Source organism: Megalops cyprinoides, chromosome 20, assembly GCF_013368585.1.
Source record: "Megalops cyprinoides isolate fMegCyp1 chromosome 20, fMegCyp1.pri, whole genome shotgun sequence".
Taxonomy (NCBI): Eukaryota; Metazoa; Chordata; class Actinopteri; order Elopiformes; family Megalopidae; genus Megalops; species Megalops cyprinoides.
The window spans coordinates 5,701,530-5,773,618 of NC_050602.1; the positions used below are offsets into that span (position 1 = coordinate 5,701,530).

General features: G+C 46.0%; 1 protein-coding gene across 1 annotated transcript; it reads left to right on the forward strand.

Moving 5' to 3' along the window:
• Window positions 1-4,949: 4,949 nt before the first annotated feature.
• Window positions 4,950-19,967, forward strand: LOC118796071 (divergent protein kinase domain 2A). The gene is made up of 3 exons (XM_036554902.1): window positions 4,950-5,645; window positions 14,168-14,471; window positions 17,962-19,967. Exons 1-3 carry the CDS (start codon window positions 4,992-4,994, stop codon window positions 18,291-18,293), a joined length of 1,290 nt encoding a protein of 429 aa, XP_036410795.1. The 5' UTR covers window positions 4,950-4,991; the 3' UTR covers window positions 18,294-19,967.
• Window positions 19,968-72,089: the final 52,122 nt, after the last annotated feature.

Below are 72,089 nucleotides of genomic sequence, written 5' to 3' on the forward strand. Positions count from 1 at the left end.
CACACAAAACTCATCCAAATCACATTCTGACGGATTCAGCCTCGCGGGTGTCCCACACAGACCACGCCGTAAAGTTTGTTTTTATTCTCCTATTGTTATTTTTGCAAATCCATACTTGAATACGATTTATTTTTCTTGACAACCTTATAGCTGATGATAGTTTAAGCGAGCTGATGTTGTACAAGGTTAATTTAGATCTCATTTCCGCATAAGATTAAATAAAGGTTTATTTTCTAACGTATGGGTGTCCGGGGAAATGATTGTGTGCTTTTAATTGCCTGTAATTCTCTTCCCAAACGAAATGGTCCACTTGTAGCGTGACCATTAACGGCAACAGCGACACCAAGTAGAGCTGCGCTTCAAAGTTCGCTGTGAAGAGTTCTTTACGAACCAAGCTTTTAAAGGCTCTGCTAGTGCCGTTCATTCGGTACTTGTGTGTGCTTGAATGGTGCTGAAATACACCTGGAAGATAGGTTTGCGATTTCCCAGGAACTAGTCGTCTCTGAGGCATACTTTTGTGAGTTGTAGTGGTTTACTGCTATCGATAGCTCACTGATTGGAATACCCACGTATGATTATTTACTGCAAATTGCAGTCATGCAATATTTATTTCGCTTTGATTTACAGCCGTACTCTAACAATAAACGGTACAATGCGGTATTCAGTTAACTGTCGAAGAACTGGTTCTGCTGTTGCTGGTGTAATGGCATCTCAAAAATAAAGTCATAGATGCAAAGCATATTCGATCCGAGGGAATTGCGTATGTGTATGCTCCCTGTTCTCTCAATGTAAATGACCTCTCTGTCAACTCTGGAATTCATGAGGAGGTGTGCGCTGACGCTCTGCCGTTTGTTTGGACATGTTAATAAACGAGCGCGACGCTGTGGAATGTCAATTAGCTTTCTCGGTGGTGCCGCTCGCATACAGTCATAATGAAAATCATTTGAGGGACGCCGCTGTGACTTGTGAAGCCGGCCTGTTGTATTCAGTTATACCTTAACAAATGAGATTTCCTCGAGGACTTGGATTCAGCCATACACCGCCTATGTGGGTCATGATGGCCTAGAAACGGCCTCTCTCACATTCACTGAAGAGCTCCAGTCCTAAGGTGCAACGGGATATATTTTTTAAAGCCATTAATCCCTTCAGCGCGCAGCAAATGTTTCCAAATATCAAATGTTTCGCAAGAAAATAATTTAAATCTGTAAGGCTAAAATGTAATTATTATTTTAGGAATGGGCTTGCAGGGAGAAAGAGTAAACCGGTGTTTTATCTTGAGCGAGTAGCAAATTAAAGTTTATTCATATTTACATTTAAATGACAAAACTTTGGACGAGGCGCAAAACAAACGGAAAACGAATTTTTCACGGGGTCGGGGCTAATAGGTGTTTACATTTTGATTCCTAAGTTCTATCCTGCATGCGTAGCATCCTCAGTGGCAGTCTTTAAATCATCCTTGGTCGCCTGGTTGCTGAACGCTTAGGCTGACTAAATAATATTGACTCCTGCGGGTGAACACCATGACAGCTGTGGTTTTTAATTTTTTCTTCCTGAATTTCAGCGAGGCCATGGGTAATGTGTAACCATGTGCATCGTCTGCTGCTGGATTTCTCTTCATTTGTTTATTTTATTTTGTGTGTGAGGGTAGCTTTGTCACTGGACTTCTCTTTATGCAAATATGTCTTGACTTACTGGCAATGCATTCTGTCACAGACATGCGCAATCACAAATACATGAAAGCAGCAATAATGTAGCATTTTGTTCTTCTAACTAGCCTTCTGCTAGTTGTATTGTCTTATTGATAAGGGATAAAGCTCCCCTTTCACCCAGCCACATAGTATGTGGTACCTTGAAGTAGATCCAATCTTTTATTGCAGAGTCAGGCAGAATCTTAAATGAGACACAAACTGATAGGACATAGGGATGGAGAGCAATCCAGTCATGAGCCGAAAAGTTCCTCGCTTTCTAGACTTTTATGGGACATTCAATGCCGGGCCATACTGTGCTTAATAGTTTACCTGAGTCAGTTTGCAGGTATATTCTCATGTCATGTCTTGACTCAGGTGATGGTGTGACAGGCTAAATTATTCATCCTTATGTAACCACTTCAATGAACTACTCTGGAATTAGTCCATGTTGACATTCTGTCCCATCATGCACTTTAATCTGGCACTCTTGGATGAGATCCGTGGAGAGAAGAATCACGGGTTTTTGCCACATAGTATGATTGGTAATGCTACAGCTTGCTTTTCCACCGCAGCAAGGTAGTGCTAGTCCAGGTGTTTGGGGGAGGGGTGGGGGCTGGGTCAGAAAAGGAAACCTCCAGTAGGAAGATATCCATTCCATTGTTTTTGGGCTGGTTCTACCCTGAGGAGCTGGTTTCCACGGGCTGTGGAGGTCGTTTTAAAACACAAGGCTATGTGTGTGGTGATGTTTAAACCCAATTTGCACTGTGACATGGGATATTGCCTGATGGAAGAGTTCTACATTTGCCGTGGCTGCTGTACCGTAATGGCTGCCGTGTTGGTATTTAATCACTGCAAAGGTCAGAAAGGTCATTTTATAGCCATTTATCACTCTCTTACCCCTTGATGTCTGATGTCATCCTTTCCATGAGGGATGGAGCTCTGCATGATTGCACTGTGAAACCAATCTCGTCACTGATTGATTCTACAGGGATCTCATCTTTCTGAAGGCAATAGGAACACAATACAATACCGAATCAGATATCCGATCTGAGTAGTCGTGTTGAAGCTGATATGTATGGGCTCTTCGCTTGAGTATCCTGATCGATTTAGATGTGTACTAGACCCATCATACATCCGTGAGTATTCATATGGAGTGTGAGAACGACAAGGAAATCTAGCAAATCATGACTCGTGACTGCTGAACGGGCCTCCTCTGGGTGTGGTGGAGTCAGGCTGGCGGCTTGTCTCAGCTTGTCTGGCTCACCTGCTTTGAAAAGCTGGTTGAAGCTGGTCTGCGTTTGGGGTTGAGCGGCGAGGGTGTGCTTCGTGTGGCTGATTCCTCTGAATGCTAAAACCTGAACCGCCACCCTTCGGTTGGCTCTGATGCGTGATGAGTGTTTCTGTCGTTTGACTGACGCCTGTGGAGTAGGCTGTCATCCTCAGGGAATGACGTGTCTTCTCCAGTCATTCTGACCTCAAGTAGGGGAGGGCTGGTCTCTACAGTCCTCACACTTTGTGGTTTTTTTCCGTAATCTTAAATGACAGTCTTTGCTTTATTGTTTTTAATATGTTGAGCTCACTTCTGCAACCACAGAACTTGCAGTGTTTATATATGTGAAAAGTCCATCAGTCAGCATTAAGGGCAAGATGTGAATTGGCAGGATTATAAAGCCCTTTTGGAGGTTTTAGATCCTAGGCCCCATCAGTTCGCCTCACAAACCTCAAGCTGGGGTACTTTCCCCTGTCAAGTTTCCCTGAACATATTCAGTGTTTAGATCATCCACCTGAAACTGATCCCATTTAACAACAGATTCATAAATCTTTTTAAGCTTCGAAGTTTCTGATAAGGATCACTTAGAAGTTCGTAAAATGAAGCATTGCTGGATCTTATTAAGCTATTTTAGCATTTGTGGAGACAAAATGAGATGTCAGGCAGTTGTGGGAAAGGTATTGTGATGTCCAGTGTTTATGTGTTGCTGAGAACCCTGTTATGGCACACCTCCAGATGTCTTTATGGTTGCTTGTCACTTCATCAATTAGTATGCTCGATGAAAGTTAATTGTGAAGAGCAGAGATTAGGATTGTCAATGAGTTTCTTTTTATGTATTGATTCAGCAGAGGCAGCCAAGTTTAAGAAGTACATTTAAGCAAGCATTGCTATGAATGTCATTTATTGTCAGTAGTAATTTATTCATTTTCACATACGGTGCTAATTTTGGATGGATGAAGTGCGAAGATTTTGAACTCCGGCATTTAAAAGGGTCAGTGACTCAGAAATCGAATCCTCACTTTTTCGAGTTGTGGAACTCTTTTTGACGCAGACATGCTCAGTAATGTCAAAGTTGAATGTCATTCACGCACCTTGTATATTCAGTGTCAGATCTATTAAGTTGCTCATTTGAATGTCTCTCTTTTCCCATCCAACCGGTGTCACATCTGGTCTGAAGGAAGTAAGTTAATGCATGCACATGAACATTATATAGACTTCCAGTCTGTGAATAGATTGTGATATTTTTCTACTCTGTTTGCATGAGCAAACAGCGGTTGAGGTTATGCGTGATCAAAGGTAAAATTGCATTTGGCGGGGCGACGTTTCGCACAGTCTTGAAACAACAAAAGACAGGGTAATGCACCTCAGAATAGCAACGACTCTGTTTACATTTACACATGAGTTATTTCCAGCCAAGACTGTTCATTCAGAATGAATAATCCAAGTCAATCAGGTGTCCGTCAGTGTGTGTTTCGCAAGACGAGCCGTTTCCAGCGGAAGCCTGGTAGACATACAGAGATTGTTTTTGGAACGTGACTCGTCTCGTTCCAGCTCAAAGTTATGCACGTCCTGTAAAACTTGTAGAATAGATGTACATGCCACTTCGACTCCTGATGTTTGCCGTTCTTTATTTTTAGATCATTGCTCCGGAGGTGCAGTGAGCCTGAAGCATTCAATCATCTGTGAATGTGATGAAACTGTCATACTTTGCGATACAAGGAATTTCTGAAGTTTGGCCACCCGTTTCAGTCTGTTTAATTTTTTGTTCCTTTTAGGTGGGTGTTTCATGTGGCAGGCTGGCGGAGAGCTGGAGAAGATGGGACGCTGGGGTCTTGGCACATTTGGCAGCAGGGGGCCTCTGTGGCTCCACCCACACGGAGGCCTGTAGAGGATGAGAAACCAATCGAATATGAGGAAACAGTGACCGCCTCCCCCTCCCCCCTCTACCCCTCCCCCCCACCCCTTCTCTGGTCAGACTTTACAATCCCACCCCCCGCCCCCTCCCCCAACACGCCTGCGTGTTATGCGAGGACATGCTGCGCTTCCTCTCTCTCAAATTCGGGCGCCTGTACCGGTGCCTGAAGTTCCTGCTGGTGCTGGGCCTGTTCGTCGTGCTGCTGGTGAACACGCACAGCCTGTTCGCCTCCTTCCAGCGGAACGAGCTCACCGACCGCCGCTTCATCGGCCTCAACAAGTGCCCGGCGTGCTTCGGCACCAGCTGGTGCCGCAAGTTCATGAACGGGCAGGTCTCCTTCGAGACGTGGGGCCGCCTGCGCTTCCTGGACTTCTTCAACGTCAAGAACGTGCATTTCGCGCAGTACGGCGAGCCGCGGGAGGGGACGCGGCGGATCGTCCTCAAGCGGCTGGGCTCCAACCAGGAGCTGGCCGAAATCGACCAGAAGATCTGCAAGCGGGCCACGGGGCGGCCCCGCTGCGACCTGGTGCAGGCCGCCTACAAGACTGAGTTCGCCCGCCTCAACGGCGACGTGCGGCTGCTCACGCCGGAGGTGGTGGAGGGCTGGTCGGACCTGGTGCACTGCCCCTCCCAGAGGCTGCTGGACCGCGTGGTGAGGAGGTACGCCGAGACCAAGGACTCCGGGAGCTTCCTGCTCAAGAACCTCAAGGACACGGAGAGGATGCAGCTGCTGATGACCCTGGCCTTCAACCCGGAACCCCTGGTGCTCCAGGTACGACCCGCGCGCCGACAGGTCGCCTCTCTCCTGGCTGCTGTGGTTCGACGGATGTGTGGGCTAAGCCTGATCCAGCAGCAGTAGTGTTAAAAGCGAGATCCTACTTTTGAGGGCTCCATCCATTTGTGCCCAAAACTCTGTGTGTGCGTGTGCGTGTGCGTGTGCGTGTGCGTGTGCGTGTGCGTGTGCGTTTGCGTGTGCGCGTGCGCATAGGTGATAGATAGGTAGGGGTAGTCCTGACCTATATAGAGCTTTTAAATATGACCTACACCTTTCATTTGATGCTCTTTGTTTTCCGTTTTATGCCTTATTTCATTGCTAGTCTTACAGAGGCCCAGAAAATTTTCATTCTTACTACATTTTATGCCTGAATCATCCATTATAAATAAAATAGAACCTGTTGGTTGAGTGCTTTGCAAATAAGCCTCACCCAGACACGGTTATAGGGTGTGATTCACCTCTTCACCCAACCTTTTGTGCACAATGGGCGGTATCTGCTAAGCAGGAGGCTGCTCAGTCCACTTCAAGGACGACAGTTGCACAAGGAGTGCTGCATTTGTAAAGGTTTATGTGCCAGTGTCTCATAAGCAGTGGGGTTTAGTGAGCAACGCTGAATTTTAACAATGTATTTATGCCACTCTTAATAATTGAAGATCAGCATCTGTTAATGGACACTGGGAATAAGACTCTAGTCTGTGGCTCAGCCACGAGATCTGAGGAATCCTTTGGAAATTAGCCGCGAGCTAGTTAGGATGCACTACATTTCCAGAAAAAAAAAAAGTTTCTTTTATGTAATTCCAGTTAATTTCACCTCAGTTCAACCTACGCAGTTTAACTTGCGACACCTTCATTTTGAGATCCAAATGCAGCCAGCGCTTGAAGCGTGGGTTCTGATGAGGCGTTGCATTCATGCGTTTGCCTCCACCTCGCAGGACTCCACATGTAATATCAAGGCCTAATTCACCAGCTCTAGGATTGATCCAGAATCGACAGATGCTCTCAGATCCCGTTCGGAATTGACCTCCACTCCAGAGAGGGTTAGAGCAACAAAGGCGAGCCGCGTCTGCGGAGGTGTCCGATATCCCTCTCCGCCTCCCATCGTTCAATCTGGCCTGCACGCCCTCGGGCGATTTGGGAGACAAAGGCCCGATCGACCCCGCTGAGGGGTGATGTATGAAATGTGAATGACCATGTGGGCTATCCCCTCCTCTGTGGTGAGTGCAGTAATTCCATCAGCATTAAATGTCAGTTTTAGCTTAAGACACTGATGTATGACCTTGCCGTTGGTCCTGTTTTTTTTTTCTCAATTTAAATTTTTCTTTTACAACTGTGAAAAAAAATAATAATAAGGTAGAATTTTGGGAAGTATAGGTTCCCCCCCGCCAAGCGTCTTTTTTCAATGAACGAGGCTTGCATTAGGCTGTGAGCAATTCATCTTGCCTGAGGAAACAGAACTCTGAGGTAATACTATTTGCCAAGAGGCGGTGTTTAAGGTTACAAGTCTCTTGTCTTATTTTACTTAAATAACCCCTCTCTGGACCACCGCTGTGATGGGCTCTTTTCACAAGTCGAAATAAACTGAGCTGCTCAAACAGTCTCAAATTCGTTTCGCTCGGTGCCTCACGCTGTGCTAATACACTGACGGCATCGGAAAAATGTTCATGCTCTTTTTTCCTCTTTCTGGTTTGGCCTGCTTCGGCAGCCTCCAACGCAGGTCTGGAATTCTGCGCGCTCGCCATCTGAAGCCAAACTGGCGGCCCTGCATTTGAGTGGGAAACCGGAGCTGCTTTGTCAGTGGGCAAACAATTCCTTGTGTTGTTCCACTCTTGGCCGACAACCGCGTTACTATGCGCTCCGCGGAATTGAAGGACACTCCGTCTACTTTGGAGTCACGTGGAAAGCTCTGGAACACAATTTAGCTTTGGGCTGTAAATATTTTTGCAAGGAGGGGGGGGGGAGAAGAAGACAGAACAAGGGAATCCTTGTGCAGCGTTAACTCTCAATGTAATACGTTTTTACTGGCTCGTCTTTGAGTACACAGAAACGAGGTCTGGGCTAAATCCGGTCCTTTAATGTGTCTGTAGCAATTTCTCATTTTCCTCTCCTTTTTAAAAAACAAAAACTGGAACATTTTTATAAGACCTCGTTAACTGCCCTTAATGGGTCTGGCCAATAATTTTCAAGTCCATTAGAGCATAGTTACTAATGAGTGAGACAGGTGGGATGTGTCGGTGAAAGCAGCGTTAACCTCCTACTGATGATGGCAGAGGTTTGTGGGGACGTTTCTTCTCTCCCATTGAGTTTATCATGAGAAACAATTAATAAAGCCACCCAGAGTCCCGCCATTATGCAAGTTTCAAACAAGGGTAAATTCAGGATCTTTTTTTACCGCACATCTGTGGCTGCTTTTAGTTCTTTTTCTTTAGCAATGCTGTGGTTTTCAGTATCTAAAGTACATATCGGCTGACTTTTGAACAAACAAAAGGAGAACTTCATGTCTTTAAAGTGCACTCAGGCTGTGCAGTTTCTTAAATCGTAAATATTGTCCACCTCCCTTGGTTCAGTCAAATCGATGTTGTTTGATTTGGCATTCTTAATATAGGAAAGCACATATTTGATGGAAACAACACAAGTTATAGTCTATAAGGAATAGCACTGATGCTTTGATAACAGAAGAGAAATTGCCTAGAGTGATAGTAGTGGAGTCGGCGAACTGTGATGAAATGGTAAGGCAGAGAGAGCTCCTCCAGAGCCCGTAATGGAGTGCCTTACGGCTACAGCGCACATAGCATAGCGGTCACATGGGCATTTACAGCGTATGAGGGATCGCATAAATGATTTGCCCTTCAGAGGATGAAACGCCGCCGAAAGTCATGCATTAGCGAGTAAAGTCAAAAGTGGAAAATTTCTACACGGTCCCTTGAGCAAACGCGGCGTCCGTTGCGGTAAAGCGAGCTAACTTGAAAAGAGGCCGATCTGCAACAGATGCGCTCAATTCGTGATGTTATCGGGTATGCGCAGCCGAAGCGCAGGGAAGGAGGCACGGGCTCTGGACTTTAGTGCCTGCTTTCCCCAGCCTCTGCTCAGCAAAGGACTTCAAGCAGTTGCGCATTACTGCTGAGTGCAAAATCGAGCAAGCGACCCTCGCGGGATGTTTTTAGCCCTCAGCCAGTCACTTTTATGATGTGGCCTGTGGCCACTTGTTTTCCTGTTTTTTTTTTTTGGATTTCCATACATATTCCGCTAAAATGAGTGCAGCAGGCAGCGCATTCATTTGAAAATGTAGCCAGCCTCATATAGTACCAGTGGGCTTTGAAAGCAAGTGCGGAGTTCTCTTGCGGGGGAGGTCTGCAGATGATTTTAAGATTATCTCTTGGCGTGTTGGGAGGTTTCAGATGGAACCTTTTCAATTCAAATTCTCTCTGTTCCACCCCACTTGACGCGGCCAAGCAAACACTCTCCCCAGGTTTTTCTCACAGAGCCCCTCTTGGATGTTCTGAAGGGGGCCTTTGTTTTCGGGCGGAAGCCCGCTGGTGAGACCCGTTCCTCCCCTCCCGGTGGCAGGATCGCCCCGCTCGCCTCGGCCCAAAGCCTGCTGGGAACGCTGCCTGCGGGAAACGGGGCCGGGGGAGGGAGGGGCTTCCCCCCCAGACGCTCCCTGATCGGCTCGGCCCCGCATACACGGCAGCTGTGTTTGGTTAGGTGAATGCCTGCGCCCACTCTGGCAGGGACGCCACGGGACGCTGTCACCCCCATTTGTCTCCCAAGGCATGATTGCACAACAGCAGCAACAAAGGCTGTGGCCCACACTCGCACCAACTGCGCTGCGTTTTGTCTGAGTTCAAGCAAGTCTGTTATTTGTTTTTATGTTTATCTCTTTTTTTTGTGTTTGTTTAGGTAGTTGCACAATGTACAATGAGTCTGGCGATCACAGAAATCAAAGGGCAGACATTATTCAAATAACACGATGTGTACATTTTAGGTCAAATCTTAGGATGAAGGGTATGTCTCACACTGCTTCAGCCCATCCGCTCCTATTTAAAAAGTAATTGGTGCGGTTTGGAGCAGTTTTGTGCCTCCTCCTCTAACAGCCGGTGGTTCGGTGGCCTCCCCGATTGCAGAGTCTGTGTACAAATTGCAGGCCGGGGGTCAGGCACCAGATGGAGTTCTGGGTACTGAGGAGAACAGATAGCAGGGTGTACCCCTGGAGAGGCGACACACCCGCTCTTTCCCTCCTGCTGTCAGAAGATTCCGCCGATTCCTCCAGCCCGTTTTACCAACCCGATTTTCCACACGGGGGGGGGGGGGGGGGGGGGGGGAATTTTGCTCATGAAGCCCGTGCCTCTGACTGATGACCCAAGTTGCTGACGTGTCCAAGCGGAAAGATGAAGTCGTTAATGTGACTTTAACCACTAGTCCATTTGGAACGTCCACCAGCAAGATGTTACAAGGCTATGACACAAGCAAAGCGTGTTTTCTGGTTCTCACAGCTCCCCCTCCCATGTTCTCTGCAGGGGTGGCTGTTTGTACATCTGCTACACTGTGCTGTGGGCAGGCCTGTTACGGGACTCTGCCTAGAAGAGAGCTGGGTTTTCCCCCCGGGCCCCGGCGCACACTCAGGTCCGACTGCTTAAATTTTAATGGACTGGAAAATACCAGACGGGGCACTGATCTGGGGTCAGTGCAGAAGTTCAAAATAAAGGCCAAGTGCTTGGGGTGGAACATTGCCAGAGGGGCCTCAGCACCTCTCTGCTCAGCTGGCTCTCAAACAGCCCCCCCCCCCCCCAAGCTCTGAAATGCATCTTTAGAATCGATTAGCGGCTCACCCTGCTGCGTCGCTACTCCACGCTTCTTCGCCAACGACCTGGCGCTAATTTACGGTCTCGTTAGCTTCCTCTGCGCAGGGGTGGGGTGTTACACCTGGTGTGCCAGCTGCCAAACTCGTGCGGGGACATGTCGTCTGCGGAGCCAAGGAGAAGGGGGGGAAGTGAGGGTGGGGTGGGGAGGTTTTGCGGGGCAGGCTGCTCCTCGGATTTCACTGCGCCCCGGCCAAGCCTGTGCTTTTGTGGCGTTGCTGGGGGGAGGCAGGATGGCTTTTCGAGGTCGCTACTCCCGGACGGACGGTGGCTTTGCAGCACGGCGTGCAGCAGCTGCCGCTCCGCCCCCCGGGGACGGCCGTGGGGCCCGCGGGATTCCGCCACACGTGGCCCGCCGCACCTGCGGTGTCGGGTTTCCAGCCCACGCCTGGTCAGCAGATAGTAGAACGCAGCTGCCAGTCGCTCGCTGACCAAGCTTATGATTTATTACTGTTATTCTTATTATTGCTATCATTATTTTCATTCGTACCACTGTATTATCCAATCAGATTAACTTATTACTGTTTCTTGTATTAGCAGGCTCCCTAATCCAGGACAGCTTGCAGAGCTTACATTTCGCACTTTCCATTTAAACAGCTGGGAGTTGCATTTAAGCAACTGCAATGATTTAGAGCCTTACCTTACTCCAGGCTACAGGAACAGAACCTATAATCTTCTGGTTTCAGGCCCAGCATGCTAAACACCGCACCACTCAGCCGTATATCTGTTGGCTGTCTGAGCGGTTGTTTCTGTGTCATTGACTGTATTATGAGATCTGACTCAAGTAGGTGTGAAAGGTGGAGGAAATGGAATGAGAAATGGCAGCAAGCAGCCTTATCTCTTCAATTTTCAGAGATGAAAAAAAATTTGGAGATGAAAGAAATAATGGGGCGATCGTTTCCTACTGCACAGTCTAGAAGACTAAGATGCACCCCATCTTTAAAGGCATGCTTTGGATGAACCCCCAGCCCCCCCTTACCCGAATGTCACCATCTGGGGAGCGGCCACATCCAAGGACAACATGAACCAGGGAGAACAAGGAGCCAATTGTTTGTGACAGAGAGAAACATTCCGCCGATTATGTGACCGGGGGGGTTCCAGGGTTTCGCTCTGAAATCTCCTTCTGAAAGACGCAGTCTTCGAGGAGGGGTGAAGTAATGGGCTCAGCGTAGTGCCACCCCGACCCCCACCCCCACCCCCACCCCACCTTAGAGCTCAGGAAACCAGTCTTGTACCAGAATCTTCACTTTCTGGTTGCACCAAACGAGGAAAACTAGAATTTGACCTTCAGCTTTTTAACTTTATCTGCTGCATTAGTCTCTCCCTCTGAGCATTAAGGACATTTGAAGGATTAGGATCGAAGGTCGTTTCATGATTTGAGACTTGGGTGTAAGGCGATAGCACTGAGCAGTGGTTAGCTGAACCAGGCCTATGACTGGAAGGCCACAGGTTAACATTGCAGCTGGGTCGCTGTTGTTGTATCCTTAAAGCAAGTTGAAATATCACAAATTCTAGCCCAATCTGCTGAGCTATCCAAATGGGTCATGTGTGGGAAAACTAACAGTAAAGATAAATGACAGAATATAAATTAACACTTGTTCTGAGCAAAGTTTTTTTCACCTTGAACTGCAAGACCACTTTGTAGCATCTTCTGTGACGAACACAGGCCAGAAATTTGCCAGTTCTCGTTTAGCCTGGTCTTCTTCAAACATAAGAGATATCTCAAACAATTTTTAAACAGTAATCACTATTTCTTCATGTAAACATATAAGTAAACCTAAATATAATCAGATGTTGGAATAGCCAGCTTGTCAGCGGAGGCCGAGATGGTATCATTTAGATGAAACTTGCAGTGTTATCCATAATCATATACTATAACCAAGTAATTATGCAGGTTACTTCTATACCTGTGTTGCAGCAGATTTTAAGTGGTAGTGGGGGGATTATGCTCGCTGTCTGTGTTACAACACACAAAAAGTGTTGATTGATGCTGTTTCTGTCAGAACCGTGGGTTTAATGTGGGAACTGGCCGAGAGTGGAGTCTCAAATGACAGGCTGTTACAGACAGATATTGACATCGGCTCTATCATGCTGCCAGGCCTGGCCTGAAGAGCTAAATTGCTTGACTTTTTTGTACCTGCAGTGATTCTTTTTTTTTTTTTTTAAAGTCCTTTGAATTTCAAATGCAGAATGAGACAACTCGAAGTTAACGTCCTGTGTTGAAAAAAGAGCTGTTGTTACAACAGAGCGGTATTATCCAAACTGTTGCTCTGATGAACTGTGAGGACTGGGCCGACCTCTGCTGCTGGATTTCTGTCTGAAGGAGGAAATGGGGCCAGGCATTGTGTTCCTTTCATTGTTTAGTCTCCCTTCAGTGACATGTGCAGTAAGGAGCCTGTCAGGCCTGAGTGGTTTTTAGAGAGCTTACAGCGATTGCTGTGGCGTGAAGCAGCTGATGTACTAATGCAATCCCTGGACACAGCGCCGGGCTGTTGCAGGGCCATTACCCACAATCCATCTCTCTTGATGCTGAGTGCTTAGCAGAGAGGCAGTGGGTGCCCTTATTAAAGTCTCTGGTCTGACTCTGCGGGAGACTCAGCCCACAGCCCCCCCGAGGCAGTTTGTCTAACTGCCGGCCCGCTGCAGCCCTGACATGTGGGAAAGCTCCCGATATCCTGCCACATATAGTCCCGGTTCTGATATCCTGCTGCACACAGTCCCTGGCCTGATATCCTACTGCACATGATTCTGTTCCAGATATCCTACCACACACTGTCCCTGTCCAGATCTGGTACCGCACATGGTTCTGGTCTTGGAGACACCCTCAGATGAATCACAGGGAGACTGAGGCAATTAACTGCTCCGTCCATGCATATTAAATCACACTTTTTGTGCTCCTCTGGGGGTGGGATTGGTGTCCAGTCTCTACTATTGTAAAGCATAAGGCAAATAGATTTTTTACACCATAAGCATCGCAAGTGCTTTTTTTGTCCGCCAGCACTCCATTGTTGAGGGTTTCTTTGTGACGTTCCCTCCCAGGGACGAACTGATATGCATGCTCACCCCCCCACAAGTTTCACGGCAAATGCAGTGAAAAAATAAGTCCATCACCCTAACCCATGGTGCTGAGAAAGCCGATGGCACGTCAGTGTAAACGTTTAAACAGTGCGGATTTAAATTCTCCGGTAGGTGGCTATAAGTGTGTTTGTTTTTTTAATGTTTATTAATGTCCCCCCCCTTGGTCCTTAATTGCCTTGGCTTTGCAGAAGCCCGGAATTACGGGGAGCGGTAGCATTAATGAGGCTAACGCTCCTGAGGTCTTTTGAGACCTGCTGAATTGGAGGCATGCAGCAGCTGTGCGGTGTGCTCATTTGTGGGGCGCACGCGTGTGCGGGCAGGCAGGTGGGTGTGTGGGCGTGCGGCGGGAGGCTAAAAACTCTGCACTGCCAATCAGACGTTCCCATCATGGCGTTTGTACCTGCGCTTTTTACAGTACAGTTTCAAAACCCTGTTTACAGTCAACTTGAGGCTCACTACGGCTTTTAGCAATAACGGTCACATTTTTATGACAATGATTACAGAGCCCATGGTCCTTGTCGGAGATTAATTTGTGTGAAATTAAATCCGGGGGCTCTCATATCCTTGTTGTTATTTTTCCCGCAGAGCTTTCCCTCGGACGAGGGCTGGCCGTTCGCCAAGTACCTGGGGGCATGCGGGCGGATGGTGGCAGTGAACTACGTTGGGGAGGAGCTGTGGAGCTACTACAATGCCCCCTGGGAGCAGCGGGTGGACCTGGCCCGGCAGCTCATGGACATCGCCGAGCAGCTGACCAACAACGACTTCGACTTTGCGCTCTACCTCCTGGACGTCAGCTTCGACAACTTCGCCGTGGGGCCGCGGGACGGCAAGGTCATCGTCGTGGACGCGGAAAACGTCATCGTGGCGGACAAGAGGCTGATAAGGCAGAGTAAGCATCGGTCCTCTCACTCTCAGCCGGTGAATTTCTCTCCCAGACGCAAGTGGATAGTCAGGAAACCACTTTCATTTGATTAATTTTGACTAACTCTTAACACTTAATTCAGGGATTACACCTCGGCAATTTCAATATGTGTTTCAGTATGAGACCTGCCTTCCTTATCCTGTTATCAAGTAAATAGATTACTCAAAGCAAAGCTAATTTGATTCTCAAAGATTCTTTTAATTAGCCGTTATGTTACTGCACACTGACTGACCAGCTAATGACTATGACAAGGCCATCGATTTGCTTTAGTAATTTGCAGTGCACTTTATAAAACCCACTGCTTGCAGTTTCACAATGAGGTCCAGCGTTCAGGGTATCCAGATCTCTACCAGACTGTTGAAATCCAGGCTGGGGCCGCTGCTTCTGTAACCCCTGAGTGAGGTGAAATTGCTCCAGTAAATATTCAGGTGTGCGAGCTGAGAACGCAATGTAGCTGTTAAGCATCAGCCAAGACGGAGGCTGTTTGGTGAACAAGCAGAAACGGCAGTTCAGGAAGAGACCACACAGATCGTGTTGACCGATCTAAATGGAAATGACAAAAGCTACCGGCGTACCTTTTTGTTTGGGGGGGAAAAAAAAGTAAGAGGGGGCGCAGCTGTGGCAGGTTGAAATTAGGCTGGCTGGAAACAGGAGCGCTGTTGCGGGGTGTGAGGGGGCCGGCGAAGGGGGGTGAAGTGACACAGACTGATGCGTTGGCAGCCGTACAAGGCCCCCTGACCGGGTGAGCAGATGGGCTCAAACGCGCGTTTGACGTGTGACAGGTGATGTCCGCGCCAGGGAGGGACACACGTAGGCTGCAGCCTGTAACCCCCTCGACCCCCCCCCCCCCCCCCCCCCGAAACCGTCACTGAACGAGACGGCTTATGTGTCAGATGCTGCCAGAAAGCCAGCCCCCTCAGAGGCATCAAACGACATGAAGCAACCTTTTATTCCCCTTTATAACAGGCATGTGGTGGCTAGAAAGCCTGTTCCACCATTAAGGCAGCCAGGGGAAGAGGCATCTTAAAAGCACCAAAATTATCCAAAATGAGGAGAAATGGAACAGGGTTGACTGAGGTCTTCCAGATTACATTTTAAGGTTTTTTCTTCCAGATTACCTTTTTAGGTTTTTAATTGAACCTGGGAGACATTGCAGCCCAATGCTATAACATGCTGAATGGCTAACGTGGAAATGCATTACCGAGTGAAATGTTTACAGTGAGCTGGCTCTTGGAATTCGAGGGAGTGGCATTTTTTTTTTTTTTTTTTACCTTCGCCACGATTGGTCAGCTCACGTTGCCATGGCAAAGTAGATTGTGGCCGATAGCCGGTGACAAAGGCCAGATTGTCACAGCGTGGGGGAACAGAAGGCTGTGTGAAAATTTGCAGAAAAGTTCTCTTTGCTTCTGTCATTCACATAACCAGACTATTGTGTGTTTTGGGGATGAAACCAAGGCAAACGGTTCAGTTCCATAAAATCTGCTGCATATATGAGCAAAATATACCATTAAAACTAGTTTTAAAAAAGCTTAAAACTTTCAGAAAGGAGGCCAACTGACCTTCAGGGTGTGATTTTTTGTACCAGGAACTTTGTTTAGCAAGAGAGCACTTTTTAAGCCAAATGAGTACTTGGTTGCCCTCCTCAGACGTTTGGCGCATCTGTTGATTATGAAAACAAACTGTTGTCGAGCATCGCCGCAGTCTAACAAAGCGCCCATCAATCACAGAGAGGAGGCGCTGGAGCCACCGGCGGCTTTTTCCCTAATTGGGCGATTAGCAAGCAGGAGCTCTTTGTCAAAGGATAAAGGAACGTGATCTCTGATTCTCCTTACCGCCGCACCGGCCCTGCACCGTCAGACAGTGTCGCTGACCTCCTCCAAAGTTTTACTAATGGCCGAGGCCCTGTCTGCATCAGCGATATTGACTAAGATGTCGGGAGCTGCCAGTGACTGGGTTTTTTGGCAGCGGGACAGCGAGTCTCTGACCGAACTCGGACGGAGAGAGACCGCACCGCATTCCTGAAGCGCCGAGCCGGCCGCCGAGTTCTCAGTTCAAGAGGCTCCATCGATCTCCCGGTTAATGCGATTCGAGAGGCTTTTGCGGAATTGGACTTTCTGTTTTGTTCTCTCCTGCGAGCCCCTGTCCAAAAAAAAAAAGACAAAAAAAAAAAAACGAGACAGGAGAAGGAGCCGTCTGCGTATCAATCAGTTTAGTGGAGGGGAAAAAAAAGTCCATTACCATCCATACAAATGGATGTAAATGGGGGCCTTCTGGCCGGTCACGTTAATGTGATCAGTGCCATTCTGCTCAATGTTGAGACGTGAGTGCATCAGACTTTTTTATCTATGCATAAACGTCTTGCCTTGTACAGATAGTACTAAGGCTTTAACTATTTCAGCATGTTGAGTATACAGAACTTGGCGTATTTATTTTGTTTATTTATTATTTCCCCCATTTTTCCTTGACTACTTGCAAACAGCTCTTGAACATGACAACCTCTGTACCCAAGCTGGAGTGTAGTGCATGGCTCATGTAGTTACACAGGCAAGCCAACATGACTGCTTTTCACACTACAAGTCCCATGGTGCATCAGGAGGCAGACAGCGCAAGGAGAGCCACTCTGATGCTATCTGAGTGCCGCATAGGTGGCTGGACAACCCACCCACCCCTGCTCGCGGTGGAATAAAGCCAGTCTGCTCTACCACTGCGGTCCCCCAGTTATTGTGGGCAGATGACATTGTTTTGTACCCAGCCTGTATGCCTCTAAAACCACTAAGGAGCCCAAGCAGAGTGATTCTGTGTCTGGATATGGTTACATTAACGTTTTTCAGTACTTTTTACCCTGCACAGATATACACAGAAGTAAGAAAAAAAATCCCTTGCTGAGCAGAGAGAGAGCATATTCATCAGGCAACAATTATTACAACAGTCTGTGAAGCATTGTAAGTTTCAGGCAACTGCTTATAAAAGTAGTACAGGAACTAAATCTGCTACGGAGAAGGGACATTATTAGGCATTCTGGGTTGTTCTCTGAAAAAGTTCAACTCGGGGGAAGTGGTTTGTCGGTCAGACAGCATTACAGACGTCTACTTGAACATCTGGCAGAGCTAACCAGATGCTTTCCTTGCATTTTGCTTTACAATTGCTTTTCACTTAATCGCTCCAGAAAATTCTGGAAAAAAAATATTTCAGGCTCCTCCTGATGTATAATTGTTCAGTCATAACAGTAGAAAGAAAAAGTGATCATTTCTCAGAGAAAAGCCCTCAGGTGCAGGCTGACCATGTTCATCAGCAGTTAATGCAGTGCACAGTGTGTGGCCCTGTAATGACTTGCGATGCTCATTGGTTGCAGTCATTTGTAATCTGTGGTGAAGGCAGTAATTTTCCTCCAGCGAGTCCAGGCAGTATGAATGTCCACAGTCAAAGCTATAACCCTCCCACCTCTCCCTCTCCGCAGATAAACCGGAGAACTACGACGTCTGGTATGAGAGCCGCTTTGAGGACTGCGACAAGGAGGCGTGCCTGTCCTTCTCCAAGGACATCCTGTGCTCGCGCGTCACCGTCGACCACAACTACTACGCCGTTTGCCAGAACCTGCTGTCCAGGTACGCCACGTGGCGCGGCATCACCGGCGGCCTCCTCCACGACCCCCCCGAGGACGTGGCCAAAGACGGGCAGCTGGAGGCCCTGCTGGACGAGTGCACCCACCCCAAAAAGCGCTACGGACGCTTCCAGGCGGCCAAAGAGCTGCGCGAATACCTCACGCAGCTGAGCAATAACGTGAGGTAGTGAACGGACTGGATGGGTGCGGCGGTGGCTCCGCCCCCTTCCCTCGCTCACCCCCACAGCAGCAACGATAGACTTTTCTTTCTCGCGTCCGGAGAGTTCTGTTCTCGGTCCCCAGCACCCTCTCCCCCACCCCTTCAGTTTTCTTTGTGTTGTTTTTTTGTTCTTGTTCTGTGATAGGACAGTCAGAGGAGAGCGGCTGCAGAGTGAAAATTATCACTCCCCCCTGAAGTCCTGCTGTTAGCCAGAGGGGGCGATGTATGAAGACGAGCAGGCAGGAGGAGTGTGAAAAGGGGGGATTTCTGGAGGGTGAGTGAGAAGGGGGGGCAGGGGGGAGCCTTGATTGTTAACTGAACGGGTGCTAGGTGTATCCGTGTGCCCTGGGGGCTTGCCTCGGACTGATGTTTCTCCAAGACGCTCTCACAGCGCCAGTATTTTGTGAAAAGTACCGGGCTGTCTGGCCAGATGCACTGCGCCGTGCGAGGATGAGTTTACATCGCTGTTTACTGAGGCTGAAACAGACTCTGCTGGTGAACACCTTCTGGGTACCGTGGTACACTTTCCATCAAAGGGCAGCTGGGAAAAAGGTGTGGACATGCTGCAGCCGGCAGTGGACTGGAGGAGATTCTGTGTTACTGTAGGACAGATCCAATTAACAAACCCAAGTTTCCTTTGTCCTGCAATTTGGCAATCAAATCTTAGGAGTGGTAGTGACATAGGGAAAACGAGCATAGGAGTAGAAGATGGTGATGGAATTGTGAATGTGCATATGTTGCAAATTACTGCATATACCAAAGAATCTGGCTGGAAGTAAGACAGACCCTGGTTTTGCTCTGTAATGCCATTCTTGTTCCCCCACATAACAGAGCGTAACTGATGTGAGGGATCTCTTTTTGGACATGTAATGAAAGCCGCTTTTTCCTGGTGGATTGAGTCCTGGGGCTCCAATTCCGTGTACCCGGGGAAAAAGAAAGGCTTTCAGCCCAATTGCACACAGGCACTAAGTTCTAAGAGGCTTTCAAACACGACAGGGTTAGTCCAGTGCTCTCTGTGACTAATTCTGCATTGATTGGAGCAAGGTGTTTGAAAAGTAAACGCGTACCCCCCACAAAACACAAAAGGGCCCCCCATCCAAACAATCTCCCAAACGCTCTGTCTTGCACACGCCAGCATTTAAAATCCCATGTGTGCAAGAATGGATAAGGTCATACCAGATGCAATCCCACGCTTTTCCCTGCGCTTTATGTCCCTCGCACATTCATGGAGATCACAGCAGCATGCAAGCGCACCACACGGTTCATTCAGTTTCCCGATGGAAGTCCCGCTCCCCCCCCCCAGTTTGTATTACCCAGCAACGCACTTACACAGGGCCACTTAATATCACTCACTGATCCAGGAAGAATCAATTTCTGCTTGTCTGGAAAAGCAATAAAGCTCAATTTGATTAGATCGTTCGGAATATTCCCATTGTTCGTCCTCCTTACAGTGTCTAATTCTGCTCGCCGCCCACAGGCATGGTAGCAGAAATAGCTCCCGGTCAGATTTTTGGGGATTTGTATGTGTTAAAAGAAAAAAACTGTCTGCTTTTGTACTGTAATTGTTCATTTGAGTCTTATGTCAGCGAGGTCTGATTTTTACTGTGCCTTTCATTCAAAAGTTGTATTTGCAACTTTTAGTGGGTTGAAATATTAAAATATACAAATATATATACTTACCTGGTCTGCACAGACTTATCTTTACTCTCCTCCTTTATTCCCCTGGCCTTCAGTTTTCTGACTTATTAATTCTGCAGAAGGAAGCAGTGAGCTTAGTCGGCTGCACACAGCAGCAGACAGATTTGCAGACAGTAAAACCGTAATTAGCCGCGGTCGCAGTCGTCTTCAGACTTTTGGTTCAGAGAGCTGATTGAAGCTGGGTGGGTGGGGGATGGGGGTGAAGCTTGTTTTGAATTTGAAGAAGGCGTCTCTCTCTCTGTCCCCCTCTCTGTCTCTCTCTCTCTCTCTCTCTCTCTGTCCCCCTCTCTCTCTCTCGCTTTCTCTCTCTCTCTTTCTGTCCGTCTCTCTCTCTGTCTCTCCCTCTCTCTCTTTCTCCTGCTCTCTTCTCTCTCTCTCTCTCGCTCTCTCTCTCCCGGAGGCAGTGCACGCACCCCACAGGAAGGGCCCCTGCAGGGGGGGGGGCTGGTCCAAGTCCGCCGTGCCGCCGCTGCTAAATTTAAAACTTCCGCTGAGCGGGGCCTCTGAGCAGACGCAAAGGAACTTCCCAGCAGCTCTCAGCGTACAGTTGCTGCTCTTTATAAAATGCATTGAGAGAATGCACACACACTGAAGCATTCACACACACATGCAAATACACATGCACTCTTTGCTTCTGTCTCTGTCTCTCACACTCACATACACACACTGTCACTCTCAAAAGCACTTGCATGCATACACACACGCATGCACTCTCCTTTTCTCTCTTTCTCACAAACACACATATACGCACTCTCTTAGGCACTTATAAACCTACACACACACATGCTATCTTTCTTTCTCTTTCTCTCAAACACACCACACACACACACTCTTCCAGACACACTCATACGTGCACCCACTCCTCATGCTCAGCACTGACATCAACCTTTGGAGTCGAGTGCAGTTTCCTTGCACAGTCGGCAGAGTTGATTAATGAACTGGACCAGCTGAGGAGAACTCTGTGGAAAATGGGTCGGCCTGGAGTCACCTGACTCATTTAAATAAACGCTGGATTTAACTAAATTTCAACACATAAAAATAAGCAGAGCCATTTTTCCCTGAACCATATGGAACAGAGCTGGGAACCTGGGGTAAAGAGAAAGAGAACCAAAAACAAAACAACTTTCGATTGCGAGTACAACAGCCTTGTGAACTGCTCTGAACTTCTCGTCTGTCATTTGATACCGCTGTTGCCATATCGGAATGCCTTTTCAACCCGGGGCATCTCAGCCGTGTTTCAGCCTGGCAGTATCAGTGGAAAACGGTTTAAAATAAGACATTCAGGTCCTTCCACACTTACGAAACCACACTTGATAAAGCTTTTCCAGAACAAGTCAGCTTGCCAAGCCTGTGTCTTATTCCGGTCAGAAATGGTTCACCTCCCCTCCATCAATTACAGCGGGGGAGGGGACAAATGATCAGTGACAAAGGGAAGTTTCCTGGATCCGGGAGCTTTGCTAACCTGATGTAAAGTCTATTTCATGGTCTGTCAGCCACAGCAAAAGGAAGACATTTTTAGAAATGGAATAACCCATATTTTCCTGAGGAAAAATAAATCCGGCTTCGGTTGCGCACGGTTTATAAATAACAGTCCTGCTGCGTTCAGCGCGCTGTTTTGTGTGATGGGCTTTGTGTTTTCTTTTTAGTGTGAGAGGGAGAGAAGCGCGTGCCAGAGAAGGGGGGTGGCGGAGAATTGCTTAATGGATACGTGTGTGCGAGGAATGAGGTGAGGGGGTCGGAATGATGTTCCGTCGCGTTCGGAGGGTGTGGAAAATAGCTGTCGGTGAAGACATTCCGGCCTTGCGTTCCCGCGTCTGCCTGTGCCGGGGGGCGGCAAGGTCAGACTGACCGGCGTGCTTTTTTTTTAGCGGCCCTCAAAACGCGCTCAAGGAATGTAAATGACCGCTGTTCCCGGAGATGGGGGACGTCGGACCAGATAAGATCACGAGGCAGGCTGCTGCTGCCTTTGCCAGCCCCCCCCCCACAGCGCGCACACACACACACACACACACACATTCTCATCTTCCTGGTTCTGCCTTGTGTACCTGATGGGAGGTCTGCAGCTTCAGTCATCAAACGGGGATTAGCAGAGCTTCCACAGCAGGGTTCCAGGCATCTGTGCCCGCCCCGCCAACAGCCCTGCAGGTTAGTCATCCTGGGAATTGAATGTGCCAAGGGTTTAATTACTATTGACCAGACAGACAGAGAGAGAGAGAGACATATGCCCCAGGGCTGTACTGGACTGGCTGACCCATCATTACATTATGTTATTTGCTCAGCAGACACCCTTCACCAGGATAGCTTGCACAGCTAACGTTTCATGTAGTACCAATTTTTCGCAGCTTCGCCCAGGCGCCTTGTGCAAGGATGCAGCGGCGGCGTCCAATAATTTTTGGACCTGTGGCTTCCCTGTTTCACCTTCGGATTTGTTAACCACCGAGAGTGCAGCATGCTGCATGTACTCTGCTGCGGAGTCGTGCTCTGAAATGTACATCTTTTACCGGGGAGTTGTGTTTATGCGTTCGGTTTGTCCCCACCGAGGCGAGGCTAAACGAGGCCGCGGCGTCCTGGCCCGGCAGGTCACACTGAAGAGCGGTACAAGCCGTGTTATGACTTGCGTTTACTGAAGGCGGGGACCTGAAGTGACATTTGGATCTCCAACTTAAAAAATGTTTTTTTTTTTTTTTTTGTCCCTTCCCCCTCCTCCCGCGTTCCCCAGTGGCCCGCTCAACCGTGAAGGATCGGCCCCGTCCTGCCCCCCCGGGGGGCTTTGCCCCAGCCAGTTAGACATGCTTCGGTGGACAAAAAGGAAAAGTTGCTAAAACATTCAGCCTACGGATGGGGCCTGGTGCGCACGGGCGTTCCTCCACGATTCCGTGTGACATCCCACGAAAGAGGCGATACAGCAGAGAAGCGTGGCTTTTGGGGTTTGTTTGTGGCAATACAAGATAGTGGTAGCACGTAGTCATTTTTTGAAGTTTTGCTTGGAGTGTCGGAGGCATTGTGGTATGGTGGAGGGTAGGTTCTGCGGAAGGATCTCTCCCACCACCACAATGCACTCTGCCCGTCTGTGTCAGTTACAGCTCTATGGATTTGCAGCGTGGAGGCATTTCACACATCGTGCCGTACCTGTGCCCCCCGGTGTACATTAGCGCCCTTGTTAGTGTGAGTCTGGATGAAGCTTACAGCATTCAGTCTCAATGGCATCAACGTGCCGGAATGCAGCAGCACATACGACCATACAATGGCCAAACAAACTCATAAACATGGGAGCTCGGGTTGTTTAGACCTCACTTCCAGTACAGAACTTCCTGTGTCATCTCCCTTTCACCAGATTATACGTGTTCGAAAATCCTCTGAGAATGGGAACGAGGTGCAACTGCCTCCAACTAGTGCGATTGTTGGTTCAGTCCATGTTACCCTTTCATGACTGAGAGTGTCCGTGAGAAGGATAAAAATCTGACTGCAGTTTTATTCCAAGAAATAGTAAAAGATTTCAAATGAAACTGCATGCCCTTTGGTCTTCAGCACTCACCATTAAATGACAGAAACTATTCACAGGATTCAATCAGCATTCCTCCTTAACTTTGACTGACAAAGCAATAGTTTTTTTTTTCCCCCCCCATTAGCTCCGACGGTCGCTGAGGGGTTTGTCTCGATTCGGTTGAGGGATGCGATGATGAATAGACGCCCACAGCACGTTGCACAGAACATTTCAAAATCAAATTCTTGAAAATGGCCGTGGAAGAAAAAAAAGATAATCTGAAGATGACATTTGGATTAGAGTATTGTGCTCTGTCGGCGCGGCTCGCGCGCCAGGCGGCCCTTCTCTGCATCTCTGAGGGATACGCAGAGATATGATTACATCCGAGCGCTGCGGTGCTGCTGGAGTAGCGCATTATTTTCCAGGGGAAATACATTGGCTTTATTACAATCATCACAAGCCCAGAATCGTGAGCCGCGTCTAATCAAATGCATAGATTGGCGGCAGCTGAAACAGGATGTACAAATGTTCAGAGTGAAAGGGGTGAGGGACGGGGTTGACAAGCGTCCCATTCTCCTGTTCGTCTGAGCGGGAGGACCTGGCGGGAAGGGACGATGTGAAAGAGAGATCATCTTTTCGTGAATAAATCCAGCCATCCTCTCAAGTAAAAAGCAGCTTTATGTAATTACAGAAAAAAAAACAAAAAAAAGTTTCTGAGGCTGACAAAGTAGGCGTTATGGGTTAATCATAAATAATGAGCCTGTTTTCTTTTTTGAGCAGTACATTAAAAGCACTGCAATACACTAGACTTTGCAGACAATCAAGGCTTTCAAACTGAATGGCCTGTGAATTGGATCTAGTATTTGGGAAGTGAGGTAAATAAGTTGCTTTCATGACTGAATCCTGACAAAAAGTGTGCAGTAATCTTATTTACTGTTCACATTTACAGACAACAGTAGCGTTTGCCACCCTGGAAATGTCAGGGCCTAGTGATATGAATAAATCAGCCAATGAAAAAATCAGGATAGCTCATCAAATAAAAACCAGTGTTATGTAATCACAGCAAAAATTTATTTTCAAGGCTGAGAAAGCAGGTTTGCAAATTCATTATGGGCACCAAGCTGCATTAGATGCATTTCACAGTGCTACACTAGAACATTTAACTTGAAGGTCACAGTTAGAAACAATTCTAGCATTTACTGTATTGAGAAATCGAGAGCATAGCAAGGAATTCCGACCTGGCAGTCTAAGCCTGGTGAATGCAATATGTGAGGCAAAGGAGTAAAAGTTGTGACATGTAAAAAACCACTATTTGGCAGCCTTGTTGGGCCTTGTCTAGGACCAAAGGCAGAAAAGAGGGTGCCAAATTAAGCAATATTTGGCAATCCTGTTAAACTTCGTTTGGAACCAAAACAAGATAAAAAAAAAAAACGGGCTTCCCACCATTCTGGTCTGAAACGGGCTCTTAGCTGACCTGTCTCGAAAGCCCAAGAACAGCTGTTCATTAAAACACTTTAGCGGCTCCAGTTTGCAAAGTAAACCGCCGACCGCTGCTAAAGATCTGGCGGGCAAGTTCAAGTGTCCCGCTTTAATTCCCTGTGATTGCTTCGCTCCCTTTATGCCTTGTAATCCTGCTACACGCCCAGAACAAACTGGCTAAAAATGATAAGGCAAGCGAAAGGGCAACCCCCTCTCTCTAATGTCTAAAAACAAACACAAGCGGTTCGTCGGGCGGCTACGAATTCAATTTGCGTGCGGCGCTGCGAATGCTAAGCGAGCCGCGGACCGGTGGCAGCAGATGACGTGCGTCTCATATCGCGGGATCATGCGTGGAAACGAGAAAGACGGGAGCATTTATATCAGGCTATATACGCCACGGGCACGTCAAGGATACCGTCACTAATATGGTTTAATTATACCACAAATTCAGCCATATTTTTATTTTTAAAAAGAAATAAATAAGTGCTGATTTCTCAAGAGAGAGGGTCCATAAATGTCGGGTGCTCTTCGCCAGCTGGTAATGGCTTTTTAGTGAGGAAAACAGAAGGCGCGCGGGCTATTTCTGGCCTGGCCTCAACACTTATTTTCTAAAAATGCCAAGCAGCCAATTTAAATATCTGCCAAAAAAGGAAAGCTCGGGAAACTGAGTTAAAATTTAAAAGCAAATGGTGTTTTTTTTTTCCTTCTCTGAATTTAAGTAAACAGTTCAAATTGCGGGTCATCACGCCACAAGAAACCACAGGAGTAAATTACGCTAATGCGCTCTGCTTTCATAATAAGCGGAAGACTGCCAGCTCCGGTTTTGGAGGGAAATACCTCAGCCTGGAGACTGAGGGTTGCCCTGAAACCTACCCTGCATTTTTAAGTTAACTTTATTTTTTAAACAGGGTTCTATCATTCACCGCACACACTGAAACACATTACCTGATGTTAACTTTTAGCCTTTCTCGTTCAGCATTGCTGTGGCATTCCAGCATATTGAGTTAGCGAGAGCCTGAGTTTTACAGTAAAAGAAAAGATGGTGGAACGTCAAGTGGGCTCGTTTCTGACTAATTGCCAGTGCGAGAAATTTTGCCCTATTTCTCGAACATAAGGGGGCTTTAGTGAAATCCAGCTGATTGCACTATTTGTGTGCTAAGAATGGAGCTGAAGCAATCTCTTTTTTTCTCTAACAGCTTCCCTGCACACAACCTGCTTCATTTGAGGCAAAATGATAGCAGTATCATACACAACACTGCAGAACAGGTACTCTGTCAACATGCTGTGTCAGCGAGTGTAAACATTCAATTCCTGACAGAAGCAAGCCAATTTGGATGGACTGCAATTTGCTGTATTGATGTCATGAATGGACTGCAGTGAATACTTCATTTGACCTCTTTCATTTTGAGACATGCTTTTGGTACAATTGATCTGTACAAGTACAGTCTGTATTAATCAATGAATGTATTGATTGGTTGATTGATCATTTCATTAATAATGGAGAACATTTTAAAACATATCTTGACACCTACAGTGGATGGACACATGTAACTGCATGTTTAATTGTTCAACAGGGTGGTTCACCCCGATTGGCCTAATTGAATCTGGATGGTCCCCTGTGTCCTGTGCATGCTTTTGGGGTCCTAGCAGTGGTGGCTGTGGCAGGAGTACCCTGCACTGGGAATGGACGTGTTCAAAACATGTTCCAAACTTGCCCCCACAGCCTGCGGTCCAAAACACCAAGGACTTAGACCCCAAATAAAGGAGTAGCAAGAAGTAGAGTGATTGATTGGAATCTTACCTCGTTTGAGTCATCTAGTGGTGTTTCCACGACAATGCAGCATGTTCCACCAGACCTCCTGCAGTCTGAGAATCAGGGTCCATTCACAGACTTACACAAAGCTTACTGCCAAAACCTGCCACCACCACTGATGGTGAAGCTCTCCAGGGTGACCAGACCATCCCAATTTGCCCTGACCTACTCACTCTCTGATATAAATGATCCCTTACAGAATTAAGAGGATGATGGCACTGATTGGATACACAGCCAGGACTTGACAGCCAGATTTGACTTTTTCCTCACCCCATGTTAATCGCCACATTGTAGCGACAATGATGATAATGATGATGGTGATGATAGCCCAACGCTGACGTTGCAGTACAATCAGTCGTGCTGCAGCAAAAGTGAGACCATTCACACAGGAGGGGAAAAAATACATGGATTGGATTGAGAGGTTGTGGCATATTTCGCGATACCTTTAATTAAAGTTGAGCAACCCAGCCCCCCTCTGGGAGAATACGGGAACAATATGAAACAGGATTTCAAAGCGGCACAGAACCGAGTAGCCTGAGGTGCTCGTTTAGCAAGCTGTTTTAATTTGCTCTGGAGTACGTACTCTCCTTTTAATATGCGGGCCATAATTGAAGTCATTTCAAGAGCACAGCCATTTTTCAACTTGAAATTCAGCTCTGGGTTTCTGATATTGCCTCAATTTATGGTGATAATCCCAGCATTACATACATCTTTATTATCCATGAGGACAATATGTTTGTATTAACTAAAAACACAATGATGTCTCAAAATGCAATGTAATAAATTACAAAGCACAACAGGCAGTATAGGGCAGGAGATTGACAGCTCCACATACATAAATATAAATAATTAAAGAGGCCTTCATGACATTTTTTCTGTTTCATACTAAACTAAAGCTGTCCAAATATCTGACCAAAACTGTTTATCAGAGGATTTCTGGCTTCTCCTCTGTCTGTCGTTCTAAATCTCTCAGAAGACAGCAATGATTCACGTTGATTGTACTGAATGTGTGTCATATTTCTGTATGTCAAGTTTCTTTTTTGTGGAGGCGCTTGGCTGAAGTGTCTGTTTGAATTATCATGAGCCAGAACATGCCTGGAATCCATATAAAGACCAAACACAGGACCAGACTATTGCCTGAATACAATACTTGGTTTTATACACCTGTGAGTCTTTCCTTCATAACAAAGCTTAACACTTTCCTTGTACACCCAATAAAAAAGCCTACATAATGCAGACATAACCATTCAGACTCCTTTGTGACAGAGTATAAATAATTTGATGCTATTGAGAAGCATGCAGCAATCCACACTCTGATACATGTGAACTTATGTTGAATACTATATGTGGGACAACACCAACAAAACACACTGCTACACAAATATGTAAAATGTATATTTTAATATCAACACACAAAACACACTTTTCCCCATGCTACCTAACTTCAAGTAGTTCTTGATTTACTTTAATGATTTGCTGTGAATAGTCACAACAGCTACTGTGTCCAACAGAATGTTATGTAGGCTTAATAATGGGGACTTAAAGTGATGAGTTACAGATCATCACTACATTACACGGACCAGTGAGTGGGCTGTTGGGCAGTGCTGATGCAGTTTCACACAGTTGGCCATTACTGTGTGTGCAGAAATGTAAAACAATGGCCAAATCAGACCTCTGTGACCCCCTCATGTTTTTAGCCTTGTTTTTCTGCCCTGTTCGATCAACAGCCACAAGCGTTCATCACAGGTGTTCCAGAGATAAGCACCAGAGACAACCCCCCCCGACTCCCCCCAATTCCACCTGGCCCTCATGTGCTCTTATGGAATTGGTAATCTCCGATCCAATTCCACTGCACCTCTGAGAGGCCCTGTGGAGCAGGAAGGGGGGGTCGGGTGGTGGTACTGATGGTGGGAGGGTGTCTTCTCCCTTTTTCACATCAGCCACGCTTTCCGAATCACCGAGGCCCGTCCACAATGATGGCACGGTGCGGTGTCCAGTGTTAGCCAGTGTTTACTTAGGGCCGGACTGCATTTATCAAACTTTAAACACCACCAGATGACGCAGCAGTTAATATCCGCAGCGTAATTAGGCCCGACCGCTCAATCCCTTATCGAGCAGGAAAGAAAATCAATGGCTTCAAGGCCTCGCACCGTCAACCGTTTTACTGCAAGTCAGCCTGTGAAGCCAGCGGTATTGACAAGGGGGCGTGACCGTGGAGGGGAGAACTGACAAGCTGCTGTCTGCTGGTGTAGAGCATTCCCGTGGAACGGGGGCTCATTAAGGCGTTAGCAGGGGGAGATGCGGCTCGAACAAACATCGGCAAAAGGGCCGGTGGGCGAACCAGTCCCCCCCGGACCTGAGCCAGACATCCTAACAGCACCGCTGAGGCCTGGCTCCCAGAGCAACCCCGCCGATTCAGACCCTGGCCCCCCTTTCTCTCCCTCTCTCTCTCTCACACACTCTTGCTCTCTCTCCCTCATGCTCAGATTAAGTAGGTCATGCCTGTTTATTTGGTTTGCCCGTTTTCTTATCTGAGGCGTTTGAGCTGAAGAGGAGGGTATGTTAATGTCGTAGCAACTCAACGCCCCGCTCGTCTCGCCTGCCTGTGGAGTGTGGCACCAGCCACCGGGGGGGTGGGAAGGTGGGGGGCACTTGACTCGGCTGTGGCTCCCCAGGCATTGGCAGGCTGTCAGTGGACTGCACCACGCAGGGGGCCCCCAGTGATGGGGCAGAGGGGCGACAGATGGACCCTGCTGTAAGATATTATAAACTTCTTCTCTTCTAATCAGCGGAGCAGGCAGGAAGATAGGGAGGCTGGGATAAGAGGCTTATTCCGAGCGCCGTGGCTTATTTCTGGGAAGGGAGGGGGGGCCCTTGAGGATTCCAATAGTCCAGTGTGTGTGTGTGTGTGTGTGTAAGTCTGTGAGGAGGGGGGTCGGTGGTGCATGGGGGTGCTTGTTCCTTGGAGACACTCAATCTGTCAAGATGCGTTAGAGGAGAGCGGCCCCCGCTTTCAGACAAAGATGATGAGCTTTCGACATGTGACAAAAGAGATCTCCCTCCCAAGCTGCCGGCGGCGGCCGGGGACAGAGCGGGGCGGTGGCCCCCATGTCGGGGGATCCACGGAGTGCATCGGAAGAACAGTCTTACACTCCCCCTCCCACACAAACAAACACACACCCCTCCCCCACCACCAAACATGACATCCATATCTAAGGGATAGTGTTTGCTTGAACTGGCTGGGAGTCCTGGACCACCGTGAGGTCACAGCCGAAAACCATGAAATCCATGAAGCTGCCACTCTGAAGCACGTATTCCCAGATTTACTGTTGTTTGCTGTTTCTGCCAATGCCGCTATCGCAATCGCCTCCCTGAGCAGTGCCTCTAACAGGCTTGTCGCTATTCACTCAATTTCACAGCAAGTTGCCATAACCTTTCTAGACTGATTCAGAATAAAAAACATAGATCTTGTATAAAAACATATTAAATTATGTAATATATACCTATAAACTTATATATTTACCTCTGTAAAGAGAGTTGGAATTCAATTGTCTTAAGTATGCCTAAAAAAGACCTTTTCTACTTTCGAAGAGCCGTATTCCACTGATGTACCCTGTAGTGAGTGGGATTTAAGCCCCCTTTCCACTGCTAAGCAGAACCTGGCTCACTGGAGTCTGGTTCAGGGTGCTTTTCCACAACCCCCTCTATTGTGCCACCTCAGGCCTGCTGCCATTACCAGTGCCAATGTACTTACAAGCAAGCAAGCCTTGTAAACTGAGCAGACAAACACAGAGAAAAGAAAATCACATGATTGCATTGCTAATCACAGTGAGCAGCCAGCAGTCTGTGGGAGCTAAGTTAATTTGGAGCTTGCATTTTTCCCTGGAAAGCTACACGCTTGAGCCGCAGACCCAGCTTAGGCGGTCGGCTCGCTCTGGGTGGATGCCAGCACTCGGCGTGATGCCTCTGGCTGCGGGTGATGCCGTGGGAAAGGGGTGACACCGCACCGGGGTAAGCCAGCCTTGGCCCAGGCGGCCAGCCAGCCTGGTTCTAGCTCCGCAGTGGAAAAGGGAGGTGTTTCTGAGAAGAAGCAGCACGCCGTGTGCGTGGGACAGGGGGGGAGATTAATGGAGCTTCCCCAAACTTGAAGGTGAAGGAGACAAAACACTCAGGGTGAGGAAAGCAAATGACGAACAGCTCTGCAGGAAAAGCAGGGAGAGGGAAACAGAGAGGGGGAGCTCATTTCGGTGACGACACCCTCTTACCCAAAAACAGCTTTTTTATTGGAAGCGTTTATCATCCCTTAACGACATGACAGCTTTTCGATGGGAAAAATACTTAGGAGCAATACATTGGGAGCTACAGAGACTGAGGGCTGGTGTTTGATTACGCGCGCTGCTGTAACCAAAAATCTCCGAAGAGGAAAATGACTCTAATGAAGGTGTAATGGGTCTGCTGGGCTTCGTCAACGTCACATCATTGCAGACCTCTCCGGGGGGGTGTTTATCTCACTGCTGACTTTCTGAGCGTTGATAGGATTGTCAGTTTCAGTATCTAATTACCGTGTAGACGCAGACCAAAAATTTTTATTTCTTTCTTTGTTTGGGGAATATATTTTCATTGAACTTTAAACAAAACAGACAGCAAAGGCGAACAGAGAACATCAGACATGACAGCCACTTTGAAAGAACAAGAGAGGGATAATATCAGTAACAAATACGCATTACAGTAAAGAATAAAAACAGAAAATCAATGCTTCAGAAAAACTGTCCTCAACAGACCTTTGTGTGCTGTGTAACACAACAGGTGGGAAGGCCCAAGGGCATGACGAAGGCAGCAGTCAGATAGAAAGGTAAGCAGGTGAGATTACTTGAACCCCCCCAGCCACACACACGCACACCGGAACAGCACCTGCTCTGAAAACGAAAGACTTGCTATTTCCAGCCAGCAAACAGCTGAGCAGTGCAGCTAACGGAGCCAGGTGAGGGCTTTCCGCTGGCTCTCTGTAAATCCCCCGCGCCAGAGCCCAGCTGCATCTCATGCTCCTTTCCCTGCAAAAAAAAAAAAAAAAGTTTCGACACTTCTCTGTTCCGGAACATCCTCTGGCCTTGAGCAGGGCACACTAATTTATATGATTAAGTATGCGGCTGGTGGATAGGCTTCTTTTTTTTAGGATGCTGCTATTGGGCCTCCGTGAGGAAGCCTCCAATTACAGTGGTTAAAGGCCTCTCCTTTCTTGCTGATCACACCTCTCCTGCTCCTCTGAGGCAACGCTGCCCCAGAGAGTTGGGATGTATGCAGGTCACAGTGACAGAATGGTAGCAAGGATTAACAACGCAGGATAGAGGCAGAGAGAGAGGCACAGAGAAGGGCAGGGTTGCAGTTTTTTTCTTGTCATGCCAGTGAAGACTTTTTTCTTTTGAATTTGAGAGAGGGTGCATGAGAGAGTAAGACATTTTTTGAAATATTGAGCAATATCTGAGGGTTCATGCTCATAAAGACAGACAGAGAGTGAGAGAGAAAGAGAGAGAGAGACAGAGAGAGAGAGAGAGAGAGAGAGAGAGAGAGAGAGACGGAGCACAGGGAAGAGAAATGTTGCAGAGCCTTGTCATGCCAGTAAAGAATGTGTTATTATGAATCTGAGAGGGAGAGTGAGTGAAAGAGAGAAATATTGGGAAATATCAGAGAGAAGTTCATGCTTCTGTTCATAGAGAGAGAGAGAGAGAGAGGAGAGAGAGAGGAACAGAGGGGAGGCAGTGCGCACAGAACACTCCTGTGCCAGGGGGCCGTCAAATTCAATCTCGGTACATGTCTCCGCAGAGGACGTCTCATTTGTCTGTTTCTTTTCCCCACATTAGTATTGATCGCTAACCCCCTCCTCCCCGCTCTCTCCCTCTCTCTCTCTCTCTCTCTCGCTCGCTTCCCCATGTAGAGCACGATTCAGACACACTGGGGGCGAGGATAAATCCCCTCGAAGAAGCCAGAGGAGAACACTGCCGGAGGTACGCGATAACCTCCGCCAGCCGCGTCGGCCTGATGCCATTCCCCCCAACCCCCGCCCACTTCCGAACAAGCTAAAACTCTTATCTCCTCCGAAAGTCCTTACCACCTCTTTCCTTCTCACTGTAAACCTGTGAGCACACCGCGTTGTCACGGCACTCTTTATTTCCTCCCTGATTTACGCGGTAATAAAGTGTTCAGTGGCGAGCGCCTCCCCCTCTCCTTGCCCGGTCCTTGGATTCCGTTGAGCCTCTGCGTCGTCACGGCGGGGCCTGCGTCAGCCCGCTGCAAATTAACCACAGCTAAGTGCGAAGTCTTTAATGCCGCTTAAAGAGGGACGAGGGCCGCGTGAGTGCCTTTTCGACACTTCGAGCTGCGATTTTCTCTAATTCTGGCGCTCGCCGGAGAATGCAGCACTGATTCATTTCGCCATCTGTCTCTGGGGTCTGACTGGAAAGGGAAAAAGTATGTATATATTGAACAAAGTACAGCACCGTGCAAAACTCTGTAGTTTCCTAAGTCCATGTTGCAACAGAAGCCACTTCACAAGCACAAGTCAAACGCCAGGCCCAGGATATGGGCCAAGAGCCAGGCTGTAATAGTGTTTATGGATTGGCCAGAATTGGGGTGTGAGGGCTAAGAAGATCAGGCGGGTAAGACGGAGCTTTTTGCCCTGGACAGCTTAAGAAGGAAGGGGAGTCCTGAGATGAACCCACAAGGGAAATGGAGGTCAGTGGGGCTGGGTGAAACAGGGTGAGGCGATCCCTTGAACTGACCTCGGAAATGAGGGGAGCTGCCAGGAACATGCCACAGGTTTTCCACTAATCACAGAGCAGCAGTCACGGTGGACATAGGACACACACGTAGAAGAGCAGGGAGAGAGGTGTTGTGTAGTTTTTGTGAGGTTTCTGGTGTGAAAAAACTGAGAATTTTTGAGTGGGTTTGATGCACTGCTGACATTTTGAGCTTAGGCTCAATAATGATGCCAAATCTTACTCATTTTAAGATGAGGGATGAGACTAACACACAGAAGATGGCAAAGGCCTGAGCCTCTCATCACAAAGCAGACCAGTGTGTCACCTGGCCTTTGGGTCAACCACGGCTTGGCTCCGTGCCACCAAACACCATGCCATTAGGAGCAGCCTGGATGTCACCGGACTCCCATGACCACGGTGGCTGAACGTCCGGCCTCCTCCCAAGCCTGGGAGGCTCAAGGCCACCTCTTAATGAGGATGAGTGCCGTTGGACTGGATTGCAGGACAGCGCTTGTCAGCCGTCTCCCCGTTATTCAGAATGACTTGCACACAGTGTGGCTTTTCCACTCCCTTTGTACCTTTTACCTCCTTCAATGCCAAAACTGCCCCCTCGCCGCATCTGAAATGGTAATGCAGCCCCATTAAAAACGACAAATGCGCACGGACGTGGCTAAATTTATGGAAATATATACATAAAAAATGTCAGGATGAAAATGAGGCAGGGGAGCTGGAGGGGTGGCAGTGGGCAAGCTAAGCCAACTGATCAATTCCAATTCATGGGGAAAAAAAGGAGGATGAATTAATGGCAGGACAGTATCAACTGATTCTCAGTGATGAAATACACTCCGGAGTCCGTGTGGGACAGACTCCTTTCATAGAATGGCAGACAATGCAGCTTGGGAATAATTATCTCCAACGATTTAGTCTCTGCGGAGCACAAAGGTATTAGCATATTGCAGTTTTCACCCTGGCTAGACAGATGTCGTTTGCACTGAACTCCTCGTTATTGCTGTAGCACCTTAGTTGTGTTACTTTGTAAAAAAAATTGGCAATGGTATGAGTAGGAACGTAACAATTGCACAGGACGAGTTTTGTGGCGCATGGGTGTTGTGTAGGATTATGTGTGAGAAACGCAGGCCGACCCCCTCATTTAGTGGCATTGTGTCCTGCTTGCTGTGGGGTTGGTCCATGTTTTCTCCTTCATTAAAGCGGATGCTAACCCTATACTGTAATCAAATGAGTCCCCTGAGGAGCGGCTCGCCGCAGTATGCTTAGCAGCGAAATTTCTTTGATTGAGGCTGGTGCAAAATTTAATACCCGTCAAATTAAAAGCCGGTAGGAGGGACCACTCATCAGAATCGCAGCCATCAACACCGTGCAATTTAATTTCTACCGGAATTTTAAAAAAAAACAAAGTGAGAAGAAGGAATGCGACAACATAAACACATGCAAATGGATGCAAAATCGAGATGTGCTCATAATGAGCTCTGACAGCTACCCGGGGATAAGGCTTTAGCTTAAGGTGGTACTTCATGTGACTAAAATGCATTTTGGAAAAAAAAAGACAACAGTCAAAGCAAAGTACACCGCGTGTCAATCTAAAAAGCGTGGAAGCGCATCTTGGAAATCGGATTAACTCAGGAGGCGGGCAGGGAATACGGAGGTAGTGCTGGATAGAGCGGAGGTGGCTTCTGAGAACCTTGCAGAGCCTCATTGTCTGTGGTGGAACCACGAAGCTACGTTTGAGAACATTTCCCCCGGTCCCACACGCCACGTTTTCTCTGATCTGTGCCTTCGGTTGGCCAAGTTGCCCCACGGCCTCGTTTTAGGGGGTGAAGAGGACAGTGAATTATCATCATGAAGAAGTTCCTCCAACAGCTGGGGGGGAGCAGGGACAGCTGGCTGGTTTGCTCCGGTGGAGTTGGGTTCGTGGGGCTGGTGGCGGGTTGAGACTGTAGGGTTACTCCAGGGCTCGCTGTGATGAAAACGCACAGTGGAAGTCCAGGCCCATTTGTCCTGGACATGAAAGAAAGCTGGTCTCCCTAAAGCTGGGTTGCCCCTTTGGGGTCTGAAGGCAGATGGTGGCCCCTGAGAGCCAGATTTGATGCGTGCTGAGTGCAGTGGGGGCGGCAGGGAGGATCAGCTGGGGCTGCCAGGCTGATGGGGGGGGGGTTGGGGTACCGAGGGCCTCGGGGGCTGGGAGCAGGAGCATACGGCGAAAAGAACATGCACACCATCTCTCCACATAACCAGCCATCATACTCCATAGCATTGATACACGCAAATGTGTCTGGGTGTGAAATTAACAGTGTTGAAGCTTGAAAGCGCAGAGAAAACACTGGGTGGCATTCATTATGTATATTTCCTCCTGAGTGTGTCTGGGTTACGACCAATCCACCTGTGCACTGTGCAATGCTGGAGTATGTATTTGTTGTAAATTGGTGGAGTATTGATATCTGTACTTTAAATGGATATGATATTAAGTGTATACTGATATACAGAGCGTATATGATTTGTACCTGTGAGTAACTTGCTATGTTTGTTTATGCTGAAAGCATTTTCTGGAGATATATCTATCTATCTTGGAGATATATCGATCTATCTAAATATATCTTGTGTCCTATGGGAACTTATACAGTACATATGATGCTTCACTGTGGATCAGATTCATGTATAAACTTGCGTTATGAAATAAGCCCCTGTCCAAATAGACTGAAATCTGCAGGAAGTCTGTGAATGAGGATCGACCCTGGCAATAAGACTTAATGGTCTACCGCATGCTGGCTGTCATTACTAACCACTTATCATTGGTAAGTGCGGTGGATGCATTAGGGTGCATCTAAAGTGTTGGAGTAGATGACAGGGCACTTCGACCTCATACAGCTGGCAGACACATTTAGAAAAACCGGAGTGCTCTCAGGATAACCCTTCAACCTTTCCCCATACTGATAATTTTCAGAAAACTTTTTTTTTAAAATAGTTTTTTTTTTTTACAGTTTTTCAGTTACACCCATTTCTCAATAGCTCCACGGTTGGGATTAATTACTCAGAGGAACACGGAGGGAGCCAGGTTCCTTTTGCAAGCCAGGGAAACAGCTGTAGTGCTGCCTATGCAGAGGCCACCAGATCAGCGTTTTAATTAATGTCACTGTCAGGCCGCGAGGCATCCAGGAGGAGGAGAAGGGCCGAGTGCATGTGCTGGTGCCCCGCTCGCAATCAGCTCCTCTTTGCATTCCTGACGGCCAATTATCGGCAAAATGGCAAGATCTATAAAACAACAGGTGTTGTCTCGTTCTCTTTTTTGTGTGTCGAATTAATACTCACTGTTCTTTCTGTGACAGACTCCAAATCTTTATTTTGGAAAAAACTCTTACACCTGGAATATTGCTTGAGATCATTTTGTCATTTTGGACACTGGCAACAGTGACGTTGTTTTGACAGGGAGGGTTACAATCTTTAGCCCATCCATCCCTCATTGTCACTACCTCCACCTATCACAATCAAACTCTGTCACTGGGCAACTGCCCATGTGTTTTTTCTTTTTTTTTGCCTGACCAATTGGCAATACTGTGGTCCATACATGCACTGGAGTAGACCTACGGCCTCCCAATCCCAACCAGAGAGGAGCCCTGTACTGATGGCTTCCCTCAACACCCTGGCTGAGCTACCTGTCAGGGATCATCTCTAAATTAAGCATCACATTCTCATGGAAGTTGAGAAGAGCATGCAGCTATTGCCTCCCAAGGTGTGAGGCTGGAAGGAGACTGCTTGCAGTGCTTTGCAGCCCCCTATCTAACCCCCTCCCAACTCATCTGCACCGGTGAATTTCACAAGAGAGTTCACCTTTATTAATCTCCACTGCTGGGACCAGATCTCTGCCCCCCCACCCAGATCTTTGAGCAGTGCCACATTAAGTAACTACTCAAACTCACACCTCAAGAGATAAGAAATTCACACTGAGATCAGCCTGAGCCTCACTGCATGAGACATAATGCCCCTACTTTCAACTTTTCCTCAGAGCAGTTTTTTAATTTCCTATTAAAAGAGGTAGAGGGAAAAAACACAGGGAATGGCAGTAAGTAGGGCAAATAACCAGTCTGTGTGCACTAATTACAGGGCAGGCAACATCTGCCTCTTTTTTAGAAATTTAAATGAGCACAGCGGGAAAAAAGCCTGTTTTTATGCCATGACTGCTGTTCTGTGGCGAGATAAAGCTTATCAGCTCACGGTCAGATATTTTCAGGTTTTTGCCTGTGACATTCACTGCTGTTGCATTTAACCAACTGTTGCCCATAACCAGCTGACGAGGAACTATCACACACCATACACAAAGATACAGAGACACACACATTACTTTACATTACGTTACTGTCCTTTTGCAGACACTCTTATCCAGAGCAACTTACATAGTTTACAATTTTTAATCCATTTATACAGCTGGATATTTACAGAGACAATTGTCCATTAAGTACAGTGCCCAAGGATACAACAGCAGTGCCCAAGAAGGGAATTGAACCAGCAACCTTTTGGATCTAACCCCACTCCCTTTCACTACACCACACACGTTCACCCACACACATGGGCACACCTAAATGAATAACCAGAAGATTAACCAAGATGCAGATATAAAGGATAATTTCAATAAACCATTTCACCTTAGGTTGAAGGAAGTAATGCAAAGGAAAGTGATTTCACAATGATTTTCATTATTTTTTAAATGATAGAATTGTTCTCATGTGTTACGGTACATTTAGTCTGTTATCTCAATAAAAATGTCCAATCTACCCAAAGACAAGAAACCTTTTCAAACATATTTAATTGGAAAAAGTCTTTATTGCAGCAGACACTGATACATCATTAACCTTTCTCTCATAAAAAACAGACTTTAAGACATTTATACAAATATACACTAGACATATATACTGTACAAGTATTTTGTCATTTGAAAAGGAACACCCAATGCAACTCGAGTTAGGGCAGAGTGTTTCATAACAGCATCTTCCAAACTGAATCTTTCCACAAGCTCAGGTCTACCCTTCACAATTAGTCACACACCAGGTATTTTAATATGCATTAGCTGTGGCTAGATTGACTTGCCCTGCATTACTTAATGATTCAGGTTTGACACACAGACAGCGGCAGCAATGCCAGTAGACATGGTTTGCAGTGAGCTGCAGTCCCTTTTAATTTCGTTTGGCTGTACCATTCTGATTAATCCAATTAACGCAGATTCTGTCATCTCTGTAGCTGTAAATTTGAGTTTCTGTGCAGAAAGAACAAGTTTTGAGGCCGGTGTGTGGAGTTTAAACTATTATTTCTTTGAATATAAATGGTATTGCCTTCAGCTGTGCTTTTGCCAAATGAATTGGGCAAGTACTGCTGTGCTGTTCTGTTGGATTTTTCCTTGGCAACAAATGATCTTTATAGTAACATGACTATCATGTTATTATGCCTGTGTGTTTGTGCATGCCTATGTGTGTGTGTGTGTGTGTGTGTGTGTGTGTGTGCATGAGTGCCACATGGGCCTGCATAGATCTGTAGAGTTAAGACTTCTTTCAAAGCTGCTCTGGGGGAAAAAAATTTGAAAAAAAATGGATGAATAAAAATAGTTGAGGTATTAAAATGGAAAAAGAAAAAGTGATCTGCGTTTTTCTCTGCTATTGTGACATTGTTCCTAATCTCAGCCCTATTTTATGCCTCGTCTTCTAGCGTCGCTTCCTTGTAAGACTCTCTGAAACGCTGAAAAGTGTGAGATTTCCTTTGTTGATGAGCACTATATTAAGCTCTATTTATGAGTCATGCCATGAGAAGAGAAAAATCTTATCTGGGAAGCTTCATTATTCCTTTCATTGAATAGCACTTTCCTTTAAAATAACTCTGAAGGCTTGCAACTAGCTCAGTGGCTAAGGTATTCTCCTTGGGCGTAAACTGAGCCCTGCAACCTGGGTTTGATCCCAGTTGTGTCATCAGCTAATGATGACCAGGAGCCCACAGCACCCTGCAGCCCACAAAATTAGCCATGTTACACCCAGGATATGGGTGTGTATTTTCGACAGGGGTTACTTGTCTCACACTGTGACTTATCAGGTGCCTGAAGATTGGTTGGACAATGTCACTGAAGCTGTGCCCATCCTCATATAGTCACTTCACTCACTGTAGTGTGCTGGGTGACTTTTAGGATGAAAAATAGCTTTAGCGTGTGAGTATATCAAGGGATTGTATTCGCTTTGTCCCAGTGTTCTGTGTGCAAATGCGGTGGTTGTCGTGGTGAGATGAGCCCAATTTATCCAACTGGCAAATACAAAAAGGGGGCTGTATTAAGTGGGAAAATCATTAAAAAGCTTGGAAGTTGATTGAATCCAGGGCCCTGCACCTTCCCCATCACCCTGGAGCCTGTACCTTATTTGCAGGCTGGACCGCGTCCAGTAGCGGGGAGTGTAGAGAGAGCACAGTTGATCGCAAGGAGAGCGCGGAGAGATCACAGAAAGAGCGCGGAGAGATCACAGAGAGAGCGCAGAGAGTGCAGAGAGATCAGAGAGAGATTGTGCGGAGAGAGAGTGCAGAGAGATCACAGAGAGCGTGGAGAGAGCGCAGAGAGATCACAGAGAGAGCGTGGAGAGAGTGCGGAGAAAGCACAGAGAGATCACAGAGAGAGCGCGGAGTGAGTGTGGAGAAAATGGAGAGTGATCATAGAGAGAGTGTGGAGAGAGTGCATAGAGAAAGCGCAGAGAGAGCGCAGAGAGAGCGCGGAGAGATCACAGAGAGAGCACAGAGAGAGCGCGGAGAGATCACAGAGAGAGCGCGGAGAGAGCGCGGAGAGAGTGCAGAGATCACAGAGAGAGCGCGGAGAGAGCGCAGAGAGAGCGCAGAGAGATCACAGAGAGAGCACAGAGAGAGCGCGGAGAGAGCGCGGAGAGAGTGCAGAGATCACAGAGAGAGCGCGGAGAGAGCGCAGAGAGATCACAGAGAGAGCACAGAGAGAGCGCGGAGAGAGCGCAGAGAGAGCGCAGAGAGATCACAGAGAGAGCACGGGGAGAGTGCAGAGATCACAGAGAGAGCGCGGAGAGAGTGCAGAGAGAGCGCAGAGAGATCACAGAGAGAGCGCGGAGAGAGTGCAGAGAGCACGGAGAGATCGCTTAAAGATCACAGAGAGAGCGTGGAGAGAGCGCAGAGGGAGCGCAGAGAGATCACAGAGAGAGCGCAGAGAGATCACAGAGATAGCGCGGAGAGAGTGCAGAGAGTGCAGAGAGATCACAGAGAGAGCGCGGAGAGAGTGCAGAGAGTGCAGAGAGATCACAGAGAGAGCGCGGGGAGAGCGCAGAGAGAGCGCAGAGAGATCACAGAGAGAGCACAGAGAGATCACAGAGAGAGCGCAGAGAGATCACAGAGAGAGCGTGGAGAGAGCGTGGAGAGAGCGCAGAGAGATCACAGAGAGAGCACAGAGATCACAGAGAGAGCGTGGAGAGAGCGCAGAGAGAGCACAGAGATCACAGAGAGAGCTCGGAGAGAGCGCAGAGAGAGTGCGGAGAGATCACAGAGAGAGCGCGGAGAGATCATAGAGAGAGTGCAGACAGATCACAGAGAGAGCGCGGAGAGATCACAGCGAGAGTGCAGAGAGATCACAGAGAGAGTGCAGAGAGATCACAGAGAGAGTGCGGAGAGAGCGCAGAGATCACAGAGAGATCACAGAGAGAGCGCGGAGAGAGTGCAGAGAGAGCGCAGAGGGCAGCTCTGGGATGCATGCCACTCCTCCAGCACTAAGGCTAAGATAAGGGTGTTTCGTGTGCCGCACAAGGATGGAAGGGAAACCTCGGGGTGAGACAACAGACGCCGATCAGGGATGCAGTCTGGCAGTCAGTGAGGAGAGGGATCCATTGCTGCAGTGCTCGACTGCTGCCGCGTACCCTGGGGGCATTCCTGTACCTCCTTTGATCTCCCCAATTTGAAAGCCTGAGAGAGAGTGCGGCTCAATCGGGTGCTCCGCGGGGCGGGTTTTCGCCTTTCAGTCGGTGCTGCATCCAAAATCAGAACAAACACACTCAGTCTCTGGGGGGCATGGTAAAGCGTTAAGGTCACCATTTTGGCTCTCATAGGTTATAGTGTGCAGAGCCAAAATGGTGTCAGTTTCCTAACAAGCAGTCATGCATGATCCAGGAAACAATGCATGAAGGTGACTCACTCATTGAATCTTATGGCTTTCGGCACTGGTAAGAGATTGCTTTGATCCTTGAAAGATGTCCCACCGGCATTAGGCTCTCAGGCAAGGAGGATGTCCTGGTGTGACACCGTCCTCAGTTGGGATATGCTTCCCCAGCCTACACATTCGACAGATACACTCCATCATTAGCTGTGAAGCAGCTCACGCGCACACATGGGGGCCTACATCTAAACTCCGCAACTTCTGACAACAGCAGAAGTCTGAAAGGTCAACAGGCTCATGTTCATTTGCTTGGGGGATGAACTTTAAGCAGCTTAGAAGAGAAATTAAGATCCCTGACAACTGGAAGCCAATTATTCTGCCCCTCTTTACACCGCGGTCTAACGAGCCGGGGCTCGGTCCACTGGGCCGCTAATTAAAAGCCAGAGAAGCTGCGGCTCCAGTCATACCCGCTGCTGCCTGAGACATCTCCAGCGCTCAGAACATCGCACTCGACTCGAGCAGCTGAACAAACAGGGTGTTAATGTGCGACTGCAGCCCATTCTGACACACAGCCTGTGCAACAGCGAAAAAGAGCGGCATGAAAAATGATTGGAGCGGCATGGCTTTAAGTAGCTCTCATCGTTCATGCGTCTGAGAGCAAAGCAGTTTGGGCAATAAACAGCTCGGTTTGTACCTGTTTTTTTTTGTTGCTTTGTTGTTGTCGAAAGCTGTGCTTTTTACGAATTAGTATTCAAGCTCTCCGTCTGAAAAGATGCAAATTCCGCCAGCCTGTAACCATGCAAAGAGCGGCTCAAGCGTTTCCAAACATCCAAAGTAATAACAGCAGGAGGGGAGGCACGGAGGGTGCAGAGCCGATGTTTCAGCTGATGTCCTTGTTGACTTTGGATTTTGTTATTTTTTTGCTGCTGCTGTTGAAGGAAGTTATCAAAGTTGTGATAACCCTGCTGGATTGCTAGATTTCGCTAGGGTTTGGAAAAAAAAAAAAAAAAAAACACATCACGCAAGGCTGTCATTGCCCGGCAGCCCTCTGTGATGCCTGAGAGTGAAGCTGGAGTCTCTGCCGTGCTGATTAAGAGATGCCCCCCCCCCTCGCATTTCTGCAGCACAATACCATGTGGGTGCTGCCCTCACCGCTCTGTTTTCGTTACAGAAATGTGTCTGTGGTGAGCTGAAAAAGCACTGAGGAGTGATTAACAGTGGGCCTTGGTGAGTGCGGTTCTGCTGTGCCCTGCAGGGTCAGGGTCAGGGTGGATCGGGCCGGATTTACTGCAGTATACCCCGATCCCCTTGGAACCATGAGCTTATGGGACCGGGCTCGATCGAAAGGGGACGTCAGCCCTCCGCGCAAGCCCCCGATCCCTGTGTGCCCATCACAGTTTTTTTTGGAGGGGGACGTCAATTGCCCCGCATATGAGGGGTGAGACGTGACGTGTGACGTGTGATGACAATGTGGCCAGGTTGTCCGGAGCAAAATGGCACCCAGGGACACAGTCTGTGATCAAGGCTCCCACACTGCGGAGCTTCAGCACAAAGTATGTGATGCCCCCACTCAGCAATTCATCGCCCGGTAAAAGAAGACTGAGACGGAGATTCCCAATTAGCCGGCTATTCCCGCAAAACCCCTCCCCCCCTCCCCAGAGCCACGGTGTGTAGCTGTAAATATTTACTGCCAGAACAAGGAACTTTCAAGGATGTTGGGTTCGGGCCTCTCTCAGACCTTAGAGGGCAGATTTAACGATGGCTGTAATGCCCTTGTTCTAATGGGATTGATCAATTAATAACCCTCGGTGGCCCTACAGTGCACTTTATGAACAAAGGATAATTGCTCCGAAAAGAACGTTCCCCAATTCTTTAGTATATTCTCAAGCCTTGGAATGGAAAACAGTTTTTACTGACAGCACATGTTATATGTTAATGTGATCCACGCGGCTAATTAGCTATAATGTTTTCAAATTTATACACAGATATTCTTGTTTCTTTAGATGAGATGCTAATGAGGCATGGGGAAAATGAGAGGAAGTGTCCAGCACCAAGCCACGGCTCAAGGACCAGGCGAAATGATGAATTTAAATCCCGGGATCTCAGCTCCCTTCCTTGGTAGAGGGAGCAAACTGCCACTGTGCCATCGATGTCCGCCGGGGTCCATTTTGCACTTATCTGTCAGAACAGGGCCACACGTTTAATTAACGCTCTCCCAGCATGGCCAAACAGGGCTCCTTCCTGAAACAGAAATGGCATTGCATGGTAAATAAGGATTCATGGGGCAGAGATACTGGTGAGCTCGCCTCACTTTTAGGCTTTATCAGCAATTACAAATTTCACATTTTCACAAAGGACCAGTCTCTTCCTTCACACGTAAATTGAGATCATACAAGCATTTGACCCTCAAAGCAAAAGCAAATGGATCGAGGTATCCGTATCTGCAAGAAGCTGTCATTTCCAACATGGCTGGATTCGACAAAAAAGGATATTTATACATTTGGGTGAATCAAAGGTTCACAGTCTGCCAGGCAGTTAATCAGAGGGGAGATATTGCTTTTTGTTCCAATTTGCCTCGTTGTGTAACTTTTAATTATGAGAGTCGCAGATGCACTATCACAGTCCCTGTCTTGACACATGTTCTTCCTCCAGACTCATGTTAAAGTGTTGACACAGCTCAGCAGGTAATAAGACGTTAAGCCCCCAGCTAGCAATGGCAAGTGTTCTGATGACGAAACGAATACAGCGTGAGCACAGCTGCTGATACGCACCACCTTGAAACATGGAGGAGCCCTGAGGGTGGATTCCTCTTCCTGTGCTAAAGCACGCTACGCTACGCCATACCAAGCTGGACTGCACCACACAAGTTCCGCAAGGAGGTTCGGGAAGAGAATTTTCAGAAAATCCCTGGGCAGACAGATACATTATATCCACTAACAGAATTCCCTCTTTCTCTTTCCTTTCGATATCAGTTGTTCATAGTATCCCTCCTCCACCCCTTCTCTGACAGGTGTCTGCTTGCGAGAGCACAGTGGATAAATGGTGACCCGCCCTGTGCTGTATGTTGCTGCTTCACCCTAAATCAAAAAAGCTGAAAGCTAATGTTTTGTTGGTTTGGCAATTCCAGTCCCAGAGGGAGTGGTGGTGAGGAGGGGGGGTCTCTCTTCTGTTTTTTTTATTCTGTCTCAGCTCTTCCGCTGGTAATTGAAGTCATTATTTGCACAGGAAGTCAACTCCCCTGGTGTTTCAAATGTAAATTGGTTGCTAATTGAAAGATAATGGTAAAAACCTGCAAGGATTGCTGAATTCTGTAGTTACAAACAAACAAAATAGCTCACCCCATGAAGGGCTTGGTAAAATCTGCCACAATCAGGAGGGTTTTGAACAGCATCTATCTTTTGACCAAACCCTGCTGGCGTTGACAGCTCCGAGAGATAGAAGGGGCAGGAATTTAAGGGCCAAGGCTGCAGAGCCATTCACAGAGCAGCACAAATCGGAGAAGATTTCCACAAGTCTCGCCTTTACCAAAAAGAATTCTGGGCAAGATTGAGCCAGAGGTCTGTCTCTCATCCTGCCTGCCCTGGGAAAGACATAACTGTGTAGCATTTCACAGTGTATAATCAGGTAGCATTTCACAGTGTGTAATCATGTAACATTTCACAGGATGTATTCGTGTGGCATTTCACAGTGCATAATTACGTAACATGTAAAAAAGGGAATAGCAGGAATCTTGTATGTATTGTCTGGTCTGGAATATTGTAAGTGGCTGCATGTTATCCATCTGAAATGTCCAAGGAGGCTTGGAAAAAAATACTGTCTACATGCTAAGGTCTTGAAATATGGAGTTCTGTTTTCAAGTGGTATCCTGTGTCCTCCTTAAAGAGTACTAATATCTTGAAACCAATTATATCTCACTTCTGGGCATTTTATTGGACACAGCAGCGAGGAGTGAAGGAGTGCTATGGCAGAATTACTCAGAGTGACTGCCATCAAAATCACTTCTGAGCTTGGACTGGGAACTGGGGTTGGTCTCAGAGCAGTGAGCACCCAATCCATCCCCACATTCTTTGGAAAGAAATAGGCTCCTCCCTTCCTCTCTCCCTGCTCTTCCAGGGGGCACTATCCACAGCAGGCATAAATCAATAATCATCGGAAGTATCCCCGGTATCCACCACACAGCACGGAGCCCTCGTCCAAGGGCCGCGACAATCAATCCAGATACCTGGTGTGCAGAGAGGACTATAACCAGCTTCAAAAGCACAGACTAACCTGCAAAATACTTCGCGGATCTATTCGCTTATATGCCAGCAGCCCTGACATTCAACATACGCAACAATGGTTTGCCGTTACGACTGTGGGTGGAAAAAAAGGGCCTTTCTGTTATTTCTGCGCACTCTTCCAGCACTGATGGCCTAATTGAAATGTAAAAGGAATGTCACTTCATAATGAATAAATGTGAATTGCATGCAAAAAAGCGCCACATTCTCCACATGTTTAGTTCTCGTTTGTATTGACACGTCACAGCTGTAATTAAATGGTTTCCTTTGTGCACTCCAACGAAAGACAATACTTGGACGATGAAGTCAACTAGCATTAATTAATTGTCGCTCATCTGATGATCAAAGTATGGCTTCAACTAGAATGCCTGGATGAACGTAGCTGGTGATGGGTAATTTAGGTTGAGTACCGATAAGACTGTAAATGCCACATGCTATCACCATAACCATAATTGTCTCTTTCATGGTTACACAGTTATGTTGCTGTTTGGCAGGTTTGGTCCACAGCAATGCAAACCTTGACTCCTCTGATGGCATGACTCAGATTAAGCAAGGCCAATGCTGGCTAGGGAGAGTCTCTCCCCCTAGACGCCAAGCTGGGCGGAACCTGCTCCAGACCCAGCCCCCGCCCCCGTGCCCTCTCATCCCTCTTCCACCCACAATGTTTTGTAAAAATGTCCTGTACCCAGCTATATTGATCCAGCAAAGCCATGCTTTCCATTTCTACCCATACAGAAGCAATACAATATAGACAGAACTGGCAGAATTTAAATGGGTATTTTCATCACCAACGCTTGCTTATCTAACCGTGATGACACTGTTCAATTCTGCTGACATGCTGGATATACCCATGACCCTGCAGCTAATTTGTAATTTCTGATTTGCTCTGCACATCCAAACCTCTAATTTTAAAGTCTCCAGCAGAGCACAGCTGCAGGTAATACGTATTGGGATTATCTTCAGTTAGCCTTACGAGGGAGGAAATCAAGGGCTGTCAAAGGATTTTGCATGCAAATGCAAAAGGAAAAGAAATCTTGACAGCTTGGGTGATACAATATTGTAGGTATCAAACTGCATCCTTTTTATTGGATTACAAAAGTACATATCACTGTATGTGAATCAGGATATTATGAAGGAAAAGAAAAAAACAATAGCACCAGACATTATTTGCCTTATTTTTCCCTTTATCCCTTGATTCCCACAAGCTTTTCTCTGACTGTCTGCTCATGCCTGCAGCAGAGTGAATTTGTCCTGCGACCACAAATTTTCGGCTGGGACTCAAGGGACCTGGTGTCTCCCAGTCCCGGTGCAAGGCTGTACTTGATTGGTCCCTTTGTGCGGGGATTTAAGTCTTTATGCTCAGTCAGCTCTTTGCTTCACACCGTACCATGCTATTGCAGGTTCAGGTGAGACGCATTCACCACACACCTGCAGGTTACATCTTGATGGGCATAACCCAGAAAAGCAACCTTAAGCATTTCTAAACACATACAAAACAAAAAAGACCCCTTACATTTCAGTATCATAAAACACATTTTGAAAAAAGTAACAGGAAATTATTGTTCTGTGGGAGCAGAGATCACAAACAGTACACAGCCAACTTCAACATGTGCAGGAAAAGACCTGCCCTTGCTTACATCAGCAATAAGACCGCTCTGGAAAAGTAAATTGGTTGTGGTCTGTTTCCCTCTCTCCTTTCGCCCTTGTGCCCCCCAGCGAAACACTGCAATTGTTCCCCTTTTTGCTCACCTTTGCTCTCTCTCGCACTGCAGCCTAACCGTTTTGATTTAAGGGCTCTGAAAAACAGGTATCAGCTCAAGACCACGCAAAGCCTTGGTCTCCCGGGGTGGCCATTTTTGGACGTTTTTTGTTGTTGTTTTTTTTCTGTTTGCCTTAAGCTGGGGGTTGGAGGCAGGGACGTTTGTGTGGGGCTGCCTGAGAACTGCTTCCGAATTCTGGCGGATCCCGCTTCCATCTCAAACGCAGCGGGAAGTCTCTCCTCCGTAGCGGGCGTCATCCCGCGGCGCTGAAAGAAACGCAGAGTTGTCACAGCTGTGAGCATGCTGTATTCTAATTTGCCCAAGACTGACGGGTTTATGCATGCAGAGTGCACACCACAGAACAAAACAGCAGGCTCTCTCCCCATGGGAGAACGGCATTGGTGCGTCGATAGGTTGTTAGCAGTATAATAATGGCCATCCTCATTTGTATGGGATAAAACACAATCGGGGAACCGTGTTTGAATAATTACGGCTGGCAGTGTGTTTGCAGCGCTTAATCACCGCGGAGCTCCTCCTGTCTACCTCTCATCTGTCTATTTTTTCACCCAATTTGTAGTCGCCAATTTTACTGCTGTAGACTTGCCTCTTCACACACCCCCATATGCTTGTGCAGGAGCTCCGAAGCAAGAGCACTTCCTGGATATGCATATGCACCCAAGGGCTATTTTCCATACTACATGTCCCATGGTGCACCACAGAAGAGCATGTGCCCATTGGAGGAAAGTTGTGTCATCATCGACATCATCCCAAGTGATTCACAGGTGCCCCAAGAGCTGCTAGAGGGTTGCAGAAAGTCGGGTGGACCCTGGCTGACTAATCCCACCATACCCTGGCGGAATGAGCCCAGCCATGTTCCACCACCGTGGACTCCCTGCCATTGGCGGTTAATGGCACAGCTCAGACTCGGAATCAACGGAATAGAAACTTAGCTGGCACCTTTAAGGAGTGAAGGTTCAGCACCTCTGCAATTGTCTTCTTTTCGTTTCATCTACTCTGCAGTTTTCTAAGGTGTCTGCTTAAATGACTGAACTGTTTTAAGTTTTCCTCCATAACACACAGTCTGCTTAAGCCACAGGCAGGTTGGAGATGCATGCATCAGAATTCATGGCTCAAATGCGCTGTCCCAAAGCTGGCTTGGATGGTAGATTGCGCAGGCATGATTTGCTGTTCCATTAAACCCACTCCTCTCCCCTTACTCACCTGAAATAAGCTCTGAGGGTACATTTCCGGCTGACTCCAAAGAGCAGAATCCTTTCACCATGAATAAGGACAGGCTGTGGGTAATTCATCGACCATCTTCCTGGGAGAAGACACTGTAATGGCTGGCGGTTAGAGGGCTACAGCATATTTTAACCAACTTCTGTAGCATTGTAGAGTGCATGTGTTAACCAGGAAATGAACAGGTAAGCTTCCTTCTGGCTGCAAACAGTCTGTTGGCCTTCCTGGCCCCTTCCTGAAAGACATTTGACATGGACTCTGGCCCACCTCCACCATGTCCCACCACCCCCTGCAGCATCTCTGTCAGGCCCACAACAAAAAGGAGGTGCACTGTGTTCAAAAGAGCGTTCAAAAGAGCCTGTCTGAGACAGTGTTAATTTTGGCAGCTAATTTTGATTTAGTCTTAGTCTTAGCCTTTTGACTAAACGTAGGGCACTTTGTGGAAGGTATGGGTGAAGAATGTCACATTTTAGTCCTTTAAAAATTTTAAATATTATTAGTTTTAGACTAGTTTTAGTTGACGAAAACTATAGAAGATTTTGTCTAATTTTAGGCAAATGCATTTTTGTCACATTTTAGTCAGTTTGCATTTTTTTTTTTTTTATTAAATCATTACAGTGACCTTTCATCAAGCACACAGATGTTCTTAAGCCAACTACATTCCTTAGGTTTTCTTCTCAGGGCCAGGGACCCCTAGCTGTAGCCTAAACGTGATGCATTTAATAATACACTAACATCCAGAAAGGTTGTGTCATGCACTGTATGCTGTATAAATATGTACTATGTGTCTTTTGCACTGTGGAAGGAATATGACTTATTCTTTGGCTGTTTGTCAAATAAATCTGACATTAATTTAAAAATATTCTTTTTGCACTCGGTTGTTTATCATTGCAGTGCAAATGTCAAAAAAACAACTACAAAGAAGTACAGTATACTCAGACCATATAACCTACCCACAACACAAGACAAAATCAGTGCAAATATAGTATAATTAAGTCACTTACATGTTTGGAATAGTAGTGCAAATGACCATCAAGGACATACTATACTGTTGGACAAATAAGGGACACGAACTATCCAGAACTAAGTCGAGCAAAACTCAGGCAGGCTATTATCAGAGCGGTGCTTCTCACTTAGGTTACCACATTCACACTAGGATTAGCATAAGTGGAAGTGGACATAGTAATAGAACCTAACTAGCATAATATTTACATGGTACATGAAAACAATCTAAGATTATAATAATAGTTATATTTACAATATCTCTACAACACAAGCATAATAGGACACTGGCTGACCTGTAAACAAACAGCGGCAACGATCGCTATTGCAGTGGCAAGCTAACCTAAACACAAACTAGTAACACATATTGGCCACCGCTTCATTTGTAATAATACTGGTCCTAACGACAAAGTGAAAAAAGACAATATTTCCACTGACTTTGTCTAACAGTGTAGGCCCTAGCTCAAAGCAACGCTAGCATTACTGGACATCCTAGTTGTAAGCTTGCTAACATGCCGAATGGCAAGAGCGAGAGTGAGTGCTGTTTGTATCTATGCTGTAGAGTGGGGAAGTAAAGAGAGTGTCCGAATTAAGGAGTAGTTCAGCTAGCTAAATAATACAAGGAACATTGACTTATAGGTTGTTCATATAATGTTAATGTTCATCCTGCACTCAAACAACTTACCTACTGATATGCACAATTAACGTTAACAAGTAGAGTGAACAAGAAAAGACAGCCGTCTGCTTTTAGCTAACAGTCACGCCTTTAAGTTGATTTTGATAGCTATAGAACTTACCCTATCATATATTTCTGGTTGCTGCACCTTCAAATGCCTCGATATATGTACTGTTTTTTCCCACCGCATGGTCTGCATTGTGTTTTATTGTCAATAGCACTAGTGATATAGATACAATTTCCGTATAGATACAACTGCTCCATTGGTGGGGTAGCACGACCTGGACCTGTATATCAACCAATCATAAGCATGCAGTACACGGTTATGCATATTTTGTAAAGTGAGCTCCTGGTAGCTAAATTGTTTGTCCATTCGTCTGTCTCTGAAATTATCGTTTCGTTATTACTCGTCAACAAAAATTGTACTATATTTTGTCACAGTTTTTATTTCCAAAGGTGCATTTTTATTTTGTTATCATCTCATTTTCAAAAGGTTCATTGCCAAATATTTTTTTAACAGTTTTCGTCAAAGAAATTAACACTGGTATGAGACTCCCAGCAGTGCATGGCCAATTTTGGGGCAGTGCTGTGTGGGCAGGTAAGGCCCACATGTCGGAACAAGGTAGTTGGAGACATAGCCCCCTTGATAAGGCCAATTACAAGGAACTCATAATGCATGCTCCATAGCCCTGTCTGTGAAAACATATTTCTATGAACAATGTTGCCGATCCATCTGTAAGAACAGAGGAGGGAATGAGTGATTTACATTACCCACAATGCCTTGCTTCATTAGCATTCTTCCTTGGTTTAGCAGATGCTTTCATCCAAGGCCATCTATTCGGAGTGCATTTCAGATGTTATCTGTTTATATTTATGCAGCCACATGGGTACAGATTCAGTTTTTTTGTTAGGTTCAAGGTTATTCAAGATCACAAACTCAAGACAGCGACCAGCTCTACAGTATGAACCTCCAACCATCTGGTTTCACATCCAGCTCTGTAATTCTTACATACAGGGAAAAAAAACCTTCAAGATGAGGGTTACGCAACCTGTTATCACAGTTCAGCTGGCGGTATTTTTGTAGAAACCTAATTTATAGAATCATCACCAGAGTTTCAGGCTCTAAGATTAATGGCATTTTGCACTGTGCTGGGTGGTACAGTTCAGTGGTACAGGTACTGCCGCCATGAGTAAGCATATCAGAAGCTCAGGACATTAACAGCCATACACAGCCACTGTGAAACCTATTGAGCCCAAGCTGCAAGCGCAGTTACATAGAACACTGACTGGGACCGCATTTATCCTTTACCTTAGAACATTAAATACTAAATATAGGATGTAAATTATTGCCATTTTGGTATATTGCAATATACAGAATTTCTGATTTGCATATAAGTACTGCACGATATATTTCTCAGTATATTACAATATTTTGGGTATGCTGTAGTGTATGTCATAAAACAACATGAACAGCTTCTGCAATACATTGCACATGTGATTTTGGCAAAACATTCTGAAATAGCAGCAGATTTTTTACAACACATGGAGGTATGCAGCTTCCTAAGAAGGCTGCTACTCTGCTCGACACAGTAAAATCAGAGGAGGAAACAGGATGCCATTTAGCCTTCTTCCTGCGTTCCACAAGGGATTTGACCCAAAAAAATGCCTCAGACTGCTTCACCATATTGGATGTCTGGGGAATTGAGACTGGAGGTTATTTAGTTCCTTGCCATGCAGAGGCAGCATTCAGATTTAACAAGATACAGGAAAGTGCTTGTAGAATATGCAATTTTGTTGTTTTTTTTATTCATTTCTCAATGCCTTTTCGCTATCTCCGCCCCACTTGTAGCGCAGTGTGGTATGATTATAAAAGCCCTGGGGGTGGTTTTTTGGGGGGGATCTCGACATTCTTCTCTTTGTTTCGTCTCCATTAAGATGCAGCGCGTGTGGAAGTGGTATCATTTGCGTTGTGGAGACACAGGACCCCGTGGAGGCCTGCTGGGGGAGACGCCATCGCTGGAGGCGCCGTTATCTTCGTCAGTGCAATTACTGCTGCCGTTATGTCGACTTCCCGAGGAGGAGGAGGAGGAGGAGGAGGAGGAAGGCGGGGTTCTGCCTCCCCTGGAAATATCTTTGGTGGAATAAAAAGAAAGAAGGAAAAAAGAAACAAGACGAGGCCTACCACCGTTTGGATCGTGGAGCCAGATTTAATTGCCACTCATGACACTGCTGCAATCACCGTGCTCTCCCCACAGTTTCCTCTGAGAACTCCCCGCTTGAAATGTAAAAGGAGGAAATGATTCATAATTTATGCCTAACAAGAGACTTGCAGGTGATACAGTTTTTCAGTTTTCTTTTTACTTTGAGCGATGTAACACCATGGCAATGGGTTCTAGATGCATTTGAAAACTCGCCAGGCTCCTTTTGGCATGTGATCCAGGTGAGCTCATCTGTCTCATCTGTCTGATTATTTTGGAGCCGGGAATGGAGAGAGATTATCCATAGCCATACCAGATAGCTATGTCAGAGCCACTGAGACCGAAAAAAAACCCCATGACTCCAGTACAAAGATGAGGCGAATCAAATCAATGCAATATTGGCCGAGACTTTAAAAAAAAGGAGATGCTGCCTTTGCCGTGTGAAACCATCTGATGGCAGGCAGGTAGACCATTAAACATTACGTGGCCCTGGGCAAGGCATTAAAATGTATAGCTTCCGCCTCATAAATTCAGCAATTAATTTTGCAGCACCTTTTTTTTTTCTTTTGCAGTTCAGTATCTCGAACATTTCAAGATCAAAGCTGCTGTAACACCCCCCCGAATGCAGCAGGGGTGGATCTGGCGACTTATCAGCCTCTGTGCAGGGGCGGCCATGTGGTGTGTTGCTCTCGTGTGCCCCGTCACATGGTTTATCGCAGCCTGCCGGGGTTACACTTAGCACCTTACCCCAGACCAGCGAGGCGCCTTTGAAAAGGCAAATGACGCTATGCTTTGCTTATCTCCGAGGGCTCCGTGCAAGAGAGTTTACTTCTCAACAAACTATACTATAATATTTATTATCGTTGTTGCTGTTTATTCATTGTGACAAGCATCAACAGTCAATTTGGCCCTGATTCAGATTCAGTTTTGAAGAAAATCAATCAATACCAGAATAAATCAATATATGAATAAAAACAAAAGATACAACAACACAGCCCTCTGCAAGGTTATTGGAGAAAAGAAGTGACAATGAAAATAATCGTTGGAATCACAATATTCACAATGTATATTGTCAATGTACCCTGCAGGTTACTGTATATACAAGGATTTTAGTGTGGTTCAAATGAAACAGAGGACATTGAGCAGCATCTGAAGTAAATGTGAAAATGAACTCTGACAGGGTGACAGTGAGCATCCGCGGTAACTGAGGGCACACAGCAAAAGGCCATCAGTGCAGAAACATACCATGTAGAGCTGCATTAATCCCTAGCCCAGATAAAATACTATTGCAATTCCCAGCATGCACTGCTTGCGAAAGGCCAGGCCACTCTCAGCGGTGCTGGACTTCTCACTTCCTGTTTCTTTATCCTGGAGTAAACGTGCGATGACCTTTCAGCCAGCGGAGGCAACCTCTTTTGCTGTGATATATTTCGGCCGCGTGTGAAATGCCAAACGCTTGGTGGAGTCATTGTCGCAGTGCTGTTTAGGCTAATTGCCTCACCACACACGCTGTGCAAGCTGCAACAAAAGGCCCGGGCTCCTTTGAACCAGGGGCGATTAATCTCGGCCCGAGTCCTTGGTGACCGTGCCTCTCTCAAAGAATGTCACACAGTCTTCAGAAACCGTTTTAAAATGCAGGAAGGACCCCGGGTCTGTTCCTCCAAGACCCGGGGAAACGCTTCCTTGAATTGAGCAGGTTTTTTTTTTTGTCTTTTGTTTTTGTTGGAGTCCTTTTCTCTCGTCAGAAGCCTTTCGATACACACTGGCTTAAGATCTCGACCGTGATCTTGATCTAGATCGCGACAGAGGTTAATTCTTCAGAGAACATTTATTGGTTTCTAATCCCTACCGATAATTGTTTGACCATGACACATGAACAAAATGCTGTCTGTGGTATTTCTTTTTTTTTTGATTCTCCTGTGTACTCTGCAAACCAGTGGCCGCACAAATAGGGGAGGGTCAGTCCTGAACTTGTGGTGCATAAATAACAAGGTTGCTCATTTCACCAGTTGGAGCCCATCTGTGTTTTTCACTTAATTATGTCTTTTCTCTGGTAACATTGTCTCTGCGTGCATTACATTATATGGCTGTAATTATAACAAAGAGATTAGGTGACGACATAAATGCCATTATGACAAAGAGACGGGCATTGGTTTTGAACATAAATTAAATTGGCTTTGAACATAAATTTATGTTATAACCGAAACGATTACATGTGTAGCCCAAAGACAGAAAGTAGAAGGTCCACATTCCAGCCATCATAGTAAAAAAGAACTGGCAACAGTGAAGAATCCTTATTTTAAATTGACATTTTTGTTGTGTGAAAGAAGCAAGATAATGATCAGATACATATAGAAGCTCTGCTTCCTGTAACCATAGAATTGACTACTGCGAGCATAATCATACAGGTACAACCTCACAGGTATAGGAAAAGCGTTAATTACATATGAAAGATAAGACTCTCTCTCTTCTCTATGTCCCCATTTCCACCATTTTGCATGACTTATGTCCACAAACCAATCTGTATTGCATTTGTTAAGCAATATCTTTTTCAACACCTGATGGCAAGCACGGTACATTTGGAGGGTTGTTTTTGCTGCCTGTTCACCCAGGCAAACACTGATTGGAAGTGAACAGAAGTGGTACTTGGTGTTCTTGGCAGTGTCTTCCCGTCTTTTTTCTGCATGAGAGACAGACACAGCATGGAGTGTATGCTACGCTTGCAGGCTCACCTCATGTTGGATGCCCTCCTCTCTGATCACCTTGTTAAAAAAAAAAAAACTCAATGCCAAATGCTTTGTTGCAATAAAAACTACAGATGTTAAGCCTTTTTTATTGAATTAAAAAGGTAAACACCGTGGATGCAAAGACTTTAATACACACTTTAAATTTTGTCATAATCATCAAAAACATTGTTAAGAATGTTTTGAATGAGTTGAGAGAATACCTATTGCAACCAAATTCCAGTAGTCTTGCCTGTTTTACTTGTGCCAAAGCCGTGGCACAATACACACACATACACACACACACACACACACACACACGCACGCACGCACACACACACACGCACACACACACACGCACGTACTGAATCCTTAGCTCTGCATACTGGAAAGACAGCTGTAATATTTTACTCTCTAAGAGCACTTTGTTATGTATAATAAAAGCAGAATGACAGCAATGTGATGTATTCCTGTACTATCACACCGCAGACAATCGGCCCATCTTGTTCCTTCATTCCTACTGCTTTATTGATCCAACTATGTGAGGCACGGCCTGTGAGTTTCTCTCTTTTAAAATGTCCAATCCGTTTACAGAAGAAAAGAGGCCCAGAATCATCTCAACAGCTTTTTCTATGCAGTGATCTGAAGAGCCTTCACACGGAGTGGGTATGTCTCACGTTTATTGTTGTTTTGAATGAACCAGAATGGTTATCCATTTCCTCTGAAATGGGCCCATTTAGGAAAATAGCTGCTTCCCTCTGCTGAAAGAAGAAACAGACATGATGGGAAGCACTAGCGGAGGGCTTTGTTGCAGGAAGTGGCTCTCGCTGATAGCTTGGTTTAGCACGACCCCGGACAGGGAGAGGTCAGCAGCAAACAGAGCAGGCGGCGGGAGGGCGGACAGGGATGTGTTTGAGAGGCTCTGAATCTCGCAGCCCGTCTCCTATACGGGGCAGAAACCACAGTAGGTGTAGCCTCCCCTCACCATTGAGGCTGAGTGAATGCATCTCTGTGCCATAGTGCAATCACGCAAAGGCAAGCCTGATAATAAGAGAGATGGGGGAGGTGTGCAAAAGGGTCAGGAAGACCCCCCTCCCCCAAAAGGAGCGAAAATCCCACTGCCTCTCGGGACGCGGTCGCCATGGTCACGCTATGGTGATGGTTGGCCCTGTGACCACACTAACACTGACTCTGCCATCGAGGCACAGACCTGTGCAGATTTAATGTGTAGTCTGCTAATGAACAGTGTGGGGTGGGGGGCTAACAGTACTGTCATTATCCTCTCGGTAACTGTAGGAACGGGGCCTGCTTCATGACCCTGGCATACCAGTTCCCAGCTCTCTGCCGGAAAGCCGTGGATCCATATGAATAAAGCCCCTTTATGTGTAAGCTCCAGTTTTTTTTTTTTATCCCTCTAAAGCAAAGCCAGCCACAAAAGAGGCTGAGAATGATGATCTTACCCAATGAGAATCCTTGCCATTGGCGAAGCCCACGGCATCCTCTGGGCTTAAAGTGCAGCAGCGCCACTCGTGTTCCCCGCCGATGTCTTTGACAGAACCCGGGTTCACGTTTACTGCTGTAAGACAATTGAACTCACGCTGAATTTTATTTTTTTTAAATGGCCATGACAGACATAGATCAATGGGATACTGACGCAGGCCAGTACGGCAACAGACCAGTTGGTGTCAAATCAATTTCAGATTATGTGGCAGAGTACTGAAGGAAGTGGGTTTATGACAAAGAGGCTGAAGATTCAGTGCTCATACGGTGGTTTGCCATTACCTTCTTGGCCATGGCACTTAACCTGATCTTCTCCAGCAAATATCCATCCGCATTAAACAGATAATGTAGAAAATTGAGGCCATGCTCTCTGGAGAAAAGGGCATCCGCCAATCAAATGTGTTAAATAATGCGTCCAACAGGGGCTCAGGGGAAACCCGGTCAGGCCAGATGTGAGAATATGAGATGCAACATGAGGTATCTCAGTGGAAATGGAATCTCGTTAGCTGGAGACAGGATATTTATGTATGACGACCCCTTGTAATTTTCCACTTCATTTGCAGTTCCTATGTGAGAGCCGTTAGCTTAGACGCAGAGCGGGTTACTCAGAGCCAACGCTAACGGCGTGTTTACAACAGTGCTCACAAAAAGACAGAACAAAGTGAGGGATTAAACTTGGCCTAAACAATGTTAATGTACGGACCTAAACAACGGGTGAAACCTCAGGCGTCTCACTGCAGAGTGTAGCCTCTTCAGCCCTGTCTTAAATGCTGGGGGATTCTGGGAAGGGTGACATTGACACAGATGCCTGCGGAATGACACAAACTGGTGGTGAAATTTATGGTCCATTTTCACGTTCTGCAGGTTTTGTGGGCCAGTCGTTTCATTTAAAGTGTGCACAATCTGACAAGCTTTTAAGGAGTATGTTTTTTTAAACCTCCAGTGTAACCCCTTATAACATTGTTTATTTATTTGCAGGCATTAGGAAACCTTACATATTTTAACATTTTATTCATTTATACAGCTGTCTTTGGGAAATTTAGGCTAACTTCTTTCAAAGGCACAGCTGTGGTTCCTCATCAGGGAATCAAGCCCACATCCTTTGAGCTAAACCTCTAGATCCTCTGCAGCTATGCTACTCTGCTGCTGAAGACTCCCCTCCCACTATAAAGTTGTTTGTTTGGTTTAATAAAGGTTCTGAAAAAATTCCCCCACACAGAAATCAAACCAAAAAAGACAGATAATTGCATGCATTTAATCCTATCCATTATGTGTGGAAGTTCTGCTTTAGGGTATGTGTTGGTGTTGAGTTGGAATGGCACAGTCCTATCAGTTACATTGTGTGGTGCTTGTGTTCTCGGCCCTGGCATTTGTTTATGTGTGGATGGTGATGTCTTTGTGTAACGTTTCATGTAGTTTTGCTGGATGCCATTTGTGCTTGTCTTTGGGACTTCCTCTGGATAAGAGCATCTACTGGAAGTCAAAATTGTAATTGTAACATTAAATGTAGTTAATCTTGTAAATTGCTCTGGATAATAGCGTCTGCTAGATGTCATAAAGGTTAATCTAACAATAAATGTATTTATGTCTTGTGAGTTGCTTTGAATAAGACTCTGCTGAATGTCAAAAATATAAATGTAATCTGATATATTAATGAAGGGAAGGCCTGAATACTTTAATGATAACGATCATCTAAACTAGAGTCGAACGATAGTTACCAGATCTTTTTTGTTGGTCCTACATTTCCGGGAGATCCAAATCTGATATTCATGATTCTTCACAGCAGCGCTTATAAAGTTAGCTAGGGCGCCCATGGGTTATATTTAATGGGTTAGCGGGGGGCCTTTTTAAGTGAATAAAAAAAGTATAAAGGCTGGCCGTGTTACTTCTTTCCCAAACAACAATGGGAGCGCTCCGATTAATCCATAATGCAATAGATTACCCCAGAGAAAATGAATAATACAAGGAGAATAAAAAAAAACAAGAAATCCAGCCCTTCATTGAAACTGGATGCATTCCAGTGACTCAATGATCTTCCAATTTAAATGAGAGGGAGGAAAACAGAAGTTAAAAAGGAGAGGCTGCCCCGTTGTTTCCAAATGCTTAGACAGTGGACCACACTCTGTGATGTGTCGTGTTATCTGGTCCGCCACACAGAAAAAGAGAGAGACAGGGAGAAAGATGGAGAATGAGAGAGAGAGAGAAAGAGAGATGCGAGGTGACTTGCCATTCCTTTCAGCCCGTCCTCTGTGGATGAGACGCCCTGACATTTATCTTATTGAGCAGGATTTTATCCTGGCGACCTGCGGATGATGGAACAGCCTGACCCCCTGTGCTCCTCTGACTGTCAGACCGGACTGACGGGGGCATCGTTCTCTGTTGCGTCAGTGCCATACTTTCACCACTGCCATTCACATTCCGCGTTTTTCAATAAACCTCTGTCTGCGTCCGCTGCCGTCTGTCACAAGCAAGACGGGAGCGGCGATTCGGCCACCATTTGAACCGTTTGATTGAACCGTTTGGAAATCATTTCTTTCTCGACGAGAAACTCCTCTGACACCTGACATTTCTTCTCTTCTGCCCCCCGTCCATCCAGAGGATGAGAAGAGGAGCTTGGCATACAATTGGCCAAACGCAGAGCGACAGTAATCCAAGCCCGATGTTCAAAATTTCACCCCAGTGTTCAAAATCTCACAGCCTGCCTGAAGCGAAGACCTCGCGTGGACACCCAACATGAACTGTGCATTACGTGAGGTTAGCATTAGCATGCTAATTTGCTTGTGTCAGTCATCTGAGATGGCTTTCAGTGTTGTAGTGGGCGGGGTCGAAAGTGTCATTGGCGGAGCACATTGGAAAAGTACTGTGGGCGTGCTGGTGAGACCGTCTGTATCCCAGCCTCGCCGCTGGGTCCTGTGCCGAGCTGCATCTCCCACTATGCCCCAACTCGCCTTAGTCACTGCTTCCAGTCCTTAATCATCAGCCATCTGGCCAATCAATGCCATGAATTCATCAGTGGAGCCGACACATTTAAACCCACTGACCTGAGACAGGACTACTCAGATGGACACTGACAGGAATCCGCCAACGCCCTCTCCGCCCTTGTCCTCTCTGTTCTCCTTTCTTTTAGTCTCAGTCGGACTCTCACACGTGCCAGCGCCTGGCATGCTGTGGCGTGCGAGTCCCTGGGTTGCTGCTGTGACAGCCCAGGCAGCCGTCATGCCCAAGCTAATACCCATACCATGTGCACTGCTCTGTGGAGTGACATTTAACATGGACTCCCCCGGCTCGGGCCTGCAGACAATAACAGCAAAGCTATGCCTTCTACCAGACAGGCTAGAGCAGCTGTCAAGGAGTTTGCAGACACAAAGACTAAAGATAGTCATCTCTCTGTGGCCAACTTGCTGGCAATGGAAGTTGGGGGGGGGATGCGGGGGGGTGTGAGTGGGGGGTGTGTACTGCAGTGAGGACAGCACTACTTGTGTATCTTTAGGTCGCCTCGGTGTAGGTGTGTAGCATCTGGGGACTCTCCTGTGTTCCGACCAAATACAACTTTCCTCTTCTACACAATCAAATCTTGTTTAAATCAGCACATCTAACTGTTCATAATGAAAGTACAGCAAGTAGATATCTCTTAAAACAGTGCATGGATTAGTTCAGTGGATGGGGTTGTAACCACAAACACATTTTAATGAAGTCTCCGGGCCTGTATTCACACTCAAATTTTCGATGCTGCAGACCAGGGAAAATGTGTAGTTAGACGCACTAGTTTTTATCAAACACCCTTGTGTGAGCAATGTGGTCTGTGCTTGGTAAGCCCAAAACAGTTTTTCTTGTAGGATTTATTCACAAAGTAACGATTGTCTTTTTACAGAAAGCTTAAAGTCAATGTTAGGCCCACAGTTTTATAGGTGAATGTGATCTTATCAACAAGACATTAGGAAGGAAAAAAGACCTTACTCGTATATTTCACTGTGAGGCGCGATGGAAAATATATTACCCTCGATGTTAATCTCCCAAGCGGCAATTGGACCATCGCTTTATAACGCTGCTCGCACCATAATCCGCTGCATCTCACAGCAGAACTAGTAACGGAATCTCATTTCGATCTCACAGCCCTCTTCCGATTGCGCCTCTCTTAGCAGCCTCTCGATGATCCATCTTGAAACCACTCGCATTTCCTGTTGCCGAGCATCTTGGACGCGAGAGGGAACGAAAGGCCGGGGAAATCAATACCTTTCCTGTCATGTGCAAGGCATCCCTGTGCATTATTAGCATAATAAATGTCAATGTAACTGGCAGATGCATTTCAGCATGCCGTCCTGCGCTCTCCTGAGCCCAACCTGTATTCACAGCTGTATCAGGTTTCTTTGTCGGGTTTGTTAGATGTATAACATAGATGGTTCCAGTTGTATTCAACAACTCAACTCTACGGTGTCGCTGTGATGTGTTAATATGTTCGGCCGTGATGTATTCATCAAATAGGTGTACACGTGGATGTCATGATTTTCACTTTGTCCTCATTTTATGTTTGATTGAGGTCAGTGTTTGAGGACACAGGAAACTAAATAATGTCTTGAAAATGTTGAAGTTTTAACAAATCATAGGAAATAAGGTGTTTCTTGATCAGAGGTTTCTTTTCTATATCAGTGTTTGAGACAAGGTATTTTTTGCTACCAAGAGGCAATTTCACACCTTGTCTCAACCAATCAGAGGTGTGCTGCTAGCTGAGGGTGAATGTATTATAGCTATTTGAGGGCACACTTTGTAAGGAACATTGGGTGACTCTGGTACTAGCCTGGTTTGGAAAATGAGAATGTTTGAGCAAAAAATATCATTTGGTTCTCACCAATCTCATGAAAAGAAACCGCCACCACTAACACATGTCAACTGAATACTGCTGCTATGTCAAAATGGAAAAAGAGCATTTGGAGTGTATAACGTGCTCGGTAGATGTACTGATCACCATCAAAAGCAATAGCAATTCAAGTCAAAATCCCAGCACCGGAGAAGAGAAATTGCCTGGCTACAGTACTTAAAAAGAGGAAGTTCTGAACATTAAGTCCCTAGTGATAATGGGGACAGAGACAGAGAACGGATGCCCTGCTCACAGGTATGTATTACAAGCGCCACCTCAAAGCAGTGCACTGACAACCAAGTGTTCACATTTACGCCAAGACCACCTTGAGAACTCTTGAGAATTTGGTGATAATTCCCATGGAGGCTGATAATAAAGGAGTTTGACTTTGAGATATTGTGACTCATTTTTGACTGTGAAGCCAAGACGAAAATAAGAATATCTGAGAACAAAACTGTTAATAGCCTACTGGTCCAAATACAAAGTGGTGCTGTGCTGAATGTATTGCTATTTCTAGAGAGGTTCTCTCACTCCCCATGGCAGATGTACAGAAAAGTTTTTGCTTGTAGTCCAATGACGGAGTTGTAAAATGTAACATATCACCAAATATGATTCACGTTTCGCAAAAGTTCATTTTTTCGTATCAGTTTTGAAATGCTTGTAAAAAGAATATTTTTAGTGACTATATATATATGCAGTATGTGTGTGTGTGTGTACATAAACAGTACAACACTTGTTTGATTTTTTACCTACCTCTGCTACCCTCACATGAAAACTGACCTTGCAAATCCTTACCAATCCCCCATGTAGCTTACCACCTTTAGATCAACTTTTTTTTTCAAACCTGTAAACTTTCAACCTCTCTGTAAACTTATCCATTCTCAAATCTTTGTGAGTCACTCACCACAACCACTGAATGAAATATTCCCCCGGGCTTGCTTTGGACCAACTTTCATAAGTTTGTGTTCCAAATGAAGATATGGAAGGAGAATTATCAGACAACCCCAGTGCAATTAACAAACTCATCACATCCAGATGTATAAAAATCCCACTCACAACTTCCTTTTCATGTCAGCTGTTCATGGCATCCCTTCTCCTGTCCACCGTCTCTTATTATATCTATTTCTCTTCTGATGTTCAAATGGGGGAGCAACATCCTCACCTAAGGTGCAATTGGACTCCAAGCCAAAGACCAGTACCCCTGTACCCCCATTGACAACAGCGCTTCTTATTGTATTAAAATTACCTGAATTATCAATTTTCTTTGACTTGTCAGAGAGTATAGTGAAAGTTTTACTTTTAAAACATACTGTACTGTGGTGTGATGGAAGAAAAACCTCATATTTGGGTCAACATGGTCTCTGTCATGACTTCAGATCTGCACAAGGCCACATTTCAAGGTCTTTTTTTTCTCATTTCCGTTTGCCACAGCCCTTATTCACCCAGGGTTAAACTTCAAAGAGCCTGAAAAAAATAAAACTTACAGACATTTATTTGAATATGCACTATAGATAATAGCTGTGTGTGTTGCCATGGTAAATGGTAGCTCTGATGCATCAGAATGGCAGATACTGAAATCAAACATGCTGTTTGCCATCTAGCGGATGAAACACTTTGATTCATTCCTTAGACTTCAGGTCAAAGTGCATTATGGCTGCATTGATAGCTGACCTTATCTTTCTCAGAAGACCATCCTCTGAAGGGAATTGCTGCATTTTAATAATTCTCTTTCAAGCAGATGATCCTGTTTGCATATTATTATTAAACTCCTAAAAATGATTTTTTTTTTTTTCTGTGAAGGAATGCACTGTCGTGATTGACTCTCAGCCAATAGGGTTTCACCGTGCAGCTGATCCATTAACTTTATCCCGTTTGGAGTTAATGAGAAGAATGCCATTAATCCACGACTTTGAGTGAGTGGCATCGGCCATTGATTGCTCCAGTGCATTCCAATAATTGCCTATGGCATGGCTCTGTTTTGCAGATTGAGCTTTTCTGAGGGTGCGCACATTGCCTAACCTAGCTTCAGTGTTGTATGTCATACCATATCATCACAGATATCCACATCCCACATGGTTGTTCAGGAGATCTTAATTTGAGGAAAACAAAAACTGAAAAAGTGTTTGCTGGGGTCTTGCAAAATGTCACATTTCAAGGGATGTTCACGCTTCTGAATGTACCCATGTGTAGGCTATACTACTGACCATTGTGTTTCTTTTGGAAACTCATTATCTGGCTTGATCTCATTATCTTGTGGAAGCAAGAACATAGCCTGCTATAAACAAAATGTACTCTATAGCACAAGCTCAAGCGTTTCATTTGCAATGCCATTTGTCGATTCCTTAATTACACACCCACTGTGTGCTCAGCAAGCGCATTGGTTGCTTGCGTGGCTTTGGAAAGGGTGAGACCAGATATGTTCTCAAGCAGTTCTTTTCATCTATCATCTGAAAAATGATCCTGCTAAATTTCAACTGAGTAAATGCACTCTGTATGTATTATATCCACACCATATATGTTGTCATCTAAACAAATATAAAAGGTAGGTGTGTGTATATTATATATACACACACCTACCTATACTATATGGACAAAAGTATTTGGCCACACCTGTTTTTCAGGGTTTGGGCTAGGCCCCTTATCTCCAGTGAAGGGCAATCTTAATGCTTCAGCATACTAAGACATTTTGGACAATGCTATGCTTTCAACTTTGTGGCATCAGTTTGGGGAAGGCCTTTTTCTATTCCAACACGACTGTGCCCCAGTGCACAAAGCAAGGACTATAAAGACATGGTTTGATGAGTTCGGTGTGGAAGAACTTGACTGGCCTGCACAGAGCCCTGACCTCAACCCCATCGAGCACCTTTGGGATGAACTGGAATGGAAATTGCGAGCCAGGCCTTTTCGTCCAACATCAGTGCCTGACCTCATAAATGCTCTACAGAATGAATGGGCACAAATTCCCACAGAAAGACTCCAAAATCTTGTGGAAAGCCTTCCAAGAAGAGTGGAAGCTGTTATAGCTGCAAAAGGGGGACCATCTCCATATTAAAGTATATGTATTTGAATACAATGTCATTACAATGTAATGGTCAGGCGTCCAACTACTTATGTCCATATAGTGTATGTATATATATATTTTATATATATATACACACATAGAGAGAGAGAGATTAGCATTAATAACGCCTGGAAAAATTCATCTTAAAAGTCGCTTTTTAAAATGCATACAATATCCTGAGCCTTTTCTTAAAACCAGAAACCTTCACAGCAAAAAGATGTGTCCTTCATGGCTAATTGAGCCTTTTGCTTCAGATTATATGGTGTGTACATATCATCTCCCTCATTCAATAATATAATGTGATTTCCCCTGGTATCTTTTTTATCTCCTCAGAGTTAATCATGCAAGTCCTTATGAATGAATTCACCAAAATGTGTTTCCTTTTAATATACCAGCAATTTTCTTCAAAAGCAGGATATCATTATTAGCCCCTTCGACAGATCATATTTAATAGATTTTTGACAATGCAAACACTGCCCACATTGGTAAAGACTACTATATGGTTCTTGACAGAAAGCCAGCCTTGTCCAAATTTTCCTTTGGGGTTTTTCTTTTTTGTTAATTTCTATACACTTAATTCATATCATGTGTTTAAGCATCATCCACATGTCTCTTTTAATCGTACGGATCTAAGGCTTCTAGTGAAAACTTTTTTGATGCTTACAGCTGAGTCAGGACATGCCTTAGCAGTTCTGGTTTCATGACTCAGTTCCTTGTGTTTGAACTCAACAGTCTGTTCTCAAAGCTGAAACGTTTACAGTATAGTGTCCTGCTCTGATGTTCAAAGACATGAGATCTGGTACCAAAACACGAAGCCAGCATGCTTAAAAAGGCATTTCTGTGTAACGGAAGGCTCAAAACAAATACAACACCCCAGGAGAGGGCACAGCCAAAGCTTCCATGGGGTAAGCCTTAATAACATGAAACACTGGTACGTCTTTCTCTCTCCCTCTCTGTCTCTCATTTGAGTCATTCAGAGGGATTTGAGCTTTGATGGTGCTGAAAATTTGCAATTTTGTTCAAAGAGGTCAAAACTTGCTCGCAGTCTATCAGATTTTTTCCAGTGTTGCTGGCCTTTCTCGACTGTTTCTGCACACCTGCTTCCAGATCTTTCCGGCATTATCTGAGAAGGTGATCATTACGGGTTTGGCGGGAAGATCGTTAGCTGCATCTGGCTCGCAGCTCTCAGAGAGCTGCAGGTGTCCTTGGCAACGGTGCCTTAACCTTAATGTTGGACGACAGCGGGAGAGCTCTGCTGTCACTACACTTCAGGCTGGGCTTTCTCCCGAGCTGTCTCAGCACAGTCATTAAACATAAGTCCGTCAAGGGGGTGTCAGTATAACGAGGGGGACAGAAGGGCTGTGTGGAGCATCGGATGGAGGTAGGGACCGGGTGGCAGCTGCTTGTGCCATGTTTTTCCAGCCAGGATCCTGCCACGCAATGCCAAAGTCCCGGTGTGTGAAATAACGTTTGTGTGGTAAACCTGCTGCACAAATCAACCACTCACTGCAATGTAATAATGCAATCAAGGCCATTTTACTCATACCAGAACTGGATTACTGTAACAAAATTATGTTGTGTTACATTTCTAATTCAATTTGCAGTTGCTCTCTCCAAGCAGGGTGACTTGCCTCTCATTCAGTCTTGCAGCTGGATTTTTGCAGAAACAATTTGTCTGCAGCACCTCCCTCAAGGGTAAAGCAGTACGGAAATTTCACCCCTGCGACCTTAAGATGACAAGTCACACTCCCTAGTTGTTTGTTATCCATAAGAGTGGAAAGACAGGAGGGTGCAGGCTAAGAGTCCTCAAAGGCTTCTGTTGCTGTAGAGGAAGCTTGTCAATCACAGGGCCAACAAGGACCATTTTGAAAAAAAATAAATAAATCTGCAGTACTGACCTTCACTTTTGGTTGCTTATTGAGAGCAGGCAACACAGGAGTGCAAAGTGAAAAGGCAAATAGACTCAAGCAGGGCCTGTGGGCTCAATATGCATTTACCCTGGAGACAAGCAAGAATGAAATCCACTTTCCTGCAGCAGTTACAAATATAGATTAACGTGAGGCAGATGTCACGGGATTTGAACAAGACATTAACGTTTTCACACAGAAGCTGTGAATTGGGGGAGGGGGAAAAAGCACATCACCTCAAAGCATGATCTTACAATTCATGCCTTATGTGAGTCCTACAAAAAAAGCTCTCTTTCTATGTGTCTATATAGTCATTCACAGGGGCACCAACATTTGCATACTGACATTTAAGACATTTAATTTTCTCTGATGAGCACTGATTTCAAGTGTTATTGACATTTACAACCACACTCACAAACACGCACACACACACACACACACACACACACACACACACACACACACACACACACACACACACAAAAGAACAGGAAGTTTGGACAGCATAGACTCATACTCGCAGAGATACATTAACATGATTTGATTCCGGCTGGCTTGGTGGCAGCATTCTGAATGTCTAAAAGTGGGTCCGCTTGGAAACTCTGATGACATCATTCCTGATGGTAAACAAGGGGCCTTTGAAGCGACTTCAGCTGGCGGTCGAACTCGTGCATGCCTGTCGCTGGGCTGTGTAATTTGCTGACCTTCTATTGGACTTAAGCTGATGAAACGCTTGAACCTCAGAGCAATTTGTGGCCAGGGGTCCTGGCAGGGACTGCTCTATACCTCGCATGAAGCCAGTGGATGAACTGCACTGTTCAGTAATCAACCGAGAACTCTCTTCCGGGTCGTGGGTCTCACCCAGGCTGCCCTGATTAAACACTAATTCACCGATTTGTGATTGCACCCAGCTGGTACATCTGCTATGCGAAGAGTAACGTTAATGACATTAAACTGAAAGTATGTACATGCAGTAATCCTTGCCAGTTTTTATTCATTTTGTAATGAGGACAAAAGAAAACAGAAACAGCAAATTCTGAAACAGAGCTACAGTAGGTGCAAGAGAGTGTCTTTTTTATAACAAAACTTGTATTAAACATTGTAATATATAGTAGCATTTTTATTATTATATAATATATTGTATATATGTATGTCAAGTTGTATCATGAACACTAGGGATTTTAAAGAGCTAGATGGCATCCTCTAGTAGGTAGCTGGTTAGGTATGCAGAGGTATTACAGTTCACTGGATAAAATAGATGCCAGCCGTATGCTACACAACTTTGCCTCATTGCTTGCTTTTCTGATAAAATTGCTTTGCTTAACAGTGATTGCTAATTGCTATCTACACAGTGTTGACTTAAGCTAGGGCTCTGTGCTTTATTGATAAGCACAGCCTCTTAGATAACTAGATAGCTTGCTAGCCATTTCCACTGAACAAAGTGTATTGATAAAGGGATTGTGCAACACATGGCTAACCTACTATTACATCACATGTAAGGCAAGACCTTTGCTATCACTGATACTGATATATACTTTTTGAGATTTACTCAGACACTTCATTTTCAAATTACTGAGGTAACTAGTACCCTCCAGTGAGTGCTGCAAGCAAAGCAAACCCACAGCCTGATGTTTTCTGGGTCCCCATGTTGAGTTCCATTAAAAACATCCATACAAGGGAGGGAAGAAATATATTGCAACATATACCAGTACAAACAAAACATATGTCAAATATTTTGTAATATATGCACATTATTTTCTATGTATACTGTTTTTATGGCAATATAATCAAATATTTCCCATATACATATAACTGTTTACATATTTTTACAAAATATATTCTGAGGCCTACTTCAAATGCTGAACTATATTCATCCCCAGTCTTGCAAATTATGGTGTAACGAACTGCTGCTGAGCTTATCTAAGGTATCCTTGTCTGCATGTTAACACAAGGAAGCCATGATACATGTATCAGAACAACTTGGCCATCACAGTAAAAACAATGGTTTTTGGATTTCTGCTGGGACACCATGGCAGCCTGGTCAGATCAAATCTAGGGGGGACAGGGGGCATCATTTTGCTATTCATTTTACTCTTATTTAACCAATAAGCACAGTACTCATTTACTACGAGTTGGGGAAATAAGACAGGTGGAGAATTGAAGCAAGTGTGTAGCCAATCAACTGATGAGCTGGCGGCCAGGTGTACAGAGCCATCTTGTGAATTTGACCAGGAACACCACAGTTAACAACCCAATCTCTTCTGATGAGAATCATGGGATCTCTAATAAACATAGTGACCTTGGATTACTTTTGTATTCAAAGGTCAGAACCTTCTACAGCCAAAGACACCAATACCAACATTACTACTAAACAGCGATTTCCTTTTCCATCCAAGTGCTGACTAAATACAGACTTTATGTGCTTGAAAGCAAAAGGCTATAAAATGGTGTGACAGCTGGGCCATGCTCAAAGAAAGAACAAAGAACAAAAAAAGAATCCCAAAAGGTGGCACAAGGCAGACCTCCCAGTCCAAGGCAGCACAGATGAGTTTACCAACTCTGGGGATCTCCTTGAGCCAGCTCTGTCTTCTGAACTCCCACAGCCACTTGAACCTCCACAGTGGTTTGTTCGGTTTAATTCATTTCTAATTAAAATTATGGCACAGCGGGAAAGTCCACGAGTCCAAGCCCCAGCTCTTGGGAAGTAACAACTAACAAGTGACTCTGAAAGACATGAGATGTTGCAAGTCACATATGGCGTCAAATTTATGTCAAAAGTCGGGTTAACTCTGCTCCAGAGGTTGAGTTCTGCGCGCACGAAGTTGAATTCTGCTCGCGTGAATTGACCTGAGTTTTGACAATTTGGGGGCGGAAACCAAGGGAGGCACTGGCCCTCTTATGATTGGTCACTTTCAATGCAATCGCACCCACACGTCTTCCTTGAACCTTGATTGACAGCTTCTGTTAACTGAACAACAGTGACACCAACACAGCACAACAAACAACCTAGTGCTAAGGTCCTGGTAGGCCCTTCAACAAACTCTATATACTGGTATTGTGGCAAAAACCAAGCAGAATTTTCAAACATCTAAAAATGACTTGAAGCTCCATTGAACAAAATGTTTTACACTGGTCTCCCCATCCAGACCACATCCAAACTAGTCATCATGTCTCTGTCGCATTCAAAACTGCCACTAAGGTTTTACCGGTCAGTGGTTCACCTTTTTATGCATACCTGGAAGAGAGGCTGCCTCAAGTGGTGTGGTGACATTACAGCATTTACTAAATAAATCCAAAACAAATGTGTGCACATGCATGAGGATTATGTTGCCTTAACTCTACATTACATTACATGCGTTTAGCAGACGCTCTTATCCAGCACAATAGAACATAAGTGTATCCATTAAATTTAAACGAGCAACAATGTCAAACCAGACAAACAATACTCCCAGACTAGTGAGTGTGAGCAGTACACTGTTCAAGCCCTACCACAAGCTAACTTGTGCAACCTGATAGACACCAAGTATACTACAATACAACAGTCCCTAGAACAAACAATCAAAATACATAACGTTAAAAAAAACATCACATATTAGAGGGAGTGGGGATTGAAGTGGGACTGAGCTGCAGTCTAAAGAGGTGGGTGCTCAGTCTTGGGTCTTGTAGAGCCCAGGCTGGGGAGAAGTCTTGAAATGAGGAGGACTTGAATGGAAAGAAAAGCATCTCTGTTTTAGCCAGGCCGGTTCAGATTTAGGTAGTGGTCCACCATGAAATGTATTTCAGGCTAGCTGAAATGCGTGCAGAAACCTGTGAGTCAGATGGCAGAAACAACAGGAAGAGTTGAGGTATAGAAATGATACGAAAAACGGTGGGAGGAAATGAGCTGTGAGATTGCATGTAAAGAGAGAAGAGGAGGGGGCCTAGTACAGAGCCTTGAGGGACACCCATAGACAGGCTGTGGGATCCAGACAACCTTAATCTTAACAAACTGAGTGTAGCTGTATGTAAGCATATATGAGTGTGTAACTTCATGTAAAAACTTCTGTCCGCTATTCCTGACTGATCGCTGCCTGCTTATTAGCCAGTTCATTGTGTATTACCATCCACACTCCATGTCATATGATGCACAATGAAGAAAGCATGGATGAGGGATTAACAAACAGTCAGAAGTCTATTATCCACGGATACATCATTACAGCATATTGCAATTATGTGGAGGGTCACGGTGGCACCGGTGGCTGCCAGTTCGCCTGTATGTTTCTCCCCGGTTCCCTAAATGATTTTGTTCCACTTGGTTAATCCCGTTAACGAAAGCGCGAGTGTTTTCGGAAGAGGTAAAACTGCAGGGGGGGGGGGGGGGTAATGGGGTGTGGGGTCACGGGGATTAGCGGCTGTGCTCCCGTTGCCTTGATGTTTAATTATGCTAAGTTTTTGTTATTACTTTTATTATAGCCTTTTAGCACAGCTGCCACCATGCACACCTCCTTGCTGCCCCACAGCCCCCCCTAGGTTCAAGGGGGGGGGGGGGGGTTATGGGGAGCTGCTTCCGTGGAGCAGGAGCTCCAGCAGCCCAGCAACAACTCTCTCAATAGTGTTTATCCAAGGGGCAGGTGTCATGCGCAATGGCTGCTACCAGTAATGCAGCCAAACTGCAGGTGATCGTGGCCAGACAACAAAGGGGGGTGGGAGAGGGGGCTTGGGGTCAGAGAGGCCGCTGCTAATCAAAACCCCGGCAGAGCCTTTCCAGAGGCCACAGAGCACATTACCGAGAGCCATCGATTACTTTGGAGAGATCGGCTGCTTGACAGGTATTCCTTAAGCCACTCAAAGGGTTGATTTGGACGGCACAGCCGGAGAGCCTCCTTCATCTTAGTCATAAGGTCATAAAGTCATGAGGTCTCTGGTGTGTAGTGTTCCCCTCTTTTGCTAAATTCAACCCCTCCTTCCTGGTGAGATTTCTGCCTTCCTGACACCTTTATATGTCAATTTATATCTGATTTATTTCATATTCAGTTAAATAGCAAATACAGTTTGTGTAACTCCCATTGACTCCCATGATGACACACATTAAAACTAGACATTTACCTTAGCTTAAGGGTACAATGGCAGTGCCATAGCTGCAAATCAGACCTGCAACCCCTGCCCTTACAAACCATTACTTAGCTATTACTCCACCCACCTCCTGCATTACTGGACT

Coding starts and splice junctions, on each gene's coding strand:
- LOC118796071 (XM_036554902.1), top strand. CDS start 4,992: ATGCTGCGCTTCCTCTCTCTCAAATTCGGGCGCCTGTACCGGTGCCTG. Junction 5,646..14,167: donor CGGAACCCCTGGTGCTCCAG/GTACGACCCGCG, acceptor TTTTTCCCGCAG/AGCTTTCCCTCGGACGAGGG. Junction 14,472..17,961: donor CAAGAGGCTGATAAGGCAGA/GTAAGCATCGGT, acceptor CCCTCTCCGCAG/ATAAACCGGAGAACTACGAC.